Here is a 55703-nt window from a genome sequence, read left to right on the forward strand (position 1 = left end):
TTTGAAGAAATGCCGCTGCACGGACTTGGCCGCTTCCGAAGCATACCCCGAACGGCAGCCTGGCGCGCAGGACGTCAACAAACCGCACCGACACTTCAGAGATCCACTAAAATATGTATGCACGATGACAGCACAGAGCTAATACGTTAATACAGACGTGACGAGCAGGCGAGCGCCAACAGCACAGCGAAAACACATGGCCGGGGCGAGCCTCGCTCCTCAAACTAGATCTCAACGCAACGCCAGCGCCACCTGTCGGAATGGCGACAAAATGGTACCGCCTCTCGAGGCGCAGTTTGCAAACTGACCTAATCTAAAAACGTTGGCACGGGGCAGCAGAGCTCGACCGGTTCTCCCGCTGCGTGGCTGGCCAGAGGAAAAAGCCACCGTCGGCTGGAACGTCACAGGCGCGTCATGGCTGTTTACGCGATCCGCCGGCAGGTGCAGAGTGGTCTGCGGCGGAGCCTTTTTAAACGCTTCTGACTGATTAACGAGGCGTTTCACGGGGCTACCACTTGTGTCTCAGCTTATTTGGGGGTACTTACTACGCATTAAAAACAAATTTGGCCGAGGTGAAATTTGAGTGCAGTTGGCCTTTAAATGGGTGGCCTGAAATCGCGGCGTGTTTTCAAAATGACAGCAGCGCGGAACGTACAGTGCGCAGGACGTAGGCTAGACGCGGCCACTGATATTTGACTGGTCGCATGTGCGCATTACAAGTGCAAACCACGGATAGCTAGAAAAGGTAAACATTAGTGCCCCCACACATGTACCGCGTACAACCCAGCAAAGTAGATTTTCAAAGAAGACCCGAAAATCGGCAGTTTGTCGCGCTTTTTCTATATATTTTCGAGTGGATTGAATTGTGGCTTAAAATTGTTTACCCGAAATACGTTTTGTGCGCGGAAAAGTCTGGTGATCATGAGCTTCTTGCATCATAAATGCATGGTATTCAGGGCTTGAAAAGATTTTTCAGAATAAATTATTGCAGCTGTATTGGTGAGCCATTTCACTACAGTAAAATGTGGCAGAAATACATCTGCGATACAAAGGATGTGAAAGAGTGAGAACATTGGCAGTCTCGTATCCCGTGGCCCAGATTGTGGCTGTGTAGTTTCCATCATGCATTCAGCTCCTCACATTGGCACACACATGATGCTACGACAAATTAGGACCTGGGTCCTCCAAAAGGTACACTAGCTAGGTGCTTTATGCCATAGCTGCTGCATTGGCATAACCTTCACGTCTCTGTATATGTGGCGGTATATGCTATGTTGGCCAGATTTTACCGAGTCCCTTCATGCAAAGGGACTTAATTCAGGACACCCAGCCGATAGGGTCAGAGAAGAAGCTGTACAGACGGTAACAGGAAGGGTATACACTTGGCCAGCCATCATGTCTCCAGCATATGAAAACCAATGGGTTCTACGCAGGCTCAATAGTCAACGTCAAAAAGAATCTTAAGATGTGCCTGGAACGTGAAAGCCTCAGCGGATTGTTTGTGTCCATGGTTATAAGTAGCGAGCACACTGCAAATGTAATTGATAGGCAAAGGTCAAGGCTGTAATGGTGCGAGTTTAACCAAAAGAAATGGTGAAAAACATCCCAATTTCAAACTGCATTGGTGTAATATGGGCATGAGTGACGTCATATGGACGTACACTGTAAATGCAGTTATCTGTGTGTTAACTGTACGTTAGCACTCAAGTGATACGATCAAACGGAATGGAGGCCCTACTGCAATTGCCCAGTTATGCTTTTTTTGCGGTGGGTTAGGTTGGTGGCTGTCAATTGCACAAACAAGATTCTTTGATGTTATAGAGAAATAGCTGGAAAGCGTGTATACAACTTCCACTGCTCTACACATTTTCTGTACTATCTTATTTGTTTGAAGTTTACAATAAAATTGATGTCATTTGTTTTTTGGGCAAAGAAGTCTTTTTAATGAACGAACCTTGTATTTTTTCTTCGTAGCCTCTGTAACAGCCTGCCTACTGTGCCCCTAAACAGTGGTCGCTAAACAAATGCCCACTTGCCAGCCAGCTTCAGGGGCTTGTAACGATTTACTAGGATTTTTCATGGCCAACATAAATTCCAAGGAATCCACAGTGGTACACTCCAGGGCAGTGCAAGTCTCAAAAGAAGTTTGACAGCAGGACAGGACACTAACACAACCAACAGGCTTCATAGGTGGAAACCAGAAGCCCACCCACCCAATGCCATGCAATACGCCAATGCAGCGAGTCTCTTGATTTTTATGCGAGGCATTCAACGTGTGGGTTGACTAGTGAGGTCTAGCTGGCCAGTTTGGGCACAAAATACTCACTTTTGTGATTTCACACAGCTCTCAAAGGCCTATCTAGATGTCTTTGTTTTTTTCGCGAAAAAAAAGTGCAAGCTCACAGTTGGGAATCTTGAAAACATTGTTTAGCCTCTCTAGCAATTGTGCGAGCCTGAGGTAACCCTGCCTATAGGTGGTCCTCATGTTTGCTAGCTCCCACAGCAAGCACATGAATGCAGTGACTAAGAAAGATGGTGGCCAAAGGGAGAAGAGAGGGTGGTTCCTGAACAAACAGCCCTTGATCATCAAAACAGCAGAAAAGAGCACTGACGACTCCGAGTCCTCGGCTGGGGTGTCAAAATACCTTCTGGCCTACGTGTACAGTGCATTCACAAACTTTTCTCTAAAAAATCTTGCGATTACACATACTCCCTCCATGGAAGGGGTTTGTTTCCGGCAAGGTGGTTGAGTTGAAATTTGTGATTAGTAACATCAACTCGCCATTCGTCCCTTTCATTTAGCATGCTTCCGAGCGTCACTTTAAAAACCCTGCTTTTTGTAATTTACGTATAAATGGATTGGTTATGGAATGTTCTCTTATTTACCTCTGTTCAAATAAAACTGTGTTATGCCTTAAACGCTGCTGTGTCCATGCAGGCGTAACATTCTTCAATGGTGTTAGGTGGGGTACATTAAGCTCAGTATTATTAAACTTAAAACCAGGGTAAAAGAATATAAATTTTTGTAAGCATTCTAACTGTCTACCAATACTTTGGGGGTAACTCAACTAGGCTCACCCTTTTTTCCCATGCCTTTACTATTGTTGTGCTCTACAAACACATTCCCAGCTGTAACATGCCTGCTGAATTTAGGGCCCAAACCATTCTTTTGCTATTTCACACGATCGCAGCTGTATGAAACATTGCTTTTTAGTTTTAGCCAGTGATTTCCAACAGGCCACTTAACTACTGTCAAAACCATATTAAAACATTAATTGCTGTTTATAACAAACAGTATTCTTACATTTTACATAAAACATTTGGTTGTTACCTCACTTGACGTTTTTGTTACACAGCCAGCCTGGTTCATATTTATCTAGGTATGAAGGTCATCTACACAACAAATGCCTTACTGCAATACATTCATATGCCTGTCTTACAGCTAATCAGCAGTGACAGAAGCCACACGTTTTGGCTTTCCAGCAGAGTCAACAAAAAAGGAATCTTTCTTGGCTTCTCTGCAGAGCTTTGCACTCAAGCAAAAAGATCACTTGGTTGTTTGGCTTTCCTGCAGGACTGTAGTGTAGTGCTAGAAGGCATCACTTGCTTATTTGGCATTTTTCTGTGCATTGTGCCAAGAAACCCTTGCGTTTTGTTTGGAAAAAGAACTTCACACCACAGACTGTGCAGAGAAAGTAGAGCTACTCACTCACTTTTTTCACAGCCACGGAAGTTTGGTAGAATCACTTGTCATTGACAAACACTGTTTGCTTTCTGTCTGAAGGTGTGAATCTGGGAGAGTTGATTTATATTTTGGGGAAAAATACAGCGACAATAACAGTACTGAAGTACAAGGAATGGTGCTGTGATGAACAGTGTCCATGTGTTCGCAGCTTTTTTGTCCAGTTTCTTTCCCGTGTTTTTTCATGAAAACTTGCTACAGTGCCTGATCAAGCCTGTTTTTGTGTAACAAAAATGTCAACAGCGAAGCACTTATCAATGCTCACATGCTGCCCATTGACACAAAAGCAGAAGTACGTTCATTGGAGTCATTTTATTGTTGAAGCCTTCCAGGATACATACAGCTTTCAGCTGTACTGCAAAATTCACAAACACCAATAAAGACATTCACGTCCACATAGGTGTCCTTGGCTCCAGTTCCTGCACAAGGTATTAAGTACTCTCGAGAGAGGGTAATGTCAAGCTGTACAAGAACCATTCCCTCGTAGATGTGCTCCATAAACTGTTTTTTAGGCTTGTTAGCTTAAAAAATAGTTTCAGTGCCCTTTTTTTTTCAAGCTAATTACCACCACCAGAGAATGTGCTTTCTAGCAGTTGAGCTCTGCATCGTTGCAAACAAAATATGGGACACTGTATTATGGCCCTTACGACTAAGCATTAAATTAGCCGAAACAGTTTTTTACACAGCACAGAGTTAAAAAGCAAAAGAACATGAAATATCTCCTTGCAATTAGGAACTTTTACTGTTTACCCCCCTCCCCCAAACACAGAGCAGACAATTACCACCTGTGAACACAAGTATTAACGTCACGTTGAATTCCGCAGGGTGCTCCGGATGGGTACATTGATGTCGCAGTCAATCAGAATTCGTGAATCCACTGTAAGCCTTCGAGAGAAGCTCTGACTATTACTGGCCATCCAACTCAGTGGGCATGAAAGTATTGTTGTTGGTTATGTTGACTTCCAAGCCAAACACGAATAAACAAAAAACTAGCATACCAAAATACATAATCAGAACAGATGCAGGATGAAGTTTTGTTGACTAACCGGGTTGAAGAAGGCAGAAGGCACTGGGGCAAAGGTTAGGGAAATAAAATCTATGCGGTAATTGTGAACGAAGTTATGAGACGCTGCCAGACGATCAGCTGGAGAGGAGGGAGGGCTATCCTATCTATCCCTTGCTACCTCTTTACTGTAATTGAGCAGATAACCTTTCATTAAACTTGCTAGTTGGCAGTTCCACGTACCCTATGTAGAAAATTTCAAGGTAGACAAAACGTTGTTTCCTGTGCATTCAATAATGGCTGCCTACAGATTGCTTAGAATTCGCAGCTCATTTGAAGTCTTGCATATCATGCAAGCACAATAGTATTATTCGAAGCAACAAATTCGAAAAACATAGATGAAGAACAAGAGTCACTTGTTTACCTTGAGCACACCAAACTTGAAAGCACTATTTAACACAAGTGTCAAGCTTAGCACAAACGGCGATCTTATCGGCTTGACTTCTCCCGAACTTGCACATTTGGAGCTTGAGCCTCCTTGCACAGGAAGCCAGCCAGTGAGCGGCTGGTTTCAGCGATAGCTGAGTACCTATGCTGCCCATGGACGGGCGGCTGCTGGGCTCTCCCATTCACCAGGCCACCCAAGAAGGTGGAGCTGCGCTCCCTGCATGCAGCGTGCACGGATCGTTTCCGCGGGGTAGTAAGGTTTCTTGCAGTGCCCCGTGAGAAATATTGCAGAACAGGCTACATGCCAGGACGGATTGCGTTTGACGATGCCCTGCGCTGACGATACTTGATTCGTGCACACTGACGCCGCTGACCCTACGTCGCTCGCGCTATCACGTCATCAAAGTCAGCTACCTCGTTAGCCACGGCGGAAAGCGCTGAAAAACTGATGCGCACGTTTTACGCCAGAATCAAAATACAAGGCTTGGAATGCAAGTAGCGATCGGAACAAGTAGACAACGAATGCAGGAGCATAAAGCCGATGGCACGCGAACTCCAAGACAATATGAAGCTAGCAACATATTTAACGGCAACAAAAGGAGCACGGAAAAAAGCGGGGCGAAGCAGTTTGCCAAAATAGCATGCGTTAGGCTTACAAAGACTAGCAGCAGCAAGTTCACGAAAAATACTCAATAAATAATTGCAAACAATCCTCCCAACAAGAAAAAAGCGCCGCGAGGCAGCCGCTGTGCAAGGCGATAAGGACGTAACGTTGCGCAGGCTTGCGGTTGGAGCCAAGGCCGGAATCCCACATGGCGTGCACACGCCGTCAAAAGTCTTCGAATGTGCAAAAACAAAAAAAAAAAAACTAATGACGTCACAGGAAGTCACGTGACTAGTTTAGTTTGACGTCACTTCTGCGGGGCAGGAGCCACCGCGAGGGGGCTAGATCTCGTACCCCGCGTGGGGCACGAGACTTACCCATTTTTTTATAGTAGGGGCGCCACTGAAATCCCCCTAGCGGCCCGTTTCGAAAACAGCCGCGAGAGTCCGCGCCCCGCTCCCCACAGTCGCCGCTGACTTTGCGGCACGTTCACGACTGAGAATAACCGTTTGCGGGCGTTTTAAATCCATGTTTATGTGGAGCAGTCACTCTGTTCGCAAATGGGGTGTGTTTACGTGAGTGTGAATGTTTCTGACGAGATCTTAGTGTGGTATATGTCTGTATTAGCGCCAGGTGTGTGGCACAGGCCAGAGTCGCGGAACCGGCGTATGATGGAGCCGATTGTAGCTACACTGCCCTCAATTTACTAGCAATGTCTCTGTAACCACCGGTTCCTCAGATGTTCATGCTACGGCTATACACTACGGTGTAAATTAGTTTTGTGCGCTTACATAATCAGCGGAGCACTCATACCTGACAGCACGCCAGTTATGTTTGCGAATATTATATCTCAGATATTGATCACCACCATTTACAAGCCAGTACTGTGTTAATTTCGGGGATATTCAACAAAAGTACGGTGGACAATGCATAATTATACTCGGGGATCAGCTGACGACAGAGTCGTCTTGTCGTGAGGTGAGCGCCCGCAAACATTCATCTGCTACGTATATGCTCTGCGAGCAGCGCGGAGACAGTAGAATATAATCCGCGTCCGCGATAAATGCTTCTTCTAAATATTGTCATTTGGCGCAGGGAGCCTGCAGAATAAAGTAGAAACTGAAATCAGAGGGCCTTATCACATGCCACACTCTTCCAACGACACCTTTCATCGCTTGTTGGACTGCCTTGCCTACCCTGTATAATTCCAAAAAATGCGTCCGCCGTACGATCAGCTGTTCGTACGGAGGAAAGTGAACGCGATATTTGTGTGTGTGATTACTAAAACGATCATTGCTTGATTCCACTCCGCATTTGTACACAGCGTCACCCGTCTCTCCACCCCACCGATGTCTCGCAGAATAGCAGTGCATTTCTCGTATAGTTGGTCTGGTGAACCCCACCTGGCTCAAGTTTCGACGAACGTCTTTTGCATGTCAGAAGTGCACTGTTTTGTTTTTCATTTCCATTAGAGCTATTATGTTTCTTCCGCACTTGCACAGCATTTCTTTTTTCGTGGTTTCATTAACTTGCCTTGGTTCTTGCTATAAGGCGTGTGTGGGCAAATATTTAACGACGCACAGACTTGGAATGTACTTAACATTTTCGCATGGTTTATATTCTTATAAAAGGCATAAGTTATTGTCTGGGATTGGGTAATCACATCCCCGAAACATATTTTTCTGCGACGTATATATTCGAAACGAAGCCGCATTCGTTGTCCAAGCTTCAAAATGAAGCCAACCTCTCACTGTGTTAGTATCATGTCTAAACGATGCGACAGTAGAATTCATTTGTGCTTGACGTATTTGGAGGTGACAGTGGTGATATGCTGCTACTGTCGCCGACGCCCGGAAGAGCGGCGACGAAGCGCGCAGAACCTCGTCCCCGGGTAGCTCTTGCAGACGATCGCGTACTCTACGAAGGCGCAGCTGCTTTTTGAGTGACCTAAACGTACTCTTTGCTCATAGACGTCACCATAACAATTTTTTTAGGGCGCGGAAAGGCGAAAAGAAGCAAAACAGAACCAAAACACTGCACGAGCCCCTATCAGCCACGCAGCGCAAATCCTGTCAACGCGGCGGAGAAGCGGCGGCAGGCGGCGCAGCGATGGCGAAACTCAAGGCGTATACGCCTCGAGCTTCGCGATCGCTGCGGCGCCTGTCGCCGCTTCTACGCGGCATTTACGGGATTAGTGCTGCGTGGCTGATAGGTGGTCGTGCAGCATTTTGGTTCTCTTTCCCTTCTCTTTGCCTTTCCGCACCCCAAACAACAAAAGGTAAAAAAAAAAAAACAGCTGCCTTTTGGTAGAGTGCTCGAATGCCAAAAGAGCTACCCGGGGAGGCGGTTCTGCGCGCGTCTTGGCCGCTCTTGCAGGTGTCGGCGACGGCAGCAGCATATCACCATTGTCACCTTCGAAGACGCCAGCACAAGTGAATTCTATTTATTGTCGCCTCGTTTAGACCTGATATTGGCACCGTAAGAGATTGGTTCGTTTTGCAGCGCAGACAACAAATGCGGCTTTTCTTCCAATAAGTACGTCGTAGAAAAATATGTTTCGGGGATGTGATAACCCAATAGCTGCCAATAACTTGTGCCTTTTATGGGAATATAAGCCACGCGAAAATGTTAAGTACACTGAAAGGCTGTGCGTTGTTAACTATGTGCCCACTCACTCACGCCTTATAGCAAGAACCAGTTTAAAAGTTAATTGAACCACGGAAAAATGAATGATTTGCAAGTCAGCAATAAATAGAATAGTGGTACGGGAATGAAAAAAAAAACAGCAGCTTCGTAAATGCTAAATACGTTTGTTTAATCAAGGAAGTATTCATCAAAACAACTAGATGCGAAACGCACTGATATTTCGCAAGACATGGAGGGGGGGGGGGGGAGGAAGGGAAGGGGGACGCTGAACTATCGTTGTTTACAAATGCGGAGCGAAATGAACGTTGATTTGACTAACAAGGCGTCGCCCTGCCCTCCCGCTTCGAAGCGAAAACAGCTTCGTCGCTAATTCCTCGGCGCGATGCCATCTTCTAAGCTGTTGATTTCGCCTTCAATTTGCCCATTCTAACCCTCACCTAAAGTTTCAATCGAAAAACGGCCTTCGTTTTTGAGATAGAAGGACGATTTTTCAGCTCTTAAGCCTGGCAAAGTAGCGTTGGTCGTCGTCATAGCAACAGGCTCGCGGGATGGCGAACGCAGACGCCTCCGACGGCAGAGTTTTCAAACTGGCCTAATTTAAAAACGTTTGTCGTAGCGACTGCGTTGGTTTGCAAGCGTAGCGAGGCAGCCACATACCAAGCGCCTTAAAAATTTGTCCGTTCTGTTCGCCCAAATTTGGCCGCCGCAGGTGTAAACAAGTAAGCAACATTGTCTATGGGCTCAAGAAAATTCACGTGACTTCCTCCACACTTTTCGCAATGCATTGGGGTGCTTGGGGCCTCTCCTGAGTATTCTTTCCTCCATGGGCTGCGTGCTCAGTTTCCATTTGTCTTTCGCCTTCAACGAACGGCTGATCACTTGCCGGACGGATTTTTAAATGCGAATGCATTTCTTAGTCGGGGGTCTTCGTGCTCCGTCGGCGTGCGCCTGCATTCCTCCAGCGCGAGCGCACATGAGCACGCGCCTCGTAGTTCTGCCTTCGTCGTCATCGTCGTCGTCGTCTCGGCGCGGCGGACCCGCGCCGCTACAGCAAGAGCACCAGCAAGAGACCTTCGTCTTTCTCTTCGTCCAGTCCAGTCTCGCGCTACCATTAGCGGGATTGACCGCGTTGCCACTGTAACAATAGACACCGCTACACTACCCCCTCTTCTGTGAGCATCGAATGCATTTCTTAGTCGGGGGTTGTCATGCTCCGTCGGCGTGCGCCCGCAGGTGTTATCTCTCCGCGCTCCTCCTCGCCCCTAGCAACAGCTGTGGCACGCCTAGCAACCGGAGCAGGTGGTAGCTCGGGCGGGAGTAGCGGAGGGCAAGGGGAGAGGAGGAGCGCGCTCGGGCGTGTGAGGGCGCTCGCATCGCGGAGCTCGGGCGGAGTAGCGGAGAGTGAGTGGAGAGGAGGAGCGCGCTCGGGCGTGTGAGGGCGCTCGCATCGCGGAGCTCGGCGGGAGAGAGAGCTCGCGCGCGGGGCGGGCGTGTTGCGCGGGTCTCTCTCTCCTCTCCGCGTACCCTCTCTCCGCTCGCTGCGCTCGGAAAATGTATATAAATGCAGTGGAGCACACGCCTCTCTACGTTACTGCTTGCCGCAGCGCACTCATCGGTGCACCCAATGCATTCGCATTTCCGCACGATCCCCTTCGGGGAGGTGGGGGGAGTTTTTTGAAGAATACACGGTAGGCAGTTCACAAGCGATACGAGGGGTCGTTGGAAGAGTTGATTGATTTATTGTAGGGTTTAACTCGCCGACGCAACGGAGGCGATGAGGCGCCCCGTAGTGGAGGGCTTCGGATTAATTTTGACCACCTGGGGATCTTTAACGTGCACCGAAATCTCGCACACACGGGCTCGTTGGAAGAGTGTGGTATCTGATGAGCTCTTGATTTTGGTTTATGTTAGATTTTGTGGTCTCTCTGTGTCATATGACGATGTATCGAAGAGTTTAGCCGCGGACGCGGATTACTCTATAAGCCCGCCTGCGCACTTCTCGTGGAGGATAAATGTAACATGATCTGCGAGCGTCGCGTGCTGACTCCCGAGTGTAATTTTACATTATCCATCGTACTTATTCCGTAGAATGTTTGTGAAATTTATGCCGCATTGGCTTGTCCAGGGTAGTGATCAATTTCTGATATTTCATATTGGCAAGCGTAACTTGCGTGCTGTCAGGTATGAGGGCTCCGCTAGATTATGTAAGCGCACAAATCCGATTTACATCACAGTGTATGGCCGCAACAAGACCATCGGAGGAAACACTGCTTACGGAGACACTGCCACTAAATATCAGGGCAGCGGAATTGCAATCAGCTGCTTGCATATGCCGGCTTCGGGACGCTGGCCTGTGACACACACCTGGAGCTCATACAAACCGAATGTACCACACTAAGATCGCGTCATAAATGTTTATACTCTCCTAAACAAACCACGCTTGCAAATAGAGTGCCTGCTTTACATTATTTTGTATTTAGAACGCGTACAAACGGTAAATCGTAGTCTTGAACGAGCCTCAAAAGCAATGGCGACAGGGGGGAGCGGGCTGGAGACCCCCGCGGCTGCTTTCGAAACGGGCCGATAGGGGATCTCAGTGGCGCCCCTACTAGAGTTCTTCTAGCGTCACTAAATAAAGGCTTTTAGAGTATCGGCACTCTTTTCTCTCATTGTTATGTGCCGCCAGGATTTTCATTGGTCGGTCGGCACCGCATGATATTTGTTTACACATGCGCGCAGCCATTTTGTTTTTGAGCTTTTTGAGCGGCTCTCCTCTCTCTCTCTCCCTGCTGCGTGGACGCTAGAGCGGCCCGTCACACTCTGCCCGTCACAACCGGCTGCCGTTTCGTTGGGAGAGATGGCAACACTGCAAGCCAGAAACAAAATGGCCCCCATACTCTTCCGGGTGCACGAAGTGGCGGTACTCTTAAGCGTAGCTCATTTAGTGACACTAAGTTCTTCTATATAGCTCCCGCAGGGAGCACTCGGTGAGAGCTAAGAGTTGCGCGACCGCCCGCCATCTTGTTATCCGGATTGCTGCGGGAAAGCCGCCCGTCGCGAGTGTAGCCTCGCCGCCACGCTTCCGACGGCGGCCGACGCGCGGTGGGGGCGCTTCGGTCGGCGGCGTCTTACGGCAGCTAGGGCCCTATTCTCGACTGCACAAATTGCCGGCAATTCTGGCAATTTGCCGGAAGTCTTTTCTGATTGGCTTTCAATTTTGGTCACGTGCTACCGGTTGACAAAGCGGTTGTGTGTGCTGTCGTCATTTTGACGTTTATGACGTGTACGGGCACCAGTTATAATGTTTACCTTATTTGTCCTTACTGAAAGCGCATAATTCTTGGCTGGCAATGAAAAATCAGACTAAATGCAGCGGACATGACAACGTAAGCCTGTCTTTACTATTCAACAATAATACTGCTTGTAATACACACCCCCTCTGTGATTGGCTGAGAAGGCGTGACGTAATTCAAACAGTTGGCGGGAACGATTACGTCATGCATTGGCAACTTCAGCCTGCGTAAAAGTGACGTAATGCTACGTAACGGATTGAAAATGGCGGCTGTTTTTGTCAGAAAATACGAGCAAAATAGGACAAAAAATTGCCCCGGCTTACGGCGCCGCGAAATGTGCGGCAATTTGCAGCAGGCGCAGTTTCACATGCGCGCTGTTTAAAGCATGTTTCCTACCGAAACAAATTATAGTTTCAACAGCTTCCAAATCAACAATCATGGAGCATACAAACAACGTGCAGTATTTTTCTTTTATGTTTGGCAATAAAATAAAAATTAATTGTTTGGCATAACCGCAACATTAAAGGGCAGTACAAGCCTCTCCATCACAAAGAGAACCCAATGCATGGCATTTGTCCACACTCGTCCTAGTAAGCTGTTGGGTCACATGATCCAACTCAAGAGGAAAATAACAAAGAAAAGTGACTATTTGGTTCATTACAGAGCTGATTGAAGTCGAGCTTGACGAATGAGTGAATCGGCGACAACGGTGCGCTCCGCGGTTATCTGGCGTAGCGCTTCGCTGCTCTTATGTGTCATAGAAGCGATGGTCGCGGCCATCTTTTTCTGTGATCACGCCATAAACTTGTAACATAGCAGCAGACGATGACGTGGCGGTGGTGGCGGCAGGGAAGGTGACAACGCAACAAAGCTTGCATTGAAGCAGAGAGCCCAGCTTAAAAGCGATTGAAAGAAATGAATAGACACGGTAAAAAAAATTGTGCGATGTTCTTTAGCTCGACACCCGCCTTGCGCTCGCTTTCGGATCAACGTTACTCGATCGCCTTGTGGTGTTGACGCCAAATTTGACCCCCAGAATTGTGTTTTTCTTGTCGGCCTCAGCTACCGTCTTAATTTTTATAGTACATGCCAAGTGTTTTTATATCTTTCTTGCACAATATTTGATACCTTGGTAGCGATCTTTATGAGTGACTCGTCAAATTACACTGCATGTCGTCATAGCTATAGGTGCAGCACGTCACTGATTGCTTACGTCGTGCTTACGCAAAAAAACATGGACGAGTTGCCGGCAATTTGTGCAGTCGAGAATAGGGCACCTACGCTGGATTTCTGCGATGTCGCTCACGCTGCTGCTGCTGCTGCTGCTGCTGCTGCTGCTGCTGCTGTTCCAGGGCGCATCCGACTAAAACCTGACCACAACCGCCGCCAAATCGGCCTCAAAGCACCCAACTATGCTGGCAACGCTGTCTTTTTGGCCTCAAAATCTCTCCAACTTTGGTGTGAAAAATCGAGGGGCTTTGGCCATGCTGACAACGCTGACGACGTTGTTTTGTGCATTTCTTGTTTCTTGTTCGTCTGTCCGTGCTTTTGCGGCACCGTTTCAACAGAACCGGACGGCTTGTACGCTGTTGTGGTTTGAAATGGCAGCTGTTATTCCAGCTGACATTCCTAGGGTGCTACCGAGCCTCACGTCAGTCTGCGCCTCGTGGAGCTTTTTTTTCCTCCATGCTGCGCCTCAACTTCAAACATTCAGCTTCGACGACACAAAGGCGGAGACTTAGCGAGCTCGATTTTGTGGCCGTCTACGTCGGTGGTAGCGACAAGCTCGTCAGGAGGTAAGTGTTTAGTCATCTGATATTGCGCTTTTTATACCCCGAAGAAAACACACAAGGTGTTGCTGGCTTAAGGGCTCGTGGTAGAAGTGTAGGCTCATTTTAAAGTGGGTAAGCTACGTGCCATATTTCTTGCGAACGCGCACCCGCAAGCATATCGTCGTGATTTTTTTTTTCTTACGGGCTCATATGCGTAACTGAGCTCGAATCTGCTAGCTATGGTGTCACTATGCTTACTACTGGTGACAGTTATTACACCGAGGTGAACGTTCACAGCCTCAGTAAGCAGAACAGGGGTTCTGGGTTGCATGCACAAATGCAAAGCGGGCACAGTTTCGGAGGTATTTATTTCGGTATCTTATGTCATCGAAACGTCGCTCACTGCTTCCATTACAGGGGCTGGTCGAAAATTTCCACTACAGCCGGTGCACGTGTACGAGTGGCCGACGGGTGACCTGCGCTGTTTCTAAAGAGAGACAGACCTACCTCTAGAGACTGCTTGTCGATGCCTTGGGCTAAGGGCGTCACTGTTCTCGTTGCGGGTGTAAGTATTTCGCAAAATCTGCGCTTCGCAGTCTGTCTTTCGTAGGGACAGTGCAGTGAAAGTATATTCCTGCTGAGAAGCTGGATTATATAAGCGTGCGTGCGTGTGTGTGTGTGTGTGTGTGTGTGTAAAAATACAATTTGCACCTGTCACCACAATTTCTGTTGTAATTTTTTTAGGAAACATAATTGAGAATTCCTAGCGCTCGCATGCAGGAGTTAGAAGATGGAATGGATTCCACAGGATACATACCGCGACTTATTCTGTTCAGGGGAAAGTGAAATGGAGACACTCGATGCTAACAATGAACAAATACTGCGTACCATGTGGTGCACCCACCTAATGCACTCACATTTGGTGCCCAAACATTGGTGTTGAGTGCATTCAAAGCTGCTGTTTCTTTTTTTTTTATCGCTAAGACTGCACTACAGAGATTGCTGTACATGGTCGTTTTAGAAGTCAGTTATTTATTGCAATTTACTAATGAAATTGCGTTTCGGCAAAAATTTCCTCAAGCAATGCAAGTGGGGTTTTAAGATTAAAGGAGCCTCAGGTAATCGAAGAATAGGTAGCCATCGCTACTTTTTTGCTGACACGGGGCACTCCTTGACCGGCCCCACATCGCCAGACGAGAATTTTTCTCACATTGCTCATGCCGTAGTCATCATCCTGAGTCTATTTGTGTACACTCCAGAACAGAGGCCTGTCTGCTCCATTTCCGATTTCTCCTATCCTGCTTTATCCAAATCCATCTGTTGCCCATAGGTTTTCCTCTCACACTCATCCACCGAGTGTTCCGTTTTATTCAGGCCTCGCATTCCTTGATTGCAACCTTATAGGTGTGTGCAAGTTTTTATGTAACAAAAGGTGCTTTTAAACGAGTAGTGATGCCAAATTCCTTGATGAAAAATTAATCATAATGTTTGACTTCGATCTCTACGTACAGTGCTCAGCAATTGAAACGCGATACTCTGAGCTCGTGGCTGCCGGTGCTTGTTGCGCCACAGGTGAGCGCTTGTGAAAGCGAGCTGATGCATTGTGGTATACGATGAGGGTGAGAGCGTTCGTGACGCATGCTTAGTGCATCCGGGAGACAGCCCTTCAGTGTGTGGTTCTTGGCGGCGCCATAGGGGTGCTACATGCCATGGCTTCAAAACGCTGTGCCTGCGTGCTGCGCCACGCCGTGCGAAGCTGGGCGAGCGGGCACCGCGCGCATTATGAAGAATTTGAATGCACATTTATCGCGATGTGTTATCGTAGCCCGGCGCAGCACGCAGCCGCAGCGTTTTGAAGCCATGGCATGTAGCACCCCTATGGCGCCGTCAAGAACCACGCACTGAAGGGCTGTCTCCCAGATGCACTAAGCATGCGTCACAAATGCTCTCACCCTCACCGTATACCACAATGCGTCAGCTCGCTTTCACAAGCGCTCACCTGTAACGCAACAAGGAACGGCAGCCACGCGCTCCGAGTATCGCGTTTCAATCTCCGAGCGCTGTACACGGTCACTGGCCAATTTTTTTGGAATGTCCAATAATTCGAAAGCATCAGTGGCACTGCCATCTATCTGGCTGTGCCAGTGTATAACGACGTCTGAAATTTCATACGGTGAAGTTATTCGCCATCTGATTTTTCTGTCTTCTTGTTTGCCGCGACGAGAGGTCCAAAATGGCCGTAATCGCAGCAGCCCCCAATTCTGTTCTCTTTATCCCACAGCCTTTAACTGCAATTTTCACGTTCCCTTCCTTCACATGAAGCATTACAAGTTTCTCCGTTGTGGGTTACTACCAGTGAGATTGCGTTATCCGCGCACATTTGTTTTTCAATTGCTTTCACATTCTCTTTTTTTTATGCTAAGTAACTTCAAATTAACCAATATATTGGTTGCAGCCAACTCTTGCAGCCAACAGTGGCTGCAAGAGTTCCACTTTTGTGCAAGGCTTTTGTGGTACGCTTTCTTGCATGGCTTTGGTGTCGTGCTAAAAAACCTACCCCAAAGAACAAGCCATGCAGTGAGGCTTGTAAGTTTGCATGTTGTGCGGCAGAGCCAACTTTTATTTCTGTATTAATAAGCTTAAAATCAGACCTTGAAGTGAACCAGAGAACAGTAGGCCATTTGCCCTTAGGAGCGCATGGAAAAACAAGTAACGAAGCAGTGCACAGAGGAATGGCCTGAGCGGCATTTCCAGTTCGAGAAGCTCAGAGTAAAATATGTTTTGAGAGGAGGCTGAGAGCAATGGATCGACGTAGGTGGACAGCTAAGGTTTTCAGGTACATATACATAAAAAGCGTGGACACGCAGTGGTTAAGGAGGACTAGATGAAATGCAGAAACAACAGTGGAGAAGCTAAGACAGCCAAAGCAACCAAAAGGAGGCAAGGCAGATAGAAATGAATAAATGGAGAGAAGAAATGGAAGCTAAAACGTCGTTAGAAATGTACAGGGCTGAGAAATTGGACAATAGAAAAGAAAATTTCCATGATAATTCTAAGGGAAGCATTTTGCTTCTCGAGGCTAGGACAGATTGCTTGTGAACTAAGAGCTTTGTGGGAAAGTATACACAAAGTGATGGGGTATGCGCGGTCTGCGGAAAAGAAGCAAACTATGCGGCACATAGTGTTTGAATGCGAGGGTATCCATCCAAACCTAGAGGGAAATCTTTGGCTTCCAGAAGCCGCAGGGTTTCAGGGTAGCACAGAGGAAGTCAACTTCAGGGCTGTCGAGGCGACAAAGAGAAGATATTCTAATAGAATGCTGGTGGATGAAAAGCAGACGGGAATATTGCCTAGGACAGCTACCACGTGTAACACAAAGAATAAGTATTCTGTGCCTAATAAGTTTTTTTTTGTGCCTGCCCTAAGAGCAGAGCTAGTATTAAATGCGTGTAAAACACAGGTATATTAGTTGTTTTTTTTTGGTAAGATGACATGTCATCACCCCGCTACGAAAGGGATACCACTATCAGTTATCATCATCATTATTAATGAGGTGCAAGCCTTATCTGCTCCATGAGGCGAAATATTTAGTGTTATAAGCAGTGAATGGCCCTGATATTTATCAGGTACGCGTGGAGCATGGCTTATGAACAAAAGTGCGCTAAAAGGAGAAATAACATAAAAAACGAAAGCAAGTCCTTGGTGGCTCTTACAAGACTGCGTGGCTCAATAACCTCCCATCTGGAGCCATCAGATTGCCTGGTATTTGTCGGAGCTGTTGGGGGACTACATGCTTGTGCCTCAATAGCACGCCAGGCGAACCTATCAGTTTACATGATGTTTCTCAAAGGTATTGGAGTTACTAGCACCGCGTCTTGGTATGGAATGTGCTTGACGTCGGGTGTACTGCTAGATTCTGCACCAGCTAACTTTGGTTGACCAGGCAAGTACAATGACAAGACCAAAGTGCAGGAAGCATATAATGCCAGCTGAAGCCACAATGCTTGTTATTTCAAAACCACATAAGCAGACTAAGTGCCCCAAGGAATTTTTGTAAATTATAAATGCTTCAAACAGTAAACAATGTTGCAAATTGAATTAATAGCAAACACTAATCATGAAGAATTTTAATTTTCCCAACTTTAACATAACATATAAATAGACATTTCATTTTGTCTTTGAAATATTTATTGCCTTGGTGGACTTGCTTATTTTACCCATTTTTAAAATGTAAAACTGATGCTTCACTTAATTATTCAATTGCTTCGGTTAAAGTGAAGCAGGAAATTTGTAATGCAAGTTAAAGGTGTCATGGCCATACAACTTTTCATGTGAAACACATATAAACATTTTTTCTTGCATGCTCATGCTCCCAGCGCTGCTGGAGCAGCAAAAAAAGTAAGGAAAGAACGGAAAAAACACTTTTCAAAAATGAACAAGGGCTGGAGTTAAACAGCTGTATATCATGCTTTTGCTGACTGGGGTAAATTGAACAATGCCAACTGTTCAGCTACAAGGTTAGGATAGGTTAGGTATAAAAGAAATTTCATTGAAACACATCTTTCTAAGGTAATCTGCTTGCCATTTCTTATTTAGAGGGCACCCCTTAAGTGCCCACTTCGCTTCTGTGTCGGGGGGTGGTGTGATCGTCAGCAGAAGCTTAGAGCCCTTGTCCGCCATCCCACACGCTGCTGCACCCGCATGAGTCGATCTCAGCCACTTAGAGCGCCTCATACGCGGCATTGGCGAACGCCTCGACGAACGCCTTAATAACCTGGATCACAGGCTACACTTGCTGGAGGAAACTAAGAAGGCCAAAAAAGCACGCAAGAAGCCCATGAGGCGGCATTTACCCCCCGAACTGGGCGACACATCATCGACCCTCCAATCCGACCATGATATGTAACAGAAAAAGCAACCCCCCATCCACGCTCACCCTGTGGCAATGGAACTGTCAGTCCTACCGCAACAAGCAGTCTACACTTACCCACTACACGCAACAGCACAAACCCGACGTCATCGCACTGCAAGAAACAGATTCTGACACTGTTACTCTGCGCGGCTACAACACACATGTCACCGGCTTTGGCTCACGCACCGCTATCCTGGTACAGTCAACCCAAACGGCCCAATCTCACACTTTGCCAACTGAGATCGACTATGCATTTGTAGAAATTATTCCACGCAAGAAAAGTCAAGCCAGTCTATTTGTACTTAACGTATACAGCCCCCCAAACAAACCCCTCACCGGCATCGACAAACTCCTTAAAACCGTCCGGCAGCGCACGCGCGGACAAAAATTAATCGTCCTTGGCGACTTCAATGCCCAACATACGGCGTGGGGATACCTAAAAGATACCAAGAAAGGCAAAACACTATATGATGCAACACTTCAGAACCTTCTGCATTTGTGCAACACTCCAGATCTCCCGACAAGAATTGGCAACAGCATCTCCCGAGACACCACCCCTGACCTCACCTTCACATATAATATCAAGAGCGCCACGTGGACGCGACTTGAAGAAACACTCGGCAGCGATCACCATATTATAAAACTGGAAATTGCGCACGCAAGACCCGCTAATCAACGCATCGGCACCGCCAGACTCACTAATTGGAAAGACTTTCGAGGCGACACCCCTGCGGACTCCATCACTAATCTAGATGACTGGGTCCAACGGTTACTTGACACGGCCAAGAAGCACACAAAAGAAATTGCCCTAACCCAAGAAACCCCAGCCACTGACGCACACCTGCTCCATCTTTGGGATGCCCGACAAGGCCTGCTTCGAAGGTGGAAAAGGAACAGAACAAATAAGAAACTTCGCATCCGCATCGCTCAAATCACAGCAGAGGCAGATGCGTACGCTAAACAACTTAGCCAACAAAACTGGGCTGAGTTCTGCAACCAACTTCAAGGCACGCTCGGCACCCGCCGCACCTGGCACTTACTCCGATCTTTATTAGGCAGCAAGGAATCCAAATCCACCACCCAACACCATCTGAAGCGCCTGATACATAATTACCAGGGTACAGAATCCGATTTATTGCGAGAGCTTCAGCAACCGCTTCAAGCACCCATTTCCGCTACTACTCCGACACTTCCGTCATACACGGGAAAACCCAATCCAGACATGGACACACCTTTTACTATGGCGGAAATCGAAGCAGCCGTTCACCATCTAACCCGCAACACAGCCCCAGGAAAAGACCGGATTCCTAACAAGCTCCTCCGCAACCTTGATTACGTTGGCCTTGAAAAGCTTTTGGACTTTATTAACTCCCATTGGCAGGCTGGAACCCTCCCCCCCACAGTGGAAGCACGCCGAAATCACCCTCATACCCAAGCCCAACAAACCACTCATTACAAAGAACCTCCGCCCCATCTCTCTCACTTCATGTGTCGGAAAACTGTTTGAGCACATGGTGCACAACAGACTATCACCCCACATCGAAGAGAACGGGTACATCCCACATACAATGTACGGCTTCCGCCCCCACTTATCGGCCCAGGACATCCTACTTCAAATTAAAGACGACGTTCTAGACACCCTGAACAATCAGAGCAAAAAATCGATCCTAGCCCTAGATATCAAAGGGGCATTTGATAACGTAACGCATCATGCTATCTTGCAAGGTCTTGCCTCTACCAACTGCGGCGAACGTACATTTTCCTACATCGCTTGCTTTCTGACCAACCGCACGGCAACGATAGGCATTGGGCATCTCCGTTCCGACCCATTTGCAATGGCGCCCAAGGGAACCCCACAAGGATCCGTCGTTTCACCATTGCTATTCAACTTAGCCATGAAAGATTTGCCGCCGCTCCTCGCAGCAATCCCCAATTTACGCCATGCACTTTACGCTGACGACCTCACCTTGTGGGTCCCCACCGGCTGCACCGGCGTCCAACAAGACGCACTTCAGGAAGCAATACACGTCACTCAAACATACCTCCAAGCTCGTGGACTGGAATGCGCCCCAGAGAAGTCCGCCCTCCTCACGCTCTGTGCCCGCACTTACAAAAAACGAACGGACCCAATCCCCGACCCGGAATTGACGATCAACAACCTCGCAGTACCCACAGTCCCCCACCTTCGCATACTCGGTCTCAACATACCCAAAAATGGAAGCGGCTCTCAAACCTTACCTGCATTAAAACGAACCCTCACACAACTAACGCACCTCGTACGACGCATCGCCCACCGCCGCTACGGCCTTCAGGAAAAGGACACTCTGAGAATAACTCAAGCAATACTGATGAGTCGTCTGAATTACGGCACACCACACCTGGCTCTCAAATCCGCCGAAAAAGAAAAACTCAATACTTTTATCCGCCAAGCCTACAAACTCACCCTTGGCCTACCCCCCTCAACATCCATTCGCAAGTTGCTCCAACTAGGGGTACACAACACTTTGGAAGAATTGCACGAGGCTCATCGCTGTTCCCAAATCCCCCGTCTCAAGCTGACACCTACCGGAAGAGACACCCTTACACGCCTTGGATACCCGGTACCGCCCAAAGAAGACCAGCCCAAACGTGTCCCCCTCCACATCCGTCAACACATTCGTGTAGCTCCCGTGCCGCGGAATATGCACCCCCTTTACAACAAAGCACGCCGCAAAGCACGGGTCGATGCAGTTACGAAGAAGCACGCCGGGAACCCTACGACACGCTACACGGACGCTGCATGCTACACCCGCAAACCCGCTTACGCAGTCACGGTTATAGACCACCAGGGAACCGAGGTCACAGCCGCCACAATATCCACCACATCTACAAACGCCGCTGAGGAAATCGCTATCGCCCTAGCAGCCACAACACATAGCGAATACGTTACAGTCATTACGGACTCGCAAGTAGCATGCCGCAACTACCAGCTCGGCCGCATATCACCCTTCGCCCTCAAGATCCTGAATGCCATCCCGCAGCTTCCCGACATTCATATCGTTTGGGCCCCTGGACACGAGTCTCTCAACGGAAATGAGGTGGCACACGCCGCTGCCCGCGTACACACCCTCCGGGCCATTTCCGAAGAGAGCCAAGACACGAAGAAGGCCCCCCACACACTGAATGGCTACGCGGACATTCTCGCTCACTTCAGACACGAGCGCCAGCAGTTCCCTCCACCCAACTCCCACCTTTCCAGAGCCGAAGCGACCACACTCCGCCGGCTACAGACCAACTCCTACCCGCACTGTACCCTCCTCCACCATATCTACCCCACCCAGTATTATAGTACCTGCAACTTTTGCCCCCAACCAGGCACCCTGTACCATCTGGTCTGGGAGTGCCAACAATCCCCATCCCTCACACCCAATCCCCGTCCCACGTACGAGCAGTGGGTGGACCGGCTGTCCAGCTCGGACCTCTCGACCCAGCGCATGCTGATAGAGAGGGCACGAGCAGCCAGCAAGGACCAGGGCATCCCGGACTAGCGGACGCCCCCCACCGGTGGTGCTCTCACCATCCTGCACCATTAAGCTCCAAATTAAAGATGTTTATCCTCTCTCTCTCGCTTCTGTGGTTTCACGTCGCTGTTGGCTTCGGTGTAACCGAATAAAGAGGGCACCAGAGATAAATGAGATAGAGCAAACAGGAAGGTGGAGGTTCACATCACTGTCGGCTTCGGTGTAACCGAATGAAGAAGAGGGCACCAGAGATAAATGAGATAGAGCAAACAGGAAGGTGGAGGAGGAAAGTATGGTGAAAGTGTGAGGGGGAGGGCAGTAAGCAGAGGCCGCGCGAGACATGCTCGGCGGCAGTGATGCACTGTGATAAAACACCAGAGTTGCGCCCGCTGTCGTGTGTTCACTGATGACGCGGTCACTTCTGAGACACAGCAGCTACGCGCCGTCACCGAGAAGACTGCAGTTTGCACTGCGCTCCGATTTTGCATTGGGGGTATCGTAATCTTGAGCAACCTTTTTTTTCCCTTTCTTTCTTTACTCTTTTTTTTTCCTTTTGAGAATTATTTCTAGCTCAGTGTTCAGAGAGATTCACAGTATACTAGTTACGTATTATCATGTTTGCGATTTCTTCTTGTGCAGCCAGTGGTGAGCAAATTCAGTGTCAGATATTCTGCTACCAATCATATCAAAATCACTCTGTACAAACTGCAATGGAGGACAAAACACACATGGACTGCCAACATAGCTCAGAACATTTATTTTGCATTCCAACTTTTTAAATGCTCCTTTATCTTTATACGCACAGTGGGCAATGGTATCATGCTGGACTCCAATGGGCCAGTGTATTTGTCCAACAATGCTCAAACCATAGAAGAAATCATTGTTTCTGAAATAAACCAAACAGAACAAGCTATTCTTAGCTGAGCGCCAGTTTTCTTGTGTGAGCCATGAGTCTGGCGGAAAAGCCAGCTTGTTCTATTTCACACATCTGGAGAATGTAGAAATGTGTGGAAGCTTACCTCAGGTGCCACACACACCTGATTGAACATAGCTTGCAGCATATGGAAAAAACAGTGAAAACATGTCTGTTACTGGTGGCTGGTCACAGAAAAGAACGAATAAATGCCGGACTTTTTTGAAAGACAACTCTAGCAGCAAGCCACACGGTCCACAGAAGCAGCGCGACACAGGACAGTGAGCGTGCTCACCCACTGAAAGACAGCATAACTAAATAAAAATACCTTGTATGCATTAAAATTTTCTGCCAATCCATTATGGTGACACAATTGCTACAAGCGCATTCTCATTGCACCATAATTTGCAACAGCGAATTTTGTATTTTGTGGATGAATACCATGCTACTTTGGCTTTGTTTTTAAGCTTAATGAGTACCCACAATCGCAGTAATTGTAAATTTAGCTAAATGTCGATGCTCGTCTGGTAACATTGATGTAAACAAACTTCCAAGATGGCGGCGCCCATGTCTGTTTACGGCAAGTGAGTTATCGAACTCAAATTCCGCTTAATAATTATTTACGGTCTATATTACGAGGTTTTCGAGCTTAAGTGACGCACCCGAAGCCCAAATAGCTTCGAATCCTAGCGATTCTCTACTGTTAAGCTCTGTATAGTACAAATACCAGTGGAATCGGACGACCTGCTTACCGGCGTTGTTGCACGTCCCGTGGCTGTAACTTGGTTGCTTCATTGCTTGCGGCTGTGCCGTTGTTTTTATAGTACTCCTTTGATGTTCAGGCATGATTTGCCGTGAATGAAACCTGCCTGGTTGCATCGATATCGTTGAAAACCGCGAAGAATGACCGTTACGATTTGCCGATCTTCGCTTCGAGAACTTGTGACGATGCGATGACGATTGGATGTCTTGTGAGTGAGAGAGTACGAATCAGTCAGTGATCGAACATTCTTTTGAAAAAATTTAAATGTGATGAAATCTGATTTTTATGAGGTTGAAATTTACGGGTAAATGTGTCCGCGGTAAGGCGAGGGCGACGCTCACAAATGTTGCACACATCGGTGGCGCAGCTGCGGGTATTGCGGACGTTCAATGGGAATGCGTAGCGAAAATTAGAAGTTGATTAAACACTGAAAGCGTGCATAATAACCGAACATAATAGACAGGACGAGATTGCAATAGACGTTTGCATGTTTTGGAACATGCAGTGAGCACCTTGCTTACACGTTGGTTGACTTCGATGGCCAAACAATTATGGTGGTTTTTGCTTCAGCTGTCAAATATTACCCCACAATGGAGTAAGCTGGAATGCTATCCCCATACACTGCAGGGTGTCGTTACGTTCTAAATGTCCATGCAATGCATCCAGTACTGTGGGCCCACTGTCGCTCAGCTGAATGCTGGGGAGTGCCACATTTTATCAGAAATGTGATGTGTGCCTGACTGTATCAAAATTTGCCCGGATCCACAGTACAAACGTCAGGAGTTCCTCCACCACAATTTAATCTGGCTGGTGTTGTAGTGGCCAAGGCCAAAAGGCGTTGGCTTAGAAGCTACACAGAAGTTTATGCATCTTGCCTATGCCACTAGTGCGTATGTATGCAAAATATGCGGGCACGCATATATGCATACACCAGCATATATGCTTACAGAATGCAATGCATGCTAGATGAAAAAAAAAATTGTTTACCTAATGTCAATTGATGTGGTAGTGCTTGAACCGACACTAATCACTGCTTACTTAGACTGTTACTTATGTTGTTCTGTGTGACTAGTACAGCCACTATTCTGGGTTCGACAGTGCATGATTACCTTGGCATTGTTTATGCTGTGAAGTTCTAAAGCGTGTGGCTAAGGCGTTGTGCTGCTGAACACGAGGTCGCGGGTTCGATTCCCAGCCACGGCGGCCGCTTTTCTAATCGAGGCGGAAAGCAAAATCGCCCGTGTGTACGAGGTTGCGGCGCACGTTACAGATCCCCAGGTGGTCAAAATTTATCCGGAGCCCTCCACTATGGTGTGCCTCATCACCTGCGTTGCGTCGGCGCATTAAACCCTACAATCAATCAATCAAGTTCTAAAAGCGTGATGATGAACACAATATCAGCTGAATTGCATGGCCTGTTTCTTTGAAACTATTGGAGGGTAGAAGAGAAAATGTTTGGGCATGTTGGTTCATACTCACACGAGAAACATAGTGCAGTAAAAACACAAGTCGAGGACGGGACAAGTGCAAAGTTTCAACAATTCTTTATTGCAGGACCAGCGCATATAAACACATCTGGCTCGTAAAAGGAGAAAAGGAAACAAAAACAAACAGCAAAAGATGGGAGACGAAAACCGCCACGTGGTTTGCAGGGCGGGAAAACAAAACGTACAAACCACATACACACATCTGGCCACTAGAGAAACGCTACTTTTTGCGCACTACTTGCCATGAATGGGGCTCCATTTTTCAAATTGATAAATACCAATTCGGTTGTGTTTTAAGAAATATTACAAAAGGCAAAAGTAGCAACTGGTCCTGATAAAAGGTCCCTCAGCTTTCTTGCAATTCTCAAACTTACTAAACTTTAAATCGGTATAAATTGGAATCAAGAAGCTCACATGCCAAATTGTTTCGGTGTCTGCGCTTGTGTCATGCAGTGGTGTAGCCCCAAGCTAGCACATCAGGATGGCTAGGTTCTGCTGTCTCACCCTTCGGAAGACGCTCCTCTCCGTTTTCTTTATGCCGACGCACGGGCAGGCTATGGCGGCAGCGTCCATCACTCTAGCCAGGCCGTGGCCGACGCTGCAGCGTTTGGGACGCCACCCCCGCGGATTTCAAGTAACGGCTGGCAGAATCTCTGGTTTCACTCGTTGTAGAGCCACGTGTGAGAAGAATTCAAGGGATATCCCATGGGAAATTGTTGTGGGTGTCGTTTAACTTTCCAACAGTTTTTTGTTTTTATGTTTTTCTCTTTTTCTCTCCTATTACAGGCCAGATGTGTGTATACATGCTGGTCCTACAGTAAAGCATTTATCGAAAGTTAGCTCTTGTCCCGTCCTCACCCCATCCTTTGCTTCTACTGTGCTGTTTTCTGTGTGGTCTAACATTGTTACACTCTTTCTTTTTTTTCTTTCTTGCACGCATATTTCGGCAGACTTCACAGGTTGACAAAATGACAGGTGCAATTCAATAAGGTAGGGCACCTAGCAAACTTATACTAAAATTTATCTGTACTACTTGCATCACTACACACTGTCACAGCCATCACCAACTCGGGGGAGGAGCCGCACCCCACTAATGAGAGGGTGGGGAATGATGAGTGGGATCACGACTGTGCTTACAAGAAGCAGATGTGGTCCTCACTAGTGTAAAAAAGTCATGGAAGCGTGATGCAGATTCTTATGTGTGACAGTTACGAACGAGTAGAATGCCGCTGTCTCCCTTCCACATCATCATTCCTTCTCTCGGTCTTGCCAACTTTGACATGATGGCCACGTCTTCCGGCAAGACGAAGAGCATAACATTGCCCCTTCCAAAGGGGAAGTGTTATGTCACCCATGCCTCATTGACATGGACCCTCCTTTAAGGAGTGCGTGTGTGTTTGCTCATGCATATATGTGAACTTTCATTGTGCCATGTAATCCTGTAAAAGGAGAAATTGATTTTTTTCTCCTTGCAATCATTTGTCTAACTGTTACTACCCATTTTTTGCCAGGACCTGTTACTCCCAGGGAGCCACAAGCCAGGACGCAACAAACTTGGTATAAACTTGGCACCACTTGTTATGTTGCTGGAGCCCAACTTCTGTTCATGGTCAGCGGAGTAGGGTGCCTCATCTGTTTGAGCTGCGAGTTAGAGCCAGGACACTTGCGGAGCAAGAAGAAAGTGATTGTTGTGGAGCGATTCGGTGATTTTGTTGCTCATGCCCTGCCAAAGTGCAAAAAAGAATAGTTTTGCAAAGAATTATTAACACTGCTAAACTTTTTTCTTTGCGTGCGACATGGCCAGCAGCGACATGGCCAAAGCATTTTTCATTTTGGTTCCTATCGCTTTGGTACGAGGGCGTGGCTCAAAAAGATATCCTGAAGATAACTACATGTACGGTTCTCATTGCCGGCCTTGGCCGGGGTCAACTGTTGTATACCCAACTTGGTCACTTGTAGGGCTGGCAAGCCACCTTGAGGAAGGTGCTACAAGAGGGGCGCAGCTTATCTGAAAGCGCCACAGCCCCTGAAGAAATTTTTGTCGAGTAGTGCTCCTGCTACTGCAAAACATTATGCTTCCGCGCAAGAATGACGGCGTTGCCACGCTTGAAATATGGCCAAGTTGGAACTGTTTTGCACACACTCAAGCGTTTCCGCATGTGCGCAGACGAGCGTCATGCCAAAAAAAAGCTTCTCCATGTAAAGACAACGTTGGTAAAGGTTCTGAACGTTTGAATGAACGAGTATGCTCAAAAATTAATAATGGTAGTCAAGCAGGCAGATATAGTACCTGTGTGGTTTAGTTGTGCACTTTGACTTCTGCATAGGTGAGAATCGGGTCCGGCTGACTGATACTGACTTGTGACTGAGTGCTGAATTCGAGGTGCTGACTGGTGATATACATACTGACTGGAACGGTCGGTACTGATTGTTACAGCCACTACATCTTGGGCCAGCAGTCACACTGTGAGAAAAGCGAAGCTGGTGAGGTTGGAGATTATTTAGCCCCTCCTGACGGGGCGTGCCGCTCCTACCCAGCAATTTTTTGGCACACTGGCCCCCATTGTCGCTGGCTGCCTCGGGTAGGTCACTATCTATGAAGCCAGTCGTGGGTTTAGCCACGGCAAAGTAAAAAAAACAGCGGAGATGGATAGATCCTGTCTTTCATCCTCTTCAGCTGACTATACACATAATCCACATGGATTGTTTATGTATTGTTGTTGAAGTGCAGTTATATCGAATTTAATTTCTCCATGTCAGAATATTTCTCCAATGCCAGAATATAATTTTCAATGGGTACGTGTGCCTTTCATGGCCATTGCTATTGTTTTTGGTGCCTACAGTTTTGTACACCTCAATGTAAGCACCCAAATGACACAAATATATTTGTTAATTGCAGTTGTACGCCTTATAGCATAAAACCTGCATTACAAGTGTATGTCGGTGTATATAGTTGTGTGGATTGTTATGAATAAAATTTATTTACTAGTGCGATTCCTTTTTTTGTGTTGCATCTTGTCATTATAGTTTGTATCTGCTTGTCCAAGTGCCAGTTCTACCCGCCGCGGTGGCTCAGTGGCTAAGGCATTGCGCTGCTGAGCACGAAGTCGCTGGTTCGGTTCCCGGCAGCGGCGGCCGCTTTTCTGATATAGGCAAAAAGCAAAAACGCCCGTGCGTACGAGATTTCGGCGCACGTTAAAGATCCCCAGGTGGTCAAAATTAATCTGGAGCCCTCCACTACGGTGCACCTCATCGCCTGCATTGCGTCGCCGTGTTAAACCCTAAAATCAATCAATCAAGTGTCAATTCTACAAGTAACCTTGACTGCCAGGTCCTGCTTAACAGATTAAAATGAAAATATGGCAACAAAGCAAGCCATAAATCCTACTTTATTTTTCACTAAGTGCAGACAATATTTTTACTGAAGAGTCGTCAGTTCGTCTGTGTACACTAGCTGGCAGGAAAGGCCTCCACGGCACTATTACAAATTTAAAAGTTCCCAGTCATAACATGAATGGGATGACAACTTGACCAAAATGTTTAGAGGTGGCACAACTTTTCACTGCGACCGATAGCATTATCTACCTGTCTGCTCTTGCCTGAAATGGCAATATCTGGTGTACACCATGGTTTGCTCACTGTTGAAAGAAATACCCTAAATCCTGAAGGGCTGCGATAAAACACCGGTCTGTCAAGGGAGCACCAAATTTCTAAGTCAGTACAAAATCTGAAAGTAAAGGTCCTCTATTAGTCTAATGTAGTTAAGTGACCTCAACAGCTGAAATACGCATCCTTTTTGCAGGAGGGGGGGAGGGGGCTTTGTTTTACGTGCCGAAGCTGCACATGCTCCTTGAAGGACACCACATTAGGAGCTATGGATCAAGTTGTACCACTTGGGGGCCTTGAAATGTGCAACGAAGTCTCTATACAGAGGTTTTCTTTTCCACCTTACCAGAAAAATGGCTGCCACAGCTGGGATTGAACCCACATCTTCGATGATGGCAGCAAAACATCCTAGTTGCTGGGCAGTTACAGTGGGTTACCGCAAGACACGCCTGCTTAGGTCGGCTTTATTGCACGACACCTAGCCATGCAAGAAAGCCTAATGCATGCAAAACCTTGCCCAAAGCCAATTTTTCACTCTGGTGTACATTAGATGAAGTGGAATGTTACCAGTACAGAGTTTATGAGCTGGGAAGAACCATCTACTCAAGAGAACGGCATGAGCAAGACATTGAGTTATTACTTGTTGGCAATGCCTGCAGTAACATCCTGGTCCTAGTAGGCATGCATAGCAAGGGCCTCTCTTGAATGACTGGAAGGACTGCATCCAGTCAAATATATACTGCTATTCACAGCATGTTGAAGAACCACATCCATGTGTGCCAAATTTTGTTCACTGCTCCGCTGTCTTTTCTTCACCTTTTTTTTGTACCATTTTCTAATCAGTGCACACACTCTCGTGTTAGGTCGTGATTGCCCAAGTTATCTTTGACCTCAGCTTTCAAAGCTGTTACACTAAACCAATGATATTCATATTCGAACACAATTTATTATATTTGCAGTTACTTTTTCTACTTGCACGTGATTTGCAGTACCGAATTTTATCATTGTACACTTCTAGAAAAAAGGAATATCGCAGGAGTAGTGCATCTAATTCCTTTGGAAGACAATGTTTTTGTTTTCGCAATCTGATGTAGCATGCACAGTCGGCGCTTCAGTTTCATTGTTTTCTGTGAACTACATATCCTCCATTATAAAGAAGAGTTTGGAAGTCATTTGACTACAGGAAGTGCAAGTAGGAGCGCTTGAGTGGAGGAAGCACAGCTTGGTCATCGTTCTGATTTGTTTTTTGTTCAGTACGACGACTGTGTGTGACACTGAGCTTCGATATCAGTTGAAATAGTTGGCCTGTCCTTCCGCCAGTGGAGCCTGTGGGGCCAATACACTGCACAAGCATGAGGCAATAAAGCCACACAGGCCAGAATCCGGATATATATATATATTGTAAGAAAACTGCGCCTCTCTCACAAAGCCATGTTGATTCCCCGAGCTGGGGCTCCCCGCTTTTTCCGCCCCTCCAAGTTGGTGGCTTCCCTCTTTGCTGTCGTAGTAAATTGACCACTGGCCATGCTCAGCTCCTTTTTCCCAAGGCTTCACACCTCTACAAGTACCAGACTCCGCTTAAGATGAACTCCATGTGCCATGATTAAGATGAACAACACTTTTGTTCACTTGTAACATCCACAACGCAATAACGTCCGCTGAAGACGAATTTCTGGTAATACAAATTTTCGCCGTCCCCTCGAGTTTGTCTTAATGTATATATATATATATATATAATGCTAACCGTCTCTCCGCACTATCATCCGCTGCGCATCCTGTGTAGCTACAGCACTCACTAAGTGGGTCCAGATGGACCCTGCTCCTAGTGCCTCCACACTATAACAGTACCCTGTCTTTGGCAATCCCTGAGAGAGGATGCGCCACTATTCAGGGCACACACAGGCTTGAATGACAGGCTTCACACAACAGCGGGCACAACACTACAAAGTGGGGAACCTAGTGCTCCCGCATAAAAATAGTGCAGGTGGAAACGTTATCTGTTGTGTATTCCTCTAAACATCGTGGCTGTGAGTCTTATAAGGCAAAAGCTGTGTCATCAACGGCTACTGCAGACCATTTTTGGAATAAAACTTTTTCCAAGATCATACCAAGGTCACACCGAAATGTGCACAACTTTAAAAAGGTCGCCTCCAGATGAAATCTTCCGACAGTGTTTTCGGTACCTTTAAAGTGTGCCATGATTTATACAACAAAAACACAAAAAAAGATGCACAAAATTTGTGGTAAGAAGCATGCTAAGCCCCTAGTTAGTTGTGCGATGAGACACCTTTGACTTGACATAAAGCTTTCATTGGCCAAATCAGCTGATATATCAGGGACCACTTGGAAATGTGCACCATCGGTAGAAAATTACACGGCCGTTTGAGTGCAACATTGTAATTGTGCACCGAAGTTGACAAAAAGAAAAATAGTGGAAGAAAGCACGGATGTAATGGCACATAATGTAACAAACGTTTCGTATCAAATGAAAGAACAATTTGTGAGTGAGCCCCCACTTTATCAATCTACTCCCAGGAATGTGCTCTTGCCAAACGCCTGTGACCTTTTTTTATGCTTCTTATACCTGATCCTGTGACCTTTTTTATGCTTCTTATACCTGATCGACATACCCTAAATAAATCGGTTGCAAGTAGCGCCCGTCCTGTCTGTTTAATGTCCTTGTGGTCTTCGCACCCAGAACTGATGCACGTACCAATGAGCTCTTGAAGAGTGGTTGGAAGGTAAAAGTGGCTATGGTGCAGCTGTTCCACTAGTAGAAACAGAAAATCCGCGGTGGTTGGGTATAAAACAGATTTTCACCCAAAGGCCAAATTGGGCATCAAACAGCACACCATCCTATCCTAACGCCGAATGCAAACACAAAACAGTGCGGCACTTTTCTGCTGTATATGTGGCAATTATTTGGAAGCAGTCTGTACCTGCCTTGCTGACATAAATATAAGCGAAGCAGGCATCATAAGTGGGTAGCACAGGTCACAGCTGTAACTAGAGTACAGTTACAGTGATGTACAGTTAAAAAGCATTGTGCGTTTCGTTGTTCGCCCTTCGCACAAACTTAAGACTACATGCTCAATAAATTCTTCTGAACGGAACATACATATACCGACACACGTCAAAATATGCGACTACAGATCCCACAGGCTAGAATGCATTACTAACATACTGAAGCTGAGCTTGCACGCTCTAGTAGAATGTAAAACCATGTTGAAGCACACTAGGTTATCTAGAAGTTCTGAGTTATTAGTCACTACTGCTAGGCATATTCCATCACAACTATGAGATAAAAGTGACGGCCGAAAGCACGCCGGGCAATACACGAAGCAGCACAGGCACCAATGTCGAAAGCTTGCAGGAAGCTTAACGCTCGCCTTCCACTCTCAGATTACTTGGCACAAACGGGTGGTGGTGCTGCACCAAATGCACCACGGTGAGCCAACTTCACACAAGGATCGCACGGAAAACACTCAACAGCAGTTTGAAGAAAGCAACCAGCAAGAAGGCACATTGCAAGAGCTTCCAAATAAAGCTGGGCTACTGATTCACTGTAGCTCGGCAGACGCGTCCTGTTGGGGATGGGACGTTGTTCAGTGCGTGTTGCAAGTGTTGCAACACGCACTGCTGGGCAGTTACAGTTGCAAGTGTTGCAACATCCTAGTTGCTGGGCAGTTACAGTGGGTTACCGCAAGACACGCGTCCCGTTGGGGATGGGACGTTGTTCAGTGCGCGTTGCAAGCACAGTTGCAAGTGTTGCCAGCGTAGCCGTGAGGGGCAGCGTTCAGCGTCGTTTGCGGTCAGGACGAAGCAGTGTTGCCAGCACGCGTTTGTACAGTATGCTGGCAACAACATCCGTGTTCCAGTCAGGTTTTAGTCGCTTCGTTCCAGGGCGGGGCGCGGTGCCGCCTGCGTCGGCGGCTGCGGTGCAGCCGTAGTGGGGGCTTCTCTCCGAGGCATGGATAACCGGAGTGACGTCACCACGGCGGCGCGTGGAAAAGGGTCGCGCAACTCTTAGCTCCCAGCGGGAGCTATATAGAGGAACTCTAACCCCTACAGGCAGCGCTCGAGGCGTATACAGGCGGTGTTGGACCATCAAATGTGCACTTGTTTACGGCTTAAACGGCTTGCACGGAGTGTGCACGGCGGGCGCTTATCAGAAATCGTGCTGTGCCACGAGAGCATTTGAACATTGGCCAATGCGTTTTAGACGTTGAAGTTGTGTCATTTGTCATCAACTGTGTTTTCGCGGTGTATGAAGAAGGCTCCCGTGAGTAAATATTGTCTTCGACTCTCCTATCCGCTCGTACAACAGTGAACTCCAGTTCGGACCGAACACTCCCTCGACTGGGCACCATTGAATGACGGTGGCCTCGGGCCTTCATTTTTTATTTGTGCTTAGTTCTTGTCGCTGCTAGCGGGCATCAAATGACGAATTCATGGCTACGACGCTACGCCCACGCCATGGGTGGGTGTGGCTTCGGTTGTTACGCCACGCCCACGAATGGGCTGGGTGTGTTTGACTGACATTAGAACGCGGAGGAAACTCGGGCATGGTTTTGCACGGCCGAGTTGAACTGGGGACGCTCGGGGTGGCCGCTGCTGCGGCGTGGTTTATTTTTATGGTGCCCGTAGCAGGCATATTTCCAACACCGACGGGTTTTTTAAACAAAGGAAGAATTTAGAGCTCGTTTTAGCTCTCGAAAACTGCCCTGCATTGGTTGTGCAGTGGTCTGGCGAGAGACCCCCGTTTGCGACGACTTGGAGGCGGCTTTCGCTCCATGACCGTCGAGGAGCAAGTGTAGTGTGCGCTGCAGATTTACGCGACGGGCAGCTTCTACAGAAGCATTGGTGGCGACCGCACCATCGACCGCCACCAGTCGACGGTCAGCCGGTGTGCGCGCAATACGATCAGTGGAGACGTGTTTTCAAGACCTCACCTTTTTTTTAGGTGATTTGGCGGACATGGCTTTCGCAGGTTCCTACCGCGCGTCTATCCGTCTGCATCCGGAGCGTGTTCTTCAGTTATAGTCTGCTCGAAAGACATTTTCGAGCGAAGCGCTGCATGATTGTGCACTTTGTTTATCATCAAAGCGACAGACAGACTCTCTCGAGAGGTGGCAAGACAGTTTCGAACGTAGCGATGCGTGACTTTGCGTTTTGTTTACCATCAGCGCGGCAGACACATTCTCTCGAGAGGTTGCGTGATGCGCGTTTGTTGTAAAAGGTTACAGGCAGGACAGCGTATACGTATTACATCTACCGTCAAGGAGACAGCCGACGCACCGATAGCCGGTTGAGGTGGTTTATTCGCAGGGGTGAAGCCGATAGGAACGCAGGTACGAGAGTTGAAATACCCCAGCTCGTTTCTCGCCCATGCACCTTATGGGGTTCATCTTCTTCCCCTGAGACGTCCTTGGTGCATATCCTCGCGCCTGAATAGGACATAATCCTACCTTCCTCTTCCACATGGTTTGTGCTGGTACGGCGCATGCCCCGAAAGCTTGATGGCCCGTTGAATCTGTTCATTATCCTCCCTACAATACAATCAACGGCAAGTGCCTGTTGTCAACGGCGATCTCTACCACGCCCCCTCGAAGGAAACAAGGTCCTTGTTTCCATCGAGAAGCCGTGTGTTTACCCATTTCAACGGGTTTTTTTTTCGTGTCACCCCGTATGGCAGGTAGCAGAGCATGAAAGCGAGTAAAGGGAAGAGCTAAGAAATAAAGTAACCGCGTGACGCCAGAGGAAGGGTAAGCGTGAGTGCGGATTGCGCGAAAGAAGAGGGGCTTGAGGGAATTGAACTCAATGCAAAAAAACGAGTGTGGAGAGTTTCTTCAAACAAAGCGGTGAAGAGAAAAATAAAATGATGCAAACAAATCTGAACAGTTGTTATCCTTGTTATTTATTCCTTCGTAACACATGGCCACTTGGGGGATTGGCGCGCAATTGCGAGCTTCGAGGAAATAACGTGCCCGGTTCACAAAATTCATAACACTGTGAATTGAAAATGTAGAATCGCGCGTGCAGAGTGAAGCCTGAACGTGCTACTCGAGTAAGACAGGAGCAAACCACCCTTAAAGAACCACGATACTAGGCAGGCTGTGGCGTGTTCGAGTCTGCTTGCCATTGCTGTGGCGCGCTTCTATCACCCGCTTTCTTTTCTGCCAGTCGGCCATAGTCACGTGATTGCACTGCCTGCGACCGACGGCAGAAACTTCTTAGGACCACAAATTTCAAACAAAACGCTCATATGAACACCTGCAATAAAAAATTTCCCCGCATTTCCCCGAGGGGAAGAATGTGAAAGTGCCAATGCATGAGTTGAATTTGCGTGGTTCGGTAATGTTCGCGAAAGAGAGATCACACACACACACACACAACTACAAAGAAAGAAAGATGCATTTATTCACAGACACCTATTTGTGTTGTCGTTGTACTTGATTGCTAGAGCGGATCTCAGCTTTGAAATTTCGTGTCAGTAAGCGGGTGCATTAGCCCTTCTCACTCCCGATTCCTGGCCAATCCCCCACGTGGGTATGTGCCATGCACAGACACCTATTTGTGTTGTCGTTGTACTTGATTGCTAGAGCGGATCTCAGCTTTGAAATTTCGTGTCAGTACTCCTTTAAGCGGGTGCATTACCCCTTCTCACGCCCGATTCCTGGCCAATCCCCCACGTGGGTATGTGCCATGTCAGCGGCCAGGCAGCGCGCGCCCATCTCCCCCCGTTGCCAAGGAAGACGAGGAGCGCGCGCACCCGCAGCTGTTGCTATGTGGACGGACGGCGGTCACCGGAATTCAGGGTCGCTTATAAAGTGCATTCGCACTTAAAAATATAATGAACTTTGTAGTGAAATATACATTAATAAAGTAAAAGTACAATCAAATATAGTTGGATTTGTTCACCCCCAGTCGCCTCCAGAGCAGCAGTGAAGCAAGAGAAAGCGAGGAAAAATGCGCCACGCCCTAGGGCTGCATCCTTAAGTGCGCAGCCCTGGACCGATTACGTCACCTCAATATGCAGCAAATAGCATGAATAGCATTTTTAAAGCCTTTCAACCCTGCCCCGAACTATTATTATGAGCTTATTATTATCACTACACCTCCGCCTTTTCCGAGTTTCGCGCAAACCCGGGCCTTCTGGAATAGCAACCCTGTTCGCTGCACAGCAGACCTCACCCTCACGTGACAATGTCCACCGAACCCGAAAAAAGTTCGGTTCGACAACCTGTTCGCTGCACAGCAACCCCCCCCCCCCCCCCTCGTGTGTCAAGTCGAGTGCCATCAGAACATTCATAAACCTGGTCATAGGCTACTCCCCGAAACCAAAGCGGCCTAAAGGATACCGATTCACCATTATGAAGGAAACTAACGCGTGGATTTTAGATGCGAAGCATCTCATGCTCGAGGCTGTGTCCCTCCCTACCTCGTTGTCCTTGTGGTCCGCCGTCCGCACCCCCACTGCGCATGCCTGGCCAGGCAGCGCTAATGAAGATTGTGGCAGGATGCCTCTAGGGATTGGCCAGCCAAAGAATCCATCACGAGATAGCTTTGCGTTCAACCACCGTCGTCATCTTCCCGTAGGGGGACCCTGAGTAGTTCAGGCTGATGATGATTGTGGCAGGATGCCCCTAGCGATTGGCCAACCAAAGAATCCATCACGGGATAGCTTCGCGTTCAACCACCGTCGTCATCTTCGCGTAGAGGAACCCTTAGTAGTATGCGAGGCATTTCTCCTCATCTTCCCGACGCTCCTCTCCTCTCTGGCATTCCTGCTCTCCTCTCCGAAGCTCCTCTCCTCTCCAGGATTCCTCAACGAATGGCAATACCTGCGGTAGTCGCTGCATACTCCGCTGGGGGCGCCACTGTAGCTCCGCGGAATGAATGACTCATTCCGCTCCCCTCATTCTCTTCCCGCAACGCCGCGATGAGTCAGCGTCAACGCCAGTGTCAGCGCCGCGAAGAAGAAGGATCGACCGCTGCCACGAAACGGCAGCGGCGACCGGGCGATCCCGAACTTCGGGCTCGCGAAGCCGAAAGTAAACGTCAACGCTGCCAAGATGCTGCTACTGATGCAACGAGGGCTCGCGCAGCTGAACTAAAGGGAACTTGAGTCGACCCCATGGCTGCTGCGCGTACTACTCAGGCTTCCCCTACGGGAAGATGGTGAATTTTTTTATTATTTTTATTTTTTATTTTTTATTTATAAATGCTACAAATATCCCAGCTAATATTCAACAAATAAACAGAAGTTTTTTTTGGCAAGGCCGCACAACCAACTGCTGGCCTAAAATAACGCAGAACTGCGAACAAGAACATCTGTAATAATTAGGTACGAATTGCGTGCTCGCAACCACCACGTAAACAACGCGCGCAGCCTACAGCGCATGCCGGAATTCGCCTTGTACCGAAACACCCGTGTCCCGAAACGCCCGTGTCCCGAAAGGTCTGTGCGCCGGAAAGACCGTACCGAAACGCACTGTACCGAAACGTCCTGCACCGAAAAGACCGGAGCCGAGCGGGGCTGCCGGCGGCCCGCCGCCGGCAGCCGACCGCGGAGGCTATGGGGGCTGTAGAGGATGCCGGCCACTACGAGAGAGGGCACCACACGTTCCCACTCTCTAACCTGGCATCAGACTCCAGACAAAAAGTGCCCAGTAACATTTTTGATCTTGCAGCGACACAGTGCTCGATTTAGGAGAGCCAAGTGGTCCATTTTTCAGAGACTGCCCAGAGACGCCATTGACAAAAAGTTATATGCCCAGGTAACACGCACCTGCTGAAGAAAAAATTACAAAAATGATTGTACCCGCCGGGTTGCGAAGTTAGGCCATCAGTGCCAGAGACCAGATAATTGTACCTAGAGGCCACCGGGGCTACCTTCGGGACCATTTTAACTGTTGCGCAATTGACAATTGCACGAAATCACATCACACATGTTACTTGGGGCGCTGCGCAGCGAAAAGTTTCGAAATGCGCACCCAAGCCTTCACCGTAGCACCCAGAAGCACTACCGCTGTACTATCTCAATACTTTTATTATCGATGGATCTCAAGTTTTTGTTTGTTGCTCCTGTCAGTTAATTTGTGTCGCATACCAATAACGCGGGTTTGGCCGAAAATCGGGAGACTCGGCGCATGCCGCGTACCAGCAGGAAGTGATGTTACGAAAGCAGAGTTAAGCAAGCTGCCCAAAATAATTTAAAACAGCATGCAAACGAAGTTCCACCAGTCATTCGCCTTAAAAAAACACATGACCGGACTCAAGTGCTATGAAATTTCCTCGTTTGCAGGAGCTACCGTCAAATATTAAGTATATCTAAGTATTATCTGATCGGCTCCTCGTTTTGTACGCCATATCTGCGATTTCAGGTCCTATCTATTGTCCAGGATGTCACCGATTTTCGATCAACCAAGCCTATTTATTTCGCTGTGATAGACACCTCTATTTGTGCATCCAATGGACACCAGGACATGAACTACGTCATTGGGAAATCGAGCAGCACATTTGGCCGCACAAGAACGTTTATGAGGCAGCCCTCGGCCACTCCCCCTCTGGACACCACCCACAAGTCGTAAATAGGCACCACTGTTAACACAGCGCGATCTTCATCTTATTTAGAACAGCTTGCACTGGTGCTCCGGATACATGGGGTCCCCTTTGGAACAGTTGAACGCCTCGGCGAATTCGGGCACCTGCTGAAGATAGATGTCACATCTGAATTCAGCGGCTTCGTGGTGGCTACCTGCGCACCAAGTGTAGCACTGCGACAAGAACAGAGTTTGCCATCCGTTGTAGCCCTCAAACCCTGGCAGAGGCAAGTATACACCAAAATCGCTCTCCTTGTACGCCTCAATCAAAGCGCCGAACATCACGGCTTGATAAATGTACCCAATCCAAGTGGCATTACCGAAAAGGGTTTGACTCATGCATTCCAGAAAGGACTTTACAAGGTGTGGGTTGGCGGAAGCCAATCCGTGAAGGAGAAAAACGGCGAGGCCATGGCCTACATCTGCTCCGAGTCCACCATAGTTGACAGCAGCAGGCAAGTCTAAATCAAACAAGGGATAGTATAAAGCATAGGGAAGTATCTGGGAATCGTACTCGTTGACAACAAAAAATTGTGCTTGCAGATTATCGATTGCTGCCAGCAAAGACTGAGAATCCGGCGTCCTTTTGATGAGTACTGAATGTTTCCAGTTGTGAACGAAGGAGCGGGTCATGTCTGGAATTGGACCCGATTCGACCATTTCAGTACCATTTAAATAGTCAAAGCTTCGAAAGGCCACAGAAAGGGAGGTCCAGTTAGTGATTGAGGTTACGTCTACGTCAGTGGAGTTCCATCTCAAGAGGCGGCGCAAAAAGGCGCGTCGCACCGTGAGCACCAGTTTCCGGGCGACGTCTTCCACGCCTCCCTTGACAATTTCGCGGCTGTATCTCGCAAACACGGCGTGGCTAGAGAAGTATGCAGCCCTCCCGACGCAAAAGGCCACGTGGTACACGTCCGCAAACTCCGGGTACGGATAGTAAACGTTGAGTATCAGATCTCGGTTGGCATACAGGGCCGCTATCTGAACAGTCCACCAAGAGACGAGCAGGTGGAATGAGTCTTCTCCGAACACCTCCCATAATCCGAAAACTGCCTGCACGTACCCCAGCTGGGTGGTCAGGGGGAAGGGAGAGCGTGCGGATACATTCAGTTTTTCGAGAGTCTCAAGCCAACGTGATTCGGTGAGGTTGATGTGCTTTACGTTCGTTGTTATGTCCGCAACCGACTGTACCGAGGAGGTTACAAAAAAGAGGTTTTTGATTTTGGTTATAGCATACTCGTCGTTACTGGATGTGTATTGGTAAGTCACGCTTTCTGGATAGGTAACGTTGCTCCCTTCCGAAAATGCCTTGCGGAGAAACTCGAAGTACGCTTCTTTTCTGGCATTCGTTCGTGGCATGTTGTGCAGTCTAAGCAGAGTCGGAATCCATTTCCCGAATTGCATAAGCAGCGCGGGTTTTCCACCTGCTGAGGCCTCCACTTCAAAATCTAGCAGTACATCCCAGCCAAGCTTGAACGAGCAGTACATAGTCGTGTACAGCACGTCCGCGCTGGGGGAAAGCTGTGGCCAAACGATACCAGCATCAGCCAGCGCAGTCTTGACTGCCGGCAGTTGGTCGGTCTTGCCCTGAAACACGTCATCGCAGCTCTGGTAGACGGCTGCCGCCCGCTGTTCCTCATTCTGGCCACGAGATGACCACTTGATTTTGTGCAGCGTCCTGTTCAGCCTACCAAGCGCTTGCCGGAAATTGTCTTCCCTGACGCTCCATGGGTTGTTATGGGTCCACCCGCTGCAGACGAAGCGCGTGAAACTTTGGCATGGGTTGGCCGATCTGTTCACCGTCGCATGAAGTCGCTTGGCGTATTCGCGGCAACCAAGAGTTGTGCACGCGTTCGGACCAGTTGGTAGCTCCGATTGGGCCCCCGCGACGAGCCAGTAAAGCACCGCGGCGAGGACGAGGGCACCCGCAACAGGTAGCAGTAGATGTCTTGGTCGGATTCGCTGTGGAAGAAAAAAAAAATAAATTCAAAGGTATAATCTGCTTACGCCGAGCATATCTGCGGGAACTTAAGTTGCCAATTTTCTTTTTAAGCCCTTTCCCCAACACGACTCGGAGCTGGGCTGCAAGCGTTCCGTTCGGGCTAAGTTTTGTTCAGTGTGGCGCAGAAATGGTAGCGTTCAAACCTGTTGGAGTAATAGGCACTGCTTTTGTGCGGTAATAATAATCGTGACTAACTTGGTGACTCTTCGTTAACCGCTGCGAAAGGAGGCAGCATCTTGCCGCAATAATGATCACGAACCCTAAGAATGTAGGGCACAGATGTATTCAGACTACCTCTCACGGGACGAGTTACAAGTTTGAACATTGTTCAGTCGGTGAGACCATAGGTATATCTGAACACCTTTGAAATCTGTCTAATGTGATCTTTGTGTGCATCTTGGTATCTGGTTGTTTACTATGCATACTTGTTTGTTTACTGTATTATGTTGATTGCATAATTTTGAATGTGAGCTGTAGTAATGCGATTATCTTGGCGTCTAACCTACGCAAGCTGGGCATAATATTTTGATTGCATATACTCCGAATATGTGCTGCAAGAAGGCGATTATCGTCCTAGGTATTTTTTGAAATCGTATTTCTCCTACGTTTTTTCTGTTGCTAGGTGGTGACAAAGGTGTAAGTTTTTTAAACTACATTATACTGGTGATTCTTGTTTCTATTTTATTTCTTTGGTGACAAAGATATCAATTTGTATTGATTACATTGTACTGGTAATTTCTTGTCTGTATTTTTATTTTTACTTCTCTTACCTTTTTTTTCTGATTTTTTTATTTTATTTTTATTTCTCGTCCTGCTGTCTTATTGCCCTGTGTGTCTACCGGGCTTTTGGTATTTCATTCATTCATTCATTCATTCATTCATTCATTCATTCATTCATTCATTCATTCATTCATTCATTCATTAACCTGCGCAAGTTCCGCATCTCAGTGTATATACTCACTCGTGTAATACTCCTATTGGGGTACGGACAGTATTGTATTAAAAAAATACAATCACTAAATGAAAATCAAAACACAGTGATGATGAGTTTTTTGGGAAACCAAATATTAAAGACGTTTTTAAACAGCGCCAAACAAGGCGGGGAGATGTTCCACGATTAAACGTGCATGCGTCTGCTTGCTTCGTAGCAAAGCTCATCGAAAGTCCATAATCATGGAAAGGGCATTTTCCCTCTCAATTTCGCTGCGCTCTGAAGCCGCTCTGATGTGTTTCCCTCCCTTTCATAAAACGCTCTAGAAAACTTTTCCTCCATGCAATTCAAACATTTTATTTCCCACTTTCGCCCTGACCTCGCTATCGTTCGGAGCCATTTCTCTTCAATTGGCTTGGCACAGCTCTGAAATACATGTTTTTATTATTTAAGTATATCTAAACCGTTGGATATACTTTCAGCATTTCATTAACTGCTATAACAAGAATGAATTCCACGTGTAATACTAGTTAAATGAGCACTGTTACTGCGGAGTATGTAAATCTGTCTTGCCTCCCATATCCCTCATGGGTTGTTTGCGCTGAACAATGTTAATATTCATTCTTGGCGCAACAAACTTGGATAGTTTGAACTGTTTTGGTTATATGTGTTCTTCAATTATTCTTTTAACCTTGATCTGTATAACCGAATTGACTAACAGACACATAGACCTAATCTTTGGCGTTTAGGGAGACCAAAAAAGATTTAGGAGTACATAATTATTGCCCTGTTTTCTAAAGAACAGCCAAAAACTATGCTCAGGTGTTTAATCCACAATGGTGCGGTAAACTAAGCAAGGTGAACAGCTGTTTCCACGTGCCTAAATCCGCTTAAGCCAGGGGACACGTCCAACTCTTAGGCGGATTTCGTGGCTACAGCTTTTCTCGCGTGTCGATGCATTCGACCTGCTAATGCAGCCTCTTGCGCTTATTACAAGGACGCCTCCACCTCAGTTGAAGGTCTTGAGAACAAAGGCGCACTGGTCATGCCATACATACTTGCTACAATCCTAGCCATCGCTCACGCCAAGATGAAACACGATTAACAATGCCCACCTCATTATTTATCAAACCCTTCAATCTTTGGGCGATGATATATATTCAGTGCTTTCAAGAGACCCAACAATTTGGCAACGCGAGTGAACCTACCGATTCAGGCTGCTAATGTGCTGCATAACAGTTTAAAAGTTTTCCAAATCTATCGTTCAACCATTCAATACGAGATCTCCTATTCCTCCTTTCTGCCCTGGGATGACAATGGAAGAAAAACAGGTTCGAGTAAAGAGGCACGTTTCTGTTCGTTGTACACACGACGTACTGCTGGAACGGATACGGTTTTATGGGCTTTTTCTATGTTTTTATAACGAACAATCTAGCAGGTGACACAGGGGGCAGCGAACTTATCCACCGGCTTGTATACTTGACCATTAAGTTCAGCTACTGCTGGAAGACGCTATTTCAGCCCTGTGCCAAAACGGTGCAAAAACAGCATTCCATACCCGGCGTTGGATGCTGACTGAATTATGCTCACTAAAAAGAGTGCAAAATAAATGACACACTGCAAGTTTTTAGCAATAAAATAAATCTCAAGTCCCCTGTTTTGGAAAATATTTTCACCAGGCTCACTCCTCACCGGGATACTTCGATAAGACTGCGTCCAAATATTGAACTTTGAAACTTTCAATAAAAGTTTATCAATGGCGTTTATTAGGAACTGGGATGTGACGAGAATGGCGGTAGACGTGACGGAGGTGTTCAAAGAGCGCGATTTGGGTCTTCGGGTCACGTTCCAGAGGCCGAGTATCAATGAAATACAGTTCCTAGACTTCAGTTTACGACTCGAAAAGGATCATGTGTGCGTGCTTTGTAAAGCCCATTGGTAGAAACCCCTCCTAAACATTAAATCTGGTCATTCAAAGACCGTGCACAACGCTATCGCATTGTCGTCCATTTGTTACGCGCTATGTATCGTGCCACGAAGCAGTAGGTGGGAGTGTACGGGGCCAGCTTGTTAGGTTAAGGAAGGTTGGTACCTGGAGCGCATGATGTATTCGGCCGGCGAGAAGCTTCTAAGAAGCCTAAAGTTCGAACCGTGAGTGCCTGAACTGTCGCATGGATTAAAAAAATTGCTGCGTGATTCGGGGCTCGAGTAGGCTTCTCGTCTCTGTTTAAGCTTAAAAAGATGGGTGAGATGGTAGGCAAGGGTCTTCGGCAACGGGGAGACTGCGGGCGGCAGGGCGAGTGTGCGGTTCCGCACTAAAAGAAGTTGGTGGAGTGTGTCACGCGGGTGGTGTATGATACACCACTCATGCGGGAGGTCCTACGTGGGTCAAATTAGCAGGTGTTTGAACGTCAGGTTGCATGAACACAAATCTGCGGTTAAGAACAGACCGTATTCAAACCATGGTCAGCATTGTCACAGGAGTCTCACCGTTATCGGAAGTTTACTGACACATGCCTGTACCGTAACAGAGAATCGCAGACGCGGTAGATAGTGGATGCTTTCCCTGTGTGTGTTAGTACCGATAACACCTGCGTGAGCCAGCCGTGTGTGGCGCTCAATAAGAGCAATAGAAGATACCTTGGGGCTTCATGGTCTGGCTCGCGGTGATCATCAGGGGAAAGGATGTTCAATTTTCATGCTCGTTTGTTGTTTTTTCGCGTGTGGGTTGCTGGTTAGTCTGTGTTTTTTCACGCTCCGTAGATATATTCTGTTCGTTTTCATTAAAACCGTAGTTGATAGCCTGCGCCTGCGTAGTTGATACCGTACGCTTTATTCTTCTATTGTGTGTGTGGTTCTGCGCATTTTTTTAACTATGAAGTGAATCTCACCTGAGGCTCTCTTTCCTTAGACGGCTGGCCCTGTGCTCCTCCGAAAGGTCTGTGACCCTGGCCGCCTGATGGATGGGCGAAGTTTCCACGCATCTTCTGCAAAGCCTGCTCGATGTGCAGAGGTAGATTGGTGGAAGCAGTTGGAGTGCCTCCTGACGGGGCAATCTTGCCCACTTGCCCAGAGCGAGCAACCGGGCTTTGCAGTCCTGCTCTCGTGCTCCGCGGTGACAAAGCGGGCTCGTTGGCAGGCCCCTGGGTTATCGCTCCAACTGCTTGCTCACTGTGCAACTTCACCACTAGGTCGTCGGACACAGCCAGACCGAGAAGACCCTCGAAACCTGCTGGAAAATTATATCCCGGTTGTTAGAAAATCTCACTGAACCTTTTCGTTGTGATGGTGTGCTCAGCAAGCCGTTGAAGCAAAGTGCTTGGCAACTTCGTACAATATGCAATGATGTCTCGTATTGGGGATATTACAGTTTTATTTAAAATGTCGGAGTAGGGCTTCTTGAATCCATTCTACCTGAACCTGCATTTACGAAGCCAACTCCTGCTGCGACCGCGAGTATCGGTCTTAGTCCCACCATTGTCTAAATCTACCAATGGCTGCCCAGAAGCATTTTTGGCCACTTCACCCACCGAGCTGGACATGCGTGAGCGAGAGTCTTGCGGCATCTAGGCCGAGCTATCGCGGACTTGCCTTAAGAAATGCATTGCCAGACGGGGAGCGTGTCGCGATCAACCAGACCTTAGGGCCACAGAGAATCATTCCCTCGGGAAGACAGAGTACGTATACGACTAATTGTTATTTGTGGAAGCCTGTGTGGCCAAACTGTTTGGAGCATTGTAGTCTGCCTACCTATTTGGGGGAGAATCCTGGCTACTCCTATTATCTTGCGCCGTTGACGCGGCGGTTCCAGTCCCGTTGTTCTATTGCGACGGGTAGTGTCACTAGCTAAGGTTTCAGGGAATCGGCGCTCTTTTCTCGTAAAATCACCAGTTGGGCTATTAGGTGTTGATACAACGTTAAGTAGCGCTTGAAACCGGACGACAGCAGAGAGGACCCACACGACGGCGCTAACTCGCAGCCGTCTTTATTAACCAGCATTGCGCGACTCACATATAACTACCAAGTGGCATGTTGTCCACTATTTGAAAACACTATCATGTCGTGGCGACACAATCACCAATTGATACGAGATAATCGAAGCTTTCTGTATAACAAAGAACGATTAAAAGTGTGTCAGCCATGCATCAGTGGCATTACATGAAAAGAAATTTCTTTTCTCATCGAATGCATTAACTTAGGTGTATTTTGCATTTTTTGTTCGTTGTGAACATTGTAATCTTGTGTTTATCGAACCGTCCTGTACCCATTGTAATCTTCTGTTTATCAAACCGCACTTTCGAGGGGTTACCTGGGCTCGTATTCATTTTAAGTATATATTTGGGTTTATACGCAATAAAAACAGTTGCAAGTTAACACCGTTGTATGTGTCTTGTCTGATGTCCTGCTTCAAGCGCTAATTAGCGATGAACTCGTTTCTCGTATTGTTCCGTGCCACCACCATGATCATTGCTCAGTTCACAACAGGTGACATTTGCTTACACTGCAAAAGGACATGGGCTCCGCCATTAGTTTGTTTATGCGGTTTCCGTCGGTCCGTTTTGCAACATCTTTGGCAGTGTAGTTAAAAGACCCTGTTGAAGTCAAAGTCTACGGCGAGGCCGTAGAAGCGCCAATCTCGCAACACTGATAAACCCCAAAACGTCTGTTTTACGGCCTCGCCCCAAACTTCGACTGGTTCTTTTGTTAGCTGCACCGCCAAAGATACTGCAAAACGGACCGACGGAAAGCGCATAAACAACAGAATGACGGTGCCCATGTACCTTTGCAGTGTAAACGAATGTCACCTGTCGTGAACTGAGCAATGATCATGATGGTGGCACGGAACACTGATAAACCCCAAATGGCCCGAGCAGCGGTATCTTACCGTCCTATACGATATTGACGTGCACTCAAGCTCACCTAAATTCCAACTCAGCCACCTCAATCCATCTTAAACTACATGATTCCATTTAGTTTCTACAAAATTTGTTTCTTCCTTAATTGACCGTAATCTTTATGGTACTACAATCTCTCTTAATCCATCTCCATTCATCCCAATTATTTTGAATTCATCTCCTACCCTCTTAAAAGGACACAAACTTCCGTTCGTACTTGCTTTGCCTAGACGGTCTCAAATAAACACACCTTTTACCATTTTCCCGGTCTATGAAGCAGTATTTTAACTTTTGCGTAAAAAATAAAATGTAGCATGCGACATTTGTGGTCACCGCAACAACTACACCACTGACGCGAAACCAGTCGTATTCGTCACGCAATGTGAGTGCACGATGTCCGAGATTTCAAAGATCATGCATAGGCACTTGTGTGTGCATCAATGTTGTTTCCTTTTGAAAAAAAAATAGTGCTGTTAACAACAACCACGTGTGTCGGAGAGTAGATATTGTGGTCTATATTTGGACAGTTGTTCAAATCAGTTGCGGTTATGGTTACGTGCACGGTGCAACACGTTTACGGCCATCGACATTACGTTATCCCGCATTAGCAAAACTGCAGTAATCGCCACTTCCCCATTTTCCCGCGCTGTGCTTTATAAAAATGCGCCATGTAACCTCATACCCTGGAAGGGTCGTTTCATGTTGTGACGAAGGTCAAGCCGAGTCGTACGTAGTGCCGAATGCCCTCCTCTCCACACGAGACGCTCGACTGGGAGGCATTCCTCTTGCACCTTCGGGGCCGGCCTGTTTCCTCTTTGTAGCACCCACAGGGTAATTAGAGGCGCGTGAACTCAAGGCCGGCAGTTGGCCAATTAAAAAATCGGCCACTTATCTTCACCTTTTGTGTCAAATGTCGACGAAAGACGATAGTGGACTGGCGCATCTGGCAACTATATGCATCCCTTCTCTTTCCCGCTCACTCCTCAGGCTGCTTATCTCCCATCTCGATCCTTCCAGCATAACACGCTAGAGGTTTGCTCAAGTCAATGTAAATTTACCACGTTGCACTGCTAAAATGTCGCGTGCCTCGACGCCAGCGCTGCCGTACGGCGGAGACGAGCGTGAATCGAGTCACCCGACTACAACGTTTATTTAACCACCTTTCCCTACCCACGAGCGTTCCAAGCTGAACACGGAACTAGTAGTGGAACCTTTCGTGTCTGTTGCCGTTTGATTTTTTTCGAATTCCGCCTGGTAGCGCGGGCAACGGCAGGCGACGGTTTTCTGCAGTTGATGTAGTATTTTACTTGCTATCGCAAAAAGCAAGCCTCCGTAATTTTTTTTAATAAAGAAACACTGCAAAATATCAGTCACGTATTGATTTTCTGCCTTATATTTGCGTAATGTCTGGATCTTGTTCAGCTATCTTGACAAGTATAAACATTAACCCCGGTGTTAGATGTTTAAATTTGGCTGTGAGTATATATAAGACTAGTGCGGAGCATCTGTTTCACTTTGGCCGGCTGCCTGAATTGAGGGACAGACAGACAGACAGACAGACAGACAGACAGACAGACAGACAGACAGACAGACAGACAGACAGACAGACAGACAGACAGACCCAAGAGAGTTTAAAAATTGCCGCCTGGGATTCGTGGACTAATTGTAGGCTGCTATTATTAACTCGGAATGCTGCAATCAAAGTAAGCATGCAGCGAACATAACGGGCTTATATGCATATCTCAGCCGTTTGCGTTGGGATACGAACCTGCGAAGATCGGTAACACTCGCGTAGTGCTTCATACCAGTAAGCTAGGCCAACGTAAACGGCTGATATAGGCGTATAAGCCCGTCATGTTCGCTGCTGCTTACTTTGACGGCAGCATCCCGAGTTAATAATAGCAGCCTTCTTGAATTATTCTTGTGCAGTAAGCTTCCACCTAAACCTTACAAAAAAATTGATCAACCACGACTACTTTCGTTCTGGCATGAAAAGCGATCGCAACTTTGTCGTCGTAATGTAAGCCGGTGTGCTAGATCATGCAATAAACTCGTTCTCGTACCTTGGATCACTCTTTGCAATAAAGGTTAGGTTTATTTTATTCGCGTATTAACACATTAAATCGCTAACTATTTTCCGCCTTGAGCTGGCTTCAGAGTTTTTTCTACGTACGCACTTGCGGATTTGATAAGCGCTACGACGGAGATAATCTTTACTAAGCCTGTTAGCCCACAAATTATCAAAATAAAGCGACATTCTTCCGGGAGCAAATCTTACGGAGGCGCAGTTTTAATCTGACTTTGTAAATTACTCCGCGAGCCGCGAAGTCAAGCCAAGCCGCAAGGGTAGCCATCCCATGAAACGTCGTAGGCAATCGGGAAGCAGAATTGAGAGAGAAGGGCAGCCCTTTGAAGTTGATTTTTCTAATAAGTTTGCGTAAACGCACTAAGAGTGGTCGAAACACAGCCTAGGGACTCCAGTGTTTATTCGGCACAAGTAATCTCTAAACGTTTGCAAATCACTTAAGTCTTCTTGTAACTCACTCTAAATATTCCTTACAAAAGATTACTGTGAATCATTGTTACATCTTGTTGATCTTTAATCTATCTTTATCCCTTTAATTCCGGCATAATTATTAACTGTTCCGCTATCAATCCGTGAAAAAATCCAGCTTGATGCATTGAATTTGTTTCAACTCACCTGAGTCCATCTTTACACATCTTAATTCCTATCTACTCATCATTACAATCAATGACTCCTTAATCGTTCTCCCATTTTAGTCTATGCAAATTTCGTGAAATTATCTTATCTTGCCTTAATACTATTACTTTAAGCACTAACCAATAAATAATTACATTGTAGTCATTAACCCTCGGATAGCATCTCATACACAGCCGGAATGCTTTGGTTCGCGTCTGGCCTAGCTTTGGTTACGTAATTATTTCTGTCCCAGATTTGGCCCTGTTCGTGTAACAACGCCAATGGTGCCAAAAATACCTTTTACTAACAAAAAAAAGGGTTTCGGCAATATAAAAGAAATCATTGATTGGCATTTAAAGACGACGATCGGGGACAACCTCAGACTGTAATTATTTAGCGTCCCTTTGAGACCCCAACATCCAAAGTACCGTGGTATCCGCCAGGGTTCCGATGAGAGCAGTGGGCATCCTCAACTGACCATTGTCGGACCACCGCCGCTCGATGGAAAGCTTATTTCTATCGAGCGACAGGGCTCGGAAGGTCCGCGGGCAGTCCAAGGACTGCGGTCGGACCGGAAGTCGCATAACAATACATGGGAAAATCAAGCGCAGGATCGCATCTCGGGCATTCCGCGAACGATCCAGTTCTGACAATCGAGCAGCCTCATCAGTAAGGCACTGCTTTTAAATGTGCGAATCACTATAAAGCTGGTTGAAGCCGCCTTGTGAATTGGTATGCACAGGGAGCAATATTTGGTATTTAACTGCAGGTTTCGATCATCTGAATGAGGTAGGACCAGGTAAATGTTTAAGAAGGAGGTCATTGAGCGGAGGCGCCAACTTTACTCCCCGTAAAATGATTCCAAGTTGACACATTGTCCAAAAATCGTCGTGGAAGCGACCCGCGTTTTTCAATGCTTGCCACAGAGCGCACCAATGTCGGTACGCTTGTCTCAGGTGGTCACTGAACACTAGATTCAAAGCGACTTGCAGACGTGATTGAGGAGAGCATTTTGTTGGCAGTTCTCCTTTCCGGGTAATGGTCGGTTTGAGTTAGTGCAGAAATGAAAACATAAAGTGAACAATGCGTCTGGGATATCGCCCTAGCCGTTAGAAAGAAGTAACACCGCTGTCTTAAGATAACGGTAAGGGTGGTCTTCTGTTTACCTCCATTGATCTCAATTTGTATCCTGTTGCTTCTTATACTACTCACAGCTGCTACCAGCCGGGCGGAAAGCCGACAGTCGATTCTCAAATTCGCGCCATTCGTTCCCATTTGGTGCATGTCCTATTGCAGCAATAATGTGCATCCACACTTGCACGAGGGCAGGTGAAACCTACTGATCCTTTAGTGATATCCTGCAAAAAACTCCTCCGACTAAAGATCTCGTTATGTTGTTCATTGTGGCGCCTTAACGTAACAAATAGGACGAGCCTAAACTATAACTGGGACACAGATTACCTTGAAGTTGAGGTAGTGGCGTTGATGAAGTTTTGGGTGTGCTGGCTTTTGACGGTGTTCCGCTGGCGAGAGACGCGGTTCCGCTCACGGTAGGCGTGGGCACCAGGGCGCTGACCTCCGAGGTTGGTGCCGCGGTCTCTAAGCCTCGTCGCGAACGGTTGGCGTCCCGGTCCGAAGTGACCTTTGTGCGTCTCTGGCCCCGACGGCTCGACGAAGAGCGCTTCTTACCGCCGGTCTTGTAGTGTCTGCGTGATTTGTAGCTTTGCTGACCTCGTGGGCTCGGAGGCGGAGGGCCTCTCCCTGGAATCTCAATGGGCACAGGAAACGTTGGCTGCTGGGCCATTGATTTGCAGGAGGACGCAAAATATAGCGAACTGGCTTCGATTCTCGCGATGAATGCGCGCGCCCTTCACGCGGCAACCGATGGCAATCAGCCTTCTTTTCCTTAAGGTGATATGCATGCCCGCAGACGGAGATTGGCTAGCGCTGGTGAGTTGACTATTTCCTTTCCAATACCAACTCGCCCAGCTTGCCATCTTGGTGTTGACTATTTAGTTAAATGTCTGTTCTTTGAAACACAGCCATGGGCGACCAGCGCCGTGTGATCGACCGGGCAAGACAAATCGCTTAAGCAAATGTTACCCTGGACAATGACAGCACCCTCTAAGAGCCGACAGCTTAGACTTAATGAAGATTTCCACTACTACTGCTAATACTACTATTACTAATCCACCAGATTTAGGGAAAAAACCCAAGGTGGAGTAAGCTTCGGTGAAATAAATTTGAACTCCACCTCGTAGGCAGCAATGCGGCTACAAATTGATCATGTTCATCTTTGGTCAGGACAAATTTTTCTTCAACTACCAAGTTTCTGACTCTACTACTACTGCTACTACTGCCGCTACTACTACTGCTACTACTACTACTACTGCTACTACTACTACTACTACTACTACTACTACTACTACTACTTCTACTACTACTACTAAAACTACTACTTAAATTTGGAAAAACAATGACAGCAAGAGAAAAATCATATACGCTCCTGGTAAGAAAAGGAGCAAGGTACATAGGAACACACGAATATTCGGTGGGCGTGATAAGTTCACGCAGGAGGGAGAGGAGGATCAGAGTATTGGATCCCTGCGGTGGGAATCGAAGTAAAGATATATTGAACCATCTCACTGTGGAAGCAGTCATCCGGGCATCTTTCAGAGTTGGGTGTCTTAGTTATTCTGGCTAATGTTGCTTGTGGCGAATGAAACAAGTACGATAATTCCGACCCCACTGCCGAGGCACTCAAATGGGGCGGTAAAATTTCCTCTGCTCTGAAAAGAGGCAACACTCAAATATTGAACCCTTCCGTCTGACGACGACAATGGGTGAACGCGAAGGTTTCTCGTGACGAATTCGTGGCTGGGCCAATCCCACACAGCGAGTCCAAGCTACTCTGGAGGTACGCACCAGCTTTCTGGAGTACGCGCAGAAACACTTGGGTATGCACTCCGTAGGCCTAACGTTTGGGTTTGCCTTGGACGGCGATAATTCGTTCTCTTGGGCCACGTCGAAATGGAGAAGACGCGGGTTTCATAACGCGAGGGACCCAGGTTCCATTGCGCCAACGGGAAGCGATTCTTTCTTTCACGTCGCCAATCTTCATATTCATTTATCTTCATCATCAAAAAAAGTTGGCTTCTCTGCAGAGCGTATTGGCCCACAACGCATCAGTGAGGACACTGAAGCTTAGCTTTACTAAGTGTTGTACGAATTAAGCTTAGCTACAATAAGGCAAACGTCTGTTCATGCTGCTCCACACTATCTCAATTACATGTTTAATTTTGGAAGGTGCAATGTCACGGCGTTGAGGTACACTTCATATATGTGTGCAAGAAAGAAACTATGAATTTTATTTTGAATACTATGCATATTATGGAATTCTGAGAATACCGCAGCATCCGCCACTAAGCATGAACGTGTCTTGGATGTCAGGTGTGGGTACACATTCAGCACAGGGCCACGTAAAGCCGGGCCAGTTAAAGGTTCAGCAGTTGCATTCAGCACAATACCTGTACACCCATGAATCCACACATCCCACGCATATAATTTTCTTATTGAAACGAAGAACTCCCGAAAAGCTCTTGGCTGAATAGAATGTTCAGATTCGTCAAACTAGTGGAGGGGCACAAGGACAGTTAGGAAAAAGGTTGTCCTTACAGAGTTGGTAATTCCTTTTACGGGCTTAGACGAACCCCGAGAGCGCAATTTTCAGGCTGGAGGCGTAACCACCCAAACTAAATAGACATACCGCCGCGCTTAGTCAGCTTAGGTGCGTTGTAAGCGAAAGCGAAACTTCTTTTGAGAGAGAGAGAGAGAGAGAGAGAGAGAGAGAGAGAGAGAGAGAGAGAGAGTGGTAAGTTTAACGACATAGTGAAGTCAGCCCAACCCAAACTCGACTATGTTCTCTATTAAGAGTGAAGCTGTTGTTGCTGGCCATAATGTGTCATCAAAGAAATGCGTCATAGTTACTCCAGCAGTTTACCGCACACGCAGGCACGTGGCTCATGCGAAGCTCCCGGCGCCATCCAGGCTTTACTGTGTGGCTCGCAACAAAATACCAAGGAAACAGATCACGTGCGTCTACGCATCTTAATTCGTAATTACTTCAGCAGTATATTTGGAAATAAATGTTTTGAGTTGAAATAAACCAGCCAAACAATCTTGTGTTGTGCAAATGGAATTTCATTTTCTTTGTGAAAAATGGCCTTACAAGGGGTGCATTTGAACAGATTTACATGAATTGCAGAGTGATTCGAAAACAAAATAAAAGATCAAAATACTTGACAAGTCAGACCCATGTCAATAGTTTCCGGCTTGAAGTGGTATCTTATTGCGGTCGATAATTGCGTGCGAAAAAACAACACGCAACGTTCACTGAAGTTATGGGAGCGTGCTTTTACTCCGGGACGCTCCATCCCCGCATTCCATCTGGAATAGCAGGATGTTTTGGTGCTCAGAACTTTCGGTGGTTCTGTTTGCTTAGGGAATCCAGAAATTTTATGTCTGGAAGAATGGCAGATTGTCAGACTCGAATGGCTGTATGAGGAGCCGGTCCTTTGGGGATGCTTGCGGATCTGTCCGGAACATCCGAAATGAGCTCAGCATTCTCAGTCAGAGTGGCGCTCGATCTCCCAGCTGAGGAAATGCCTCCTGCCATACCGTCTGAAATAAGCACACAAATGTGCCCAGTACTGCTTAAGTGTAGCGTGGAGGAAATACTTTCGCAAGCCATGCTTTTACCGTCAGCAATGTTGTTTGAACCACCGGCAAGTGTATTTGGAGTAGTGTTCCGCCCTTAGCCGAGTTTTAAAGGGGTAGCAAAGGGCTCTTGTGGACGAGGCATAATGGGTAACTGCTTCTTGAAGACATAATCTCCGACCGAAGAAAGATCTTAACAGCAGCTTGTATTCGTTGACAGAGGAGCACAACCTCATGAGCCGTTCACAACACCGATGGATACCATAGGCAGTACAAAGAGCTGAAATAATTACGAACAAATTACTGAGCTACTCTGTTCTGCAAAAGAAGATGACTATTGTATCTCCGGGAATAACACCATTCTGGAACTATGGAATATACAGTAGAACACGGCTGTTACGTTCTTCAGTGCTGCGTTTTCCCGCCTGCTACCTTGTTTTTGTCTCGTCCCGGTGCAGCTTTTAAAATACTCACTGTTGCATTGTGGCGTAGAGAACGTTCCCGGATGATCATTCGACGTAATCTGACACTCTGAACCCGCCTGGTATAGTTTACTAGAATACCTGGGTAGTGAAAAAAGGCGCCGCCTGCTCCCCACTTCACCTTTGTAGCCGAACATGTTATCCGGCGCGATTGGCGCTGGTGTGCTCCGCACGAGGGCATACCGAGGCGGTCGCATTAAGAGAGGTGCCGCTATGCTTCTGCTCGGTGATTTACGCTCGGTTTTGATGTTTTCTAAGCCGCTGCACATATATTTTTGTGTGTAATTGCAAGAGGAGCCTAGCCGGCACTACACTGATCTTCAAATGCTTTTGGTTATTTCTTATTTGCAACATGGAAAGTGTACATCCTTGCGGATGTCGCTTATTTCTGAATGGCCATGTCCCGTGCAGTTTTGAAAAATAATGTAATAGCGTGTGATGGGACTGATCCCCTAATAAATTGATGTGATTGCTATAAAGATTTTATATTCGCGATTTGTTTTAGCCTGCTTTTATTTGTTGAGTTGTTAACTGTTTCATAATATCTTAAGTCCACAAGACGCGAGCGGTACCTTTAAAGAACTTCTGCAATTGTAATGTTGTAATTGTTTTCTGTTAATAAATTACCAGTGTAGCAATGAGCTGTAGTTTAAAAATGACGCGCTCTAAAGTGTGCCGTACGGTGCTTTTGCGAGAATTACAGTTGTGGACGTTGATGGTTTTTGCTGCCTTTAAGGAAAGTTTTAAAAACATATCATGTCTGGTGTGTGAATTTATTTATCGCAAGGCCCGGGCTAGGTAGCATGCATTTTCTCGGGCTCGGTACAGGCTCGGCCTTTAACAAAATATATTTCGGGCCGTGCTGCTCGGGTTCATGCATGCAGTGTCTGATGCCTGGCAGTCGTGTGCCGCAAATTCGTGATTGTTGATACCAAAAAGTTTGATCATTAAATTATATACTTATATTAAACAGAAAAATCGAAGTGCGAAGTCACTGCGACTTCGTTAAAAATATGTTTCGCTAATATTCTTAATAATTCATTTCCTGTGTCAGGATATATGCTTATGTTGTACAAATCGAGTTTGGTCTAAGGTTAAAAAAATTTAAATCCAATGCACTTGCTCAATGCTTTCGTTTTTATAGGTTCAAAACCCCAAATTTTTCGGGGCTCATGTTATAAACTGCTGGGAGTGGGCTGATATTTCAAAAGTCTAGCGAACACGGGCGTATTTTATTCAATTTTTTAGGGCAGGGGCCGAGTTCAGGCTTATATTTTTTTAATTTGTCGGTCTCGCGCTGAACCTAGGAATTATCATCTGTGCAGTGCTTTGCTGTGCAGGAATTGTAAGCCGTGCAATTTAGTCATTGCGGATGAGAGTATCTTAACAAAGCGTCTAGGTATTCTGCATTCAGTAAACAGTCTAATGCCATTTGAGAGTCTGTAATGATGTTAATCTCCTATTTGATACTTCTGCTAGTCACATTCCCAAGAGGATGCATTCAGCTACCGCTGCTTTGTTCCTGTATGTAGGAGGATCATGCAGTCACAAAGATGTCCAGAGTAGTTAACCCCGACAAGTGCTGCCTCGACTTTTGTTCATCCCTGAGTCGGTGTCTTCAGGATCCCGCGACGTCGCCTCTACTTCTGTAGGTTTGGATCCGTGTTTCTGGCAGATCCTTTT

At 47.1% G+C, this 55703-nt stretch overlaps 1 long non-coding RNA gene across 1 annotated transcript; it reads left to right on the top strand.

Moving 5' to 3' along the window:
• Positions 1-13407: 13407 nt before the first annotated feature.
• LOC144161884 (uncharacterized) lies at positions 13408-26751 on the top strand. Its single transcript, XR_013320516.1, has 3 exons — positions 13408-13531; positions 13925-14072; positions 26594-26751. It is a non-coding gene; the product is annotated as an uncharacterized LOC144161884 (long non-coding RNA).
• Positions 26752-55703: the final 28952 nt, after the last annotated feature.

The sequence above is a fragment of the Haemaphysalis longicornis genome, unplaced genomic scaffold, assembly GCF_048455015.1.
Source record: "Haemaphysalis longicornis isolate Haplotype H1 unplaced genomic scaffold, Haemaphysalis longicornis Haplotype H1 scaffold_12, whole genome shotgun sequence".
NCBI classification, from domain to species: Eukaryota; Metazoa; Arthropoda; class Arachnida; order Ixodida; family Ixodidae; genus Haemaphysalis; species Haemaphysalis longicornis.